This window comes from Thamnophis sirtalis, unplaced genomic scaffold, assembly GCF_051295495.1.
Source record: "Thamnophis sirtalis isolate CommonGarterSnake01/CBP01778 unplaced genomic scaffold, rThaSir2_p1.2 scaffold_3, whole genome shotgun sequence".
Taxonomy (NCBI): domain Eukaryota; kingdom Metazoa; phylum Chordata; class Lepidosauria; order Squamata; family Natricidae; genus Thamnophis; species Thamnophis sirtalis.
In genome coordinates this window covers 2,649,142-2,721,230 of record NW_028261383.1, presented here as the reverse complement: position 1 = coordinate 2,721,230, position 72,089 = coordinate 2,649,142, and the positions used below count along the sequence as shown (strand labels likewise).

Here is a 72,089-nt window from a genome sequence, read left to right as displayed (position 1 = left end):
TATTGAAGTCTCTGCTCCATGGCAACTTGCAAATCTCTCACCTCAATGCAGAGTTTCATGAGCACAACCCACTAATGTCAGGCCTGCAATTATATTCCTTTTAGAATTTTGGCCTGCCACACTTTCTCTTATTTCATTATGCTATTTCATTGATAGAGTTGATGGGAGGGGGGAATAGACAGGAGTAGGATTGTGGAATGTATTGTTTTCATTCTTTTCTAGAAGCCAAGGTCATCTTTTGTCTCTGGACTTTTACACCTGACCGGAAGCAGCTGGGTGTGGATGCTAGCGTAGAAGAAGAAGATTGGACCATGTGATAGATTGTAGGCGTGGGAACAAGATCATGAACTTTTAACTTGGTGGAATTCTTATGTCATTTCCAGAATTGGGATTAACACAGATGTGCTAAGATATCAGCTTTATTAAATTGGAACTTTAAGGATCATTTTGCCTTGAACTCTGATTTAATTCTACATGATTCTTGGAATGCTGACAACTAATAGAGCAGACATACCCATAATCTTTCTCAAAGTGAGCAAAGATTTTTCTCTTCCTATCTGCTGATTGACCTGTAAACCAGTTCTTTATAACATTGTTTCTGTGTAGGGCATCTGATTTCATTTTGGGTTTATTGGCAAAATTCCTTCACTGTTGTTGTGCACAACATCCATTTCTTTTAGGGTTTTAATTTTGGACCTCAATACTGGATATATTCTTTGCTTTGGTTACTTCCCATTGGTTTTTCCAAAGTTTGCAGTGCCAATTATGAGTGGAAGACAAAAAGAACATCCTTCACCATCCTCATTTTCCAGGCCATTCTTGATCCTTCTAACAAGATTTTTATTCTATATTTCACAATACAGATCCTTCATGCCAGCTGAGATGGAGGAGTCTCACCAAACCGCTTTCTATGTCCTATGTAACACCTCCCATTTTCTCTTCCATTGCAGTTTCATTCTTTTCTTCTCAATTTTATAATAATTCCATCAATGGGGTATATGTGGATGGGAATGGAGAGCTGGTAGCAGACCTGGACATTGTGAACACACTGGTTTTCCCCAATACATCTGCTATCAAATTGACAATTGGGAGTCTAGAAAGTGTGGGATCCTTGGATTTCAAGTTCTTGGTGAACCAGAATGCTATTGCAAAGATGGAAATGCTTAACAAGGTGAGGAGAAGACTTTATTCTGCTCTTTATGAAGGTCTTTCCAAGATAACTGCAGAATTGGAGCAGGGACAGACTTGGGATATATTCTCAGTTTTCCCAGAGAGGAAACATCTTCCCATCAGATGTTCAGGTGTCTATGAGAAAAATATCCTTAACCATTCCAGTTAATTGTTTATCAAACTTCTACAAGGAAGCTAAATTTATATCATGGGACAAAATGATTGATTTTCTCAAAACAGAAATCAATTCAACTTTCTTTTTGGGAACTACATTGGGAATTAAGAATAATACAAATTATAATATAACAATAATACATTGAAAATTAAATTGTACCGGGGGAAAAATTAGAAGAGAAGATAAATAGGCAAAAAGCAAGCCATCAAATCGGTTTGAAGAGCCCCCACTTTCTTTCTTTTTCTTTATAAAGTATTTTTATTACACAGTTTTGTTTGTTTTACATCACAGTTTCAGTTTTGCAACAGCAATATATTGGTTGCATCCACAATTTTTTACAATATACATACAATTATGTCTCTTAGTTGCAACCATTTAGGTCTTATTTATACAATATCATGTTTGTAACTATTATTTCCATATTTCTAGCATAAATCACTATATCAGTCTAAATATTTTGCTTCACACTTTTATACTATCTTATCATAATATTGCTTACAGAAAGTATTCTTCTATCTATCATTATACTTCTACGTATTTCAAAGCTCCAACTTTCTTGTAGGCTTCGAATTTAGTAAAGCCAAACTTTGAAATGAAGATTGCCAAACTTCGCATTTTACCTCTTTTAGGAAATAAAATAATCCATGTTGTGGATGTTATTTTTTCCCCTCTTTCTGGCCAGCCCTTTCCTCCTTCCAGGTGTGTGGAAAGCTGTCCTCCTGGATTTATGAAGGTGGCTCAGGAAGGGAAGCCCATCTGCTGCTACAATTGTCGTCCTTGTGCAGAAGGATCCATCTCAGGGGTGGGTTTCTCGCCCCGTTCCAACCGGATCGGTTGGAATGAGGCTGGCGGCGTCCTCGCGCACGCACGCGGCGTCCTCGCGCACGCGGTGCGCGTGTGCACGCACGCGGCACGCGCATGTGTATTAGCATCTGCGTGATGCTCCAGCTGCTCCTGGAGGATCGCGCAGGCGTTCTACGCATGCGTGGAAAGCGCGAAATTCAAAAATAACGGGTAAGGAGCGGGAGCGGGTGTGCGGGCGTGCGCGGGCGCGGGGGGGGCTTCGCCATTCCCGGAAGTTACTTACTTCTGGGTTTGGCGAGCAACCGGATCGCAGGGACCGGTGCGAACCGGTTGAAACCCAGCCCTGATCCATCTCCACCATGGAAGGTGAGTGACAGCAGGAGGAAGGGAGGGGACTTTGGGCAGGATCAGAGATCTTGAGATTTTACAGGAACATGCATTTTGAAACACTTGGCCAAAGTGGGTCCCACCTCTTTGAATCCTGATAAAGATGTACATTTATGTCATAGTGAAGTATAAGAACATATCTTGGAGATTAATCTGTTATATAGGGCAAGCAAACAGGGATAGAGATTATAGATAAACTTATTGGATAAAAGAGGGTTGAGTATTGTGAGAGATGATATCTCTTGCTCTTTATCTTTTACAACACATGTTCCATGTTTCAAATCACTGTTTACTTCATTGCTCTGAATAGTGAGAGTTTCCAGATTCCAGAATATAATGATGGAAATTTAATTGAATTCATGTAGGAGGATTGATCAGATTCTTGCAAATGTCCATGTCTCATGGCTACTTTGGGCAGCCACACTTTCACGTCTTAGCTACTTGTCTTGAAACAAAGGATGTATTTCTTTGCTAAAGGAGTTTTCAGGGTTTAATGTAATGACCCATAGCACACAAAACTCCAAGGCAGGCAGATTCTTCAAATAATAGCTTTTTGGGCTATATTATAATGGCACAGATCTGCAGAAGACCAACTGTGAAAGTTCCCACAATTTTAACCTAATTAAAAGTAAAAGGTTTCCCTCAAACCCCAAACAATCAGTCATATGGTTCAGGGGTGGGTTTCAAAAACTTTTACTACCTATTCTGTGGGCATGGCCTATTTTGTGGGCATCGTTTGGCGATCATGTGACTGGGTGGGCATAGCCAACTTGTAAAATTTGTTGAAACTCACTTAACGATGCTCTTACTTAGCAACCAAAATTTTGGGCTCAATTGTGGTCACAAGTTCTCTTTCTTTTTCTTTCTTTCTTTCATCCCTCCCTCTTTCTTTTTTTCTTTCTTTCTCTCTCTTTACTTCTCTTTCTCTCTTTCTTTCTCTCTGTCTTTTTTCTCTCTCTCTCTCCCTCCCTTTCTTCCTTTCTCTTTCTTTCTCTCTGACTCTTTCTCTCTCTTTCCCCCCACTCTCTCACACACACATTCCTTCAGTTATATTCAGATATATATTCTATGAAATAAAACTGACACCCAACAAATCCTATGATCACGGTCATCCATGTCTTACAAATCAACTCACAGAAGCCCCAATTCAGCCGGTTCCTGCTCTGGGGGTTAACTGAATATGGTTGGTCATCCTGTTATCTCCTGGTCACGGTTCCCACCTTTTTAGCAGAGTGGTAAATTTCAAATGGCTTTTTTTTCTTTTGCCAAACCCCGGTTTCTACGCTGCTCGGTGTGCGAAGGTGTTGGACATGCCACGGAAGGCACATGTGGCAGACACACATATCACACTTGTCACAGCATGAGACACATATCTAAAGGGGGCTGGATCAGTGGGAGTCTGGCAAAAAGCCTCGGTTACCCCCGCTGCCGTGATTCTCGGAGGAAGGAGGCAGGGATGCTGGCCAGTGCTCCCTTCCCTTAGTGCTCACTGCTGCTCACCACCTCGCTGCTTTCCCAGCCAGCCACACAGCTAAGCAGGGCAGGTGGGGCTGCAGCTGGCTTGTCTCAGTGGCTGCAGTGGTGAGCAGTAAGGGAAGCAAGCAGTAGGGGAAGCGAGCAGTGGCCATCATCCCTGCCTCCTTTCTCCAAGAGCTGCGATGGCTGTCAGAAAAAAGGAGGCAGGAATGCGGCTGGTGCTTGCCCCCTTGGTGCTTTCCTGGCCAGCCACCCAGCAAAGCAGGGCAGCTGGGGCTGAAGCCAGTGGGCCGCAGGGGTGTTGGTGGCAAGTGGCAAGGGGAGCATGCACCAGCCAGCCTCCCTGCCTCCTTCCCTTACGAGCGCGGCCATGGAGAAATCAGGGGGAGAAAGTGAGGAGAAGGCCATCCCTAGCAGAGGTTCAGATTTTTCCTCCCTCTCTCCCCCTGATTTCTTCCCAAGGCAAGCAAGGTGGCTGTCAAGAGAACGAAGCATGGGCGCTTCTTCCAACAGCCAAGGAAGGAAGAGGAGTGGAGGCCTCAGCTGTTGGAAGAAGTGTCCACCCTTCATTCTTTTTCAGAGCTGCCTTGCTTACTGTGGTGAGAAATCAGGGGGAGAGAGTGAGGAGAAAGCTGAGCTTCTGCTAGCGAGAAGAGGGGAGGGAGGGGAGAGGAGGGGAGGGGAGAAGATGAATCATGAGTTGGAGTTGAGTCAAACTTCATTCTTGATCTCATTGGAAGGTGTTCCTCTTTCCGATAATAAAGATGTCAACTCAGAAAGCATTTGCTTGTCTGTTATCAAGTTGCCATGGTGAGGAAAGGAGGGGAGCACATTCCACTCACACCTTCAGCTAAAGTCGGATCTCAGATTACTACAGCAGGCTTGTGAGGTGTGCACCTCATTGGAGAATGTGATTTGTGACACAGACTGAGGAGAGGGAAGAAACAGGGGCAAAGTTCAGCCATAATTTGAATGACATAACAGCAATGGGGTATTGCTGACAGCAATGTTCTGTCAGCAATGGGGTATTGCTGAAATGGTGTTCCTAATAAATGACTGGATTTCTTTTGAAACTTGGCTCAAGGCTCATGAATTAATTAGGACATATTTCAGAAACCCGAGAAAAGAAATGAGGAATGCTTTTTGATATCCCCACTCCATATCCAATTCATATTCAAGGGACACTTTACCTAAAAAATTTTCTCCGTGACAAAATTAGTGTTTATCCATTTCAATTAGCATAAGCTACATTAACGTATCTTTCACATGTACTTAATTCCACTATAATCAGGATCTCAGTGCCTTAAAGCATTGACAAATGCTTTAAGGCACTGAGATCCAGTTTTCAAGTGGTTCAGCAATGAATCCAGATTAGGATCCAGTTTTCAAGTGGTTCAGCAATGAAAAGGTAAAATGGTGGAACTGCTTTTGTTTCTTGAATCCTTTCTTCTCTCTCAACAAGTTCATTGATAAATGGTAACAGTAAAAAAAGAAAGAATATTAATATGTTTGGTTTGGTTTTGGTTTGGTTTTATTAGCATTTGTAGGCCGCCCTTTTCCCTGAGGGGACTCAGGGCAGCTCACACAAACCATGTTCCAGCTGAAGGGAATTGAAGAAATATATTAATTTCACCTCCACACAGTCATTCACACCAAAAACAAGTTTATCCAAACAATGCATTTTATTGAAGTACATGTTAAAGAGAGACCCTATTCTTGCTCTTTTTCAGATGCAGACAAATGTTCCAAATGTCCAGATGATCAACATCCAAACACAAATCGAGTTCACTGTATTCCCAAGATTAAAACATATCTTTCTTACAAGGAAAATCTGGGGATCATCCTGATTGCCATTGCTTTGTTCCTCTCTTTAACCACAGGCTTTGGCTTGAGGATCTTCATTAAATTCATGGAAACACCAATTGTCAAAGCCAACAACCGAGATCTCTCCTACATCCTCCTGGTCTCCCTCCTGCTTTCCATTTTGACCTCCTTCCTATTCATTGGCCGGCCCAGGAGTGTGACCTGCATCCTCAGACAAACAGCCTTCAGCATTATCTTCTCAATTGCCATTTCTTCAATCTTGGCCAAAACAATCACAGTGGTGTTGGCCTTCTTGGCGACAAAACCAGGGAATAAAGTGCAAAGATGGCTGGGGAGCACCTTGGCCAACTCCATTGTCCTTTCTTGTTCTGGCCTTCAAGTTGTCATTTGCACCATCTGGTTGGGTACTTTCCCCCCATTCCATGACTCTGACATGCTCTCCCAACCTAAAGAGGTCATCCTACAATGCAATGAAGGTTCTGTCACCATGTTTTATCTTGCCCTTGGTTACATGGCCTTCCTGTCTGCCATCTGCTTCACTGTGGCTTTCCTGGCCAGGAATCTCCCTGGTGCCTTCAATGAAGCCAAGCTGATCTCCTTCAGCATGCTGGTCTTCTGCAGTGTCTGGGTGTCCTTTGTACCAGCCTACCTGAGCACCAAGGGCAAGTACATGGTGGCTGTTCAGATCTTCTCCATTTTGGCCTCCAGTGCTGGCTTGCTGGGCTGCATCTTCATCCCTAAATGCTACATTATTATTTTTAGGCCAGATCTGAATACCAAAGAACATTTGATGTCAAAATAAAATTTAAAAATGACTTTTAGAAATCTTTTATTTTTCAAAAGTGTCAATTTAATAGCTTTGATTATCAGGTTTTGAAAATTTAATATTTATTTATTATTTTTCTATTTGTCTGTTTGTTAAACCTGAATGCTGTCAATCTTGCTTAGAGATGGCTGTAGGCAGCTTACAGGCAAGAAAAAAGAAGGAAGATTAAAACAATAAATAGTACCACTAAAATTGGTTTAAAATTGACAAAGATAAGAAGGAAGAGACTAAGATGCCCATGGGAAAGAGGTATTCCTTTTATTCCTAAAGCTTCTCTTATTTATATTCTTCTATATTCCTAAAGAAACCAAGAACAAAAAACAAAGTCTCGAGAAGAGAGCTGACATCACGATGGCACAATGTGCGATCTTGGTACTCCGAGATTTCTGCCTCTGGATGGTCCATTTGAAAGATCCAGGAATAGCCTTTTTTCCCAGTGACAGAAATGCAGCTAATGAAACTACTGAAGTTGGGGCAGTTCCGGAACGGGAAGAAAGCAGAAGGGGAAAGTGTGTCAAATTGGTGCGGAAATTTTATTATTAGAGGAAGAGACTACCCAAGGAAAAAAAATGAATTTAAGATTGAAGACAAAAGACTGTAGGCGGCGAGATTGATCTGCATTGAACTTAGTGTGTTATCCAGATTCTAATTTCTTTTTTTTTCTATGGATGGAACTTTTGCAGGGGCTCCCTATTTTTTAAACTGAATGGATTAATTCTTTCTTCTTCTTTTTTCACTTTTGCATATACCTATGGATTAAAATTCTCCTTTTTTATATAATGCTTGATTTAATTGATTGGATCATTTTTCATCTCCATTTAAGGGTTTTTTTCTTTCTTAAGCTTGGAATATAAAGAAGGAAATAAGAAGGATTATAAAGAGGGTTGTAACAACGGGAGGAAAAGCAGTTATACTGCCACCTGGAGGCTGGATACATTGTTTTTTCTTATTTCTCTGATCACTTGAGATTCAAGGTTCTTTCAGCTTGTTTACTGACAGTGATAATAAGAAGAGCACAAGTTGTTTGTACAGGTGCCTTTTGGAAGTTCTATCACTAGCTATTGGAGGGAAGACAACATTTTGACTTGAAAGATAATTGTTAGGAATGTAATCTAACAGTTGGGTTGGCAATATATAAACCATGATTGTAATACTGTATCTTTAGTTACTGCTGTAAATGTGACTGGTTGCTGTTTCCTCAAGTGGCCATAAGATGGAGCCAGACTGATTGTTAGATGCTGATTGTTGGATGATGGTTGTAGATGTGTCGTGTATTGCTCAGTGTGAATTACTGTGAGTTATTCAACTGTTAGCGACTTTTGTGTATTGAACTGTTTATATGATTCTGGACTGTGTTTGTTGGATCACCCTTTAACTGCGAACGTTGATGACTGACTGTCTTAACCGTGTATTGGACTCTGCATACCTCTACTTCCATAGAAGTACAACACTATCTGTTTTACAATTCAGTGTCTCCGTATGCCGGTTTATGTGTTCTTCTACACCACTCTCACTACACTTCTCTGCACGCACTCATTCTCCTAACAGGAAGCTTACCTAACAATAATAAATGAACCTGTTTGAAGTTTATTAAAATAACCTTGAACTCTATATTGGCAGTATCTGCAAAATTGAAAGAATGGCCCAGCAGGAAAAAGAAACTGTATCATTGCAAATGATCATGTTTGAAATTCAAAATCTATTAGTTGTGAGAGAGATAATTGAAAAGAGATTGGAGAATATGGAATACAAAACACAGCCCCATGCGGACTTCCTGGGCGGGACCTTGCTGATGGTGGTAGCTTAATAGAGCTGCTCCCGGGTTTCTGGTCACGTTATCTGCCTAGACATCTGGCAGATACCTCACTTTTCAGGCAAAGAAGAGGCCCCATGCCAGTTGAAATATTAAACAAGATAATAATGAAAGATTTGAATTCAATAAAAAACATGTGTATCATTATCTTTAGAATTATATAACATCAAATATAAATATGATGAATATTATCTTATTTGTGTTAAAATTTGATTTTTTCACAACGAATATGATTATTAATACTTCATTTGTAGTAAAAGGAGTGTTATTTAGAATATGAAGATTTCTAGAGTCTCAACACCTTTTTTTTTACACCGTGGTGATCAATTACTAGATGCAATATTCCAAGTATGACCTTACCAAGGCATTGTGAAGCGATATTAACAATTCAAGTGATCTTGATTCTAGGGAAAAAAGGGAATGTGGGGAAGAAGGCGGGGCTTAGCAGTGAGAAGATGGAGTTTCAGGCTACTCCTGAAATTCCTCTATACCGAAGGATTTTTGGACGGGTTCTTTGAACTCTAGCTGTCCCGGAGACGACAGTGAAGGTGGGGAGAGACCCAGGACCTCAGAGATACTCGCAAATCTCTGGGGGGGGGGGGTATTAACTCCTCGTGCCAATTCCTTTCTGGATTAGCTGCGTGCTAACTGAAACTGCAGGTTGCCCCTAAGAATGCTAGAAGTGATGTCATCTGGTAAGCTGATTTTATTATCCAAGAGAGACTATTCGCGTTAAAAACTTAAGATAACTGAAACCAAAGAACAGGGAAATTTAGCAGCGAATTGGCTTTTTCTAATGGATTTATGGCTGGTGGTTACTATACTTCTTAAATGCTTCAAGAAACTCCTCGACACCCTCCCCCCTCTGAATCTCCTTAAGTGGATCGTAAAATTTATTTTCTACTAATTAGCCCGTCACGATTCGACACTTTTATTACTTTACTACTCGGCTTTGTTTACAATCACAGCCTGTGAGAGACTAAGAAGTCTGTGGGGAAAAAAAAAAGAGCTTGCAATTTTTAACTGCGACACATCATGGCGTCTCAAAATACCTCTAAGATTTCATTTCAGATTCTTTTTTCCGCATGTAGAGAGCTTTTTTACTCTTATCAGAGGCTGGAAAGAAAACTGGATCATCTGATTTTAAAATATGAAGCAAAAACTGAGATTGTTGAATGTTTAAATGCTCCTGAAATACAAACGGAAAATGTGAGAAATGGTGTCTGGTCTATCTCAGAGGAAGAAAGGAGGGGGGAAGCTATAAAGAAGACTCATTTAAAAAGACAGAGTGCAGGAGGAATGGAAAATCCACCCTTGAGAATTAAAGTTAATTTGGAAAATTTTACAAGCCCAGGACAACATTATTATTATTTCATCATTGACATTCAGAGTCCAAAGGTGCCAAAATATCTCTGTCTGGATTTGATTATGAAAACATTTGGTAAATTTATCCAACGCGTGGCAATTGGCTGGAGAGGATCTTGCTATTGGAGAGACACTGGCTGATAGATGGAACAACGTAATTTAAAATTTAGCTAAATCTGATTACCTTAATGTGTAATAGATATAGCTGAAATATGGATAGTAATATATATAATTTGGAACTGGCTGATAGATTGAAGAACACAATTGAAAATTAGTTAAACCTAATTGCTTTTTCTTGTAACAGATATAGTTGAATAATAATTGATATTGATAGTAATGTATATAATGTGGAGTTGATATGATAACTAACAATTGGAAGATTATACATAAAGAATATTAAATACAATAACTATCACTATTAAAAACTAAATAAAATACATACAATCAAATGTTAATTAATACTGGGAAAATGTTATGATATATGATATAATTAAATATTATGGATGTCCAACTAAAATAAGATATGAGGATTTGATGATAATAGAGGATTTTATAAATAAGTAAATGAATTGTCAGCATGTGTTATGGATTAATTATGTAATGCATAGCTAAGGATGAAGGATGTTTAAATAACCATAGGTAATTAAAACTGGAGGTATAATGATGTTGATATGGTAAATATTCGAGCTAAGATATTTGAATTAATATGAGTTAATGGAAGAGAAGCACCAAAGCATGTTGTAACCAGTTGATATACTTCTTTTTTTTTCTCATGATAGACACCTGTGTTTTGTTTCGTTTTCCTGCCTTGTCTCTTGTCGTTTTTGTCTTTTTTTGTATTATTTTTATTTTTTATTTTTTACTTTAATTTTTATTTTTTATCTGTCCTTTTTTTTCTTCCTTTTTTTTGATTTTTTCCTCTCCCACTGGAGTGGGCAGGGATTGGTCAAGATTATTACTTTCATCAATATTGTTAAATAATAATTACAGTTAAATGAAAATGGATATATAATAATGTCTTAGTTAATATGAGTTATGTTGGTTGACTGTGGAGGAGATGTACCAAAACTTATCTGTAATTGATTGATATATATTTTACAGATGTAAAGAAAGATGTGTACCTGTTTTAAACTAAAATTAAAAAACATTTATTAAAAAAAAAAGAAAAAAGGGAATGTGCAAGGGTCTCTGGGAAAAACAATTATGATCCCAGTTAATGGAGTGTCTTTGAGAGGCTTAGTAGATGCTGGCAGTAGATGAACATTGGTACAGCAACATTTAATTTAAAAAGTCAGCAACACATCTTTTACAAGTATGTTTGGGCAGAATGAAGTGGTTGCATTGGTCACAGTCAAATTAGAAGCACCGGAATAAGAACAGATACTGGAATGAGGAGTTATCCCTAACTTAAAATGTAACCAAATAATTTGAATAGAATTTGCCCTTTCTGAAAGTTGGACTCAGAGGAAAGGATTCAGGATGGAGGCTAAGATCCTGGGAGAAGCTATAAGGGCCCAGTTTAAAGTAAAGACAAAGATGGAGCAGAGGCAGGAAAGGAAGGAACCTGGGATTCTTCCAAGCTTTTCTGATTTAATAGAAAACCCGAGATTTACTAGTAAGGAGAAAGCTTTGCTGAAAAGAACCGATGACAAATTGAAACAGAGAAGAAGAAACAAATCAAATATTAGCTATAGAATATTTGGAACCGTTTGATTGAAATACACAGGAGGCAAAGAACTCAACTTTCTTCCATGGAGCTTCAGGACAAGGAAGTCCAGTTGCCTTTTGGAAAAGCACTTTGGGGACAACCATGACCTGGAGGATGGAGAATCTTCAAAGACATCCAGGACAGAAACAATTCAAGTACAAGTGGTTACAACTGTAATGTGGAAAGTCAAATATTTAAAATTTAAAAAAAAAATACTAACATCATTATTACTATTTTTAACTCCAGATTTTTGCTTACATAAGTACTATGAGAGGTTAATGGATTAAGAAGTCATGACCATTGTGCATTTTGCCACATAAGGGTTTTTCTGTAATTAAATGAAGAAACTCCAGAGGATGGTAGAGGAGAGGAAGGCCCCTGGAGGAACATTGTTCATTGGGGCATGATGGGTTGCACACGACTTCGCAACTAACAACAACAACAAAACTAAAGAAACGAGGACAAGAGGATACATTTTGTGTGAATTTTGTATTTTGCTAGTAGAAACCACTAAGAAAAAATCAGTCAGGACAACATCAGTTACAATTTTATATTTAGTTGAATTTATATTTAGAAAAGAAAATGCAAGATATATTTTAAAAACAGCACTATACAATAAAATGAGATACAAATATTTAAAGTTATTAGGTGTCATATCACATCTCTTACATTGGAGATATTGCCACTGTTGCGAAGACAAAATTCTATGTGAAATCAGGTGAAACACATAGGATAGTGATTTCTTAATAATTGGTGGAAAATGCACAGCCTCCAACCAAATACTAAACCTCAACTACTCCTGTACATCAGATACCAATCACGTTTTGAGAATTGGGGGAAAAAATAAAACTTGCTCATTGCTCTCAAGAGATAAGCACAACTGAATATGTTCTTGTGGAAAAGCTGACAGGAATCAATCAAAAATGGGTACTTTTTGCTATTTGATAGAAAAATAGCAAAACAAAACAAAACAGAGAACCTATTTGAACAAATCATTAAAATATTTTACATCTTAAATTAGGCTGAAACTTAAAGGTGTTGGTTTTTTCCCCCCCGCCCTCTATCTACTTAGATAGAGAATGAAAATTCCTGTCTCAAAATCCGGTAATCTGAGGAGCCCTGTCAATCATTTCTCAGCCTAAGAAAGGCAGCGACTTCTCTGCAAACAGGGAATGTTTCTAGATTCACTAACTGTCAGATCCCTGTATCTGCCATTCTTCAGAGAAAGGGGGAGAGGAATTATAACTTGCTACATTTTACATGCTATTTGCCTTCCCATGTATTTTCTGTCTTGCATTGCATTCTTGTGTAGCCTTTCACCTGACTTATAACCGTTAGCTGAAGCCTCCACTGCCCAGCTATTTCTCACTTCTCGGGAAATTTACAGGGGAGAAGGTGGGGCATGTGGACAGCAGAACCAAAAGTTTTCTTATCTCTTTCTCAGAGTGGCTGGTACAATAACATCGGAGTGGCTGAATCCACACTAGACAGTTGGGAGGGGTCTTTAATTCCTTTATTCTTAATTGTATGGTCTGCGGAAACTCAGAGCCTGCTTTTCATCTGCCCTTTTCAAATAAAAGTCTCCTTTTGAAAAGCCAAGTTTCAAGAGTCTTTACTTTCTTGAATAAGGGGGAGAGGCCTGGACTTACGCTAACTATGTTTCAAGCCTGCCCCGATCTTAATGGATTCTAAAGGGGGAACAACAAGGCAAAGCAAGAAATGTCAAACTCAATGTAAATCATATTCATTTTATTTTCATTATTTAATTTTTACTGATCAGAAAACATGCCTAAATATAATCCTGCATGTTTCCATTTTAGTGTTTGAAGCTGTAAGGTGAAAAGAGAATATTGAATTGCAAATAAAGTACAAGGAAAAGATTAAGCATAATTCTCAGGAACGAGAAACCAAAGCCAAAAGTCATTGTAACAGAGAAATATAATTTCAAGTCTATTTTTGTTGGGGGGGAAATCATTTTGGAAGAGAATTGTTCACCCTTTATTGCTGTTTTATCACCATCCCCCAAACCTAACATGGAGTAGTAGAAAAAGGGGATTCAGGTGGAATTTTTAAAATATAAAATGCAAAATAAAATTGTTTTGTCACAAGGGGTTCTAACTTATCATCCTAAAATACAACAAAAGGCATCCCTATGTTCTTATTCCACTTTTAATATGAGCTGCTCCTTTGTGTTGAGATCTGGCCTAAAGATAATAATGTAGCATTTGGGGATAAAGATGCAGCCTAGCAGACCAGCACTGGAGGATAAGATGGAGAAGACCTGAACAACTACCATGTATTTCCCTTTGGTGCTCAGGTAGGCAGGCACAAAACTCACCCAGACGCTGCAGAAGACCAGCATGCTGAAGGTGATCAGCTTGGCTTCATTGAAGGCCCCAGGGAGATTCCTGGCCAGGAAAGCCACCATGAAGCAGATGCCAGCAAGGAAGCCCATGTAGCCCAGGGCTCCATAGAACATGGCAACAGACCCTTCATTGCATTGCAGGATGATCTCTCCAGGCTGGGAGTGGACATCAGAGTCAGGGAATGGGGGAGAGACTCCTAGCCAGATGGAGCAAATGAGAGCTTGGATCCCAGAACAAGAAAGAACAAGGGTGTTGGTCAGAGTCTTCCCCAACCACCTCCTCATGGTGTTGCCAGGCTTTGTGGCTAGAAAGGCCAACACTACTGTAATTGTCTTGGCCAAGACTGAGGAAACAGCAGTTGAGAAAACAATGCTGAAAATAGTTTGACGGAAAAGACAAGTAGCTTTCCTTGGCTGGCCAATGAAGAGGAGAGAGGTCAAGAAGGAGAACAACAGGGAGATGAGGAGGATGTAAGAGAGGTCTCGGTTGTTGGCCTTGACTAGTGGAGTTTCCAAGTATTTTGTGAAGATTGCTAAGACCAGCAGTGTGGCTAAAGACAAGACCAAGGCAAAGGAAGCCAGGATTATCCCTAGAAGCCCTTTGTAAGATAGGAAGGTTATGACTTTGGGGATGCACTGATCTCGTTTTTCATTTGGATGCTGGTCCTCTGAACATTTGGTGCACATTTTTGCATCTGCAATAGGAGAGATGAGAAAAGGGAGATTTATCCAATTCCTGCTGTGTTAGTCTTTTCGACTTCTATCTACCCTGTCCACCATTTAAATCTCTTTCATAAATGCATCACGTAAAATTAGTCAATGTGCACCTTCCTGAGTGGAGATGGTCCCTTCCCCACAAGGAACACAATCGTAGCAGCAAGGGGGCTCCCCTTCCCGAGGCAACTTGATGAATCCTGGATCGCAGCTCTCCCCACACTTGGATTCAGGGAGGGACTACATAAAAATAGAAGGAAGATCAAGGGCAACATGTAGGAAATGTGATGAGTAGATCCTTGTTACCTCTGCTGATAGCCACCTGGTGATTCTGTCTAAGTTGATCCAGTCTTTGGTGGACAGAGAGGGCTCATAACGCCATCTGCAGGACACCTGGCAGGAAGTGTACAGGTGGAAATATGATTCTCAAGGCAAAAGGGTGTGAAAACTTTGTAAGTCAGAACATTTGGAAGTGAATCAGGAAGAGACTTCCTTAATTCACTGGAGTATAAGTAAGGGAGGCAGTGCTGCACCATCAGTCCTGCAAGATTCTGTCATCAGAGCCAATCTCAGAAAAACAGTTCTGGCTTTCTTCTGGAATTGAAATAACAGAATGCAAGAATACACTGTTGGAAGGGACCTTGGAGGTCTTATAGTCCAACCCCCTCCTCAAGCAGAAGCCTCTATATCATTTTAGAGAAATGGCTATCCAGTCTCTTCTTGAAAGCCTCCAGTGTTGGAGCACCCACAACTTCTGAAGGCAAGCTGTTCTACTAGTTAATTGTTCTCACTGTTAGGAAGTTTCTCCTGAATTCCAGATTGCTTCTCTCCTTGATTAGTTTCCATCCATTGCTACTTTTTCCTGCCTTCTGTTGCTTTGGAGAATGGGTTGACCATCTCTTCTTTGTTACAGCCCATAAAATATTGGTACCCTGCAATCATGCCACCCCTACTTCTTTTCACTACACTTGCCAAACCCAATTCCTGCAACCATTCTTCATATGTTTTAACCTCCAGCTAAAGATTTTATTCACCTGGTTGAGGTATTTGGAGAACACCATTGCATCCTGGTCAACAGTAAACATGGGATTTCCCAATCCCTGTCTTGCTAGGCTCCCAAATTTTGACTGAATTACTGACTTATTGGAAAACTGGACAGAACCTATGATGTCAAGGCCAGCAGCCAGCTCTCCACTCTCATCCAAATATAATCCATCCAAGGAGTTATTGTAAAGCTTGAAAAGGTTTTGCAGGAAATGGTGAAGCTAAAATAAAAGAAACGAGGGAAGAGATACAAATATAGGAATTTGATAGTATAATTCTGAATAATTCTACTATTCCGCAACTGTACATAATGTTGACTTTTAACAGGGATTTCTATATGGACCCTTATCATAGATAAGTTTACAGTTAAGAAAAGTTAAGAAAAATGGGGAAGAATGGCATCAGAGGGAATACCTGCCATGGCTGCAACTGCTGAACAGCTAACCAATCTTTAGCATCATTCACTTTCCTCTTGGATCTAGATGAATATGCAGCATTTAAGGTCCTGGCCACACTATGGATGGAGCGATGAATAATGTAGCTGTCCAGAGACAGGATCCTTTCAATCTTCTCCTGGGGCAGAGCTTCTACATCCTTTTTCTCGGGGCATCTTGTCCAGCCTTTCACAGATAAGCCATGCTTGGAATAGGAACAATGAAACACTTTCTTCATAAAGCCTATGATAGACTTGTGAATAGATAGAAAATCACCATTTGGGGCATTTCTGTCAGTCTGAATCAAGAAGGAAATATAGCCATAGATGGAGGGAGTAATCCCTGGGGTGTACTCTAAATCCAAACTAAAATCCCACAAAGTTGAAGTGATCCATACCTTTCCAGTTGTGGCTTTTGTGCAGATTTCAGCTATTTTCTGCATAATCATTATTCCTGTTATGAAGGAATCCATCTCCACTGAGTAAACAAAGACATTGACTTGTGCCCACTGGTAGAATTGGAAACAATCATACTTTACATGGTGGGCATCCACAGGGATTCTTTGGGATAAAACAACACAAATGCTGTTCCTGACAAGCAGCGTGATCAAACTTTTCATGAATGTTTCTCCACCATCAGAGTCTGGAGCTACCAGACCAACCAAGGTCCACCTGAAATGGTGGAGCAGTTTGACGATTGCGGGGTACTGAACTCCTTCTTTGGGGACCATTTGGTAGAGAAAAGGGAAGAGAGATTTGTCACTCAAAGCTTGTGGAAAAAAAGTAAAACTGACCTGAAAAAAGAAAAAAAAGTTTTTGTTAGATGTTGAGTCAAATCCAAGCCAAGATATTAGCAACTATGGATCTGTGCGTGTGAGGGGGCAGGGGTGGGGATGTTCCAGCATAACTCTGGAATGCTTTGAGCAATTTCAACCAAACTCGGTACACATATTACTTACTCCCTGGAAACAAATACTGTGGGGGTAAGACACCTCAACACCCATCGAGGTGGTTTTTTTTTGTTAAGATGCAACCTGTTGTGCCTTAAAATGGCTTTTACCGTACAGTGCTGTGGAGTTGCCATGGCAATGGCTTCACAGTACTCCACAAGGGGGTAAGGGGGGAAATCCAACATTAGAAATTGTGGCGACGTTCATGGAAGAAGGGTTGGGATAAATAAATACCCGGGTTATCAGCTAGTCTATGATAAAAATGATGTGTTTTATATGATAGAAGCACCTCAAAATTTCTGGGAAGACTATTTTCAGGAGATTAGTCTTTTCATAGGCAACCTTCTACCTAGCCTTGACTATGAGATGTTTCTTCCACAAATAGGAGGAATCTAACTAGAATAGTGTTCTAGATCAGGTTGTTTTAACCCTTTGTTCTCTGGGTGAGTCCTATTGCAATAAGCCTATTATTTCCATGATCATAAATTGCCCTTGAAGTTCATGTAGGATTCAGAGCATATTTAGACCCCACAAACACATATGCACTCTCTCTCTCTCACACAAACCTGTGGAATTTTATAAATGCCCAGCATATCTGCTATCTGGATGGAGATTTCAGTTTTGGACCCATCAAAAATGACCAAGGATCTCTTATGTCTTCCACATCTGTAGTTTGGAATGTTTGCCTTGCCAGTAGAAAGCAAATCCAGCAGGGTATCCGAAGTCATGATTGTGCTGAAATAGCTGCCATAGATGTTGTAGCCCAGGGAGATGTTATGTAACAGCTGGAGATCCTGGTTGATCTCCTGGGTGGCAAAAAGGAAGGAGAGAATTTTCCAGGATAACATAGATCCTGTCCTGAAAATATATACATTTCACATCATTATAAATGTTAAGATCTCACCTTTATATCTTTTTACTACATAAGGGTTTTTAGTCTGTAAAATCTATCCCAAATCACCAACCAAAATTTCAAACATCATTCTGCATATACAGTATTAAATAATGAGCCATACAGTTTAACGTCTTCACCCTCATCATTTAACCAGTAGCCTTTGTAAAAGAGTTTTCTGAGCAAATATCTATGAAGTTAGGAAAAGTAGTAAAAACCACAAGAAAATAAAATGCACTAATATGTCATTCAAAAGTTGTCTTATAAAATGGGGGAAATCCCATTGTAATTGAGCTCTTCAAAATCAGAAGAAGTGCTACAAGTTTTGGATGTTCAATGTCCTAGAATTATCCTGCAGAGACACCCAGAACTGGATGTGTTCCCTGATGGAGACGAGGGCAGGAAGGAGAGCCAGGGGCATCTACCATTGATAGTCATTCAGTGGGTTATGCCGGGAGGGTTAAGCCAATGATAGGGTGATAGGGATCCAGCCACTGCCAGGATTCCCTCCCTACATCCACTGATTGCTTTGCAGACCCTGAAGTTCACCCACTTTATCCTAAGAAGCTACAGGCTTTCAGAAGCCATCAGCCAAGGACTGAGCTCCGTAGCCCATACAGAGTGGCCAAAAGGCAGCCCAGCAAAAGAACAGATTCCAGAACAATGTATCTTAACCTTGGTAACTTTAAGAGGTCTGGAATTCAACTCACAGAATTTCTCCATCCAACTTGAACTCCACACCTGTTAATGTTGCCAAAGTAAAGGAACACTGATCTAAGGGGTAACATGATTCAAGTGGACATTGGGGTGGAGGTTCAGCTTGGTTCCTTCTTGGCTTCCTCCCTGGATGAAAAGGCTGAGAACTTTTCTTCTCAAGCTTTTGCATTGCTGTGTTTAGCTCGCTGTGTCGTGCTTCCAACTTTAGATTCCATCCCAGCATGTCTCTGTCTCTCCACCCCACCTTACCCTCCTTGGATTTATTGACTGATTATTGGATTCCTGGTCTCTACCCAAGCCAAACATGTTAAGTACATTTTCAGATGCTGTGTTGAAATCCTAGCAAAAGCATTTCTCTCTCTCTCTCTCTCTCTCTCTCTCTCTCTCTCTCTCTCTCTCTCTCTCTCTCTCTCTCTCTCTCTCTCTCCCTCCCTCCCTCCCTCCCTCCCTCCCTCCATCCATCCATCCATCCATCCATCCATCCATCCATCCATCTCCTTTCCTCCATCTCAAAGCTTGCTATCTTCTCTGCAAGTCTTGGCACATACACCACAGACGATCTCTAAGGTCCCTTCATGATCAAAAAGGAGGGTGGATGGCATCAAATGGTTCAATACATTTACAATGTAGGGTGAAAAAGGAGCTTCTTGACAGATGGCCAAACAGACTTTGCTGAAATACTTCCAGGGAGAGAAATCATACCATTCTAAGCTTTGAAACAGATCCTCTGCTTCCAAAAGTGTCCAAATGGTTACACCTCCTTCTGCTTTGAAATGTGCACCCCTTTCTTTTAGCTCTGCAAGGCTGGCTGTCAGACACCGGGAACCAGCTATCCCATGTCTCCACCATCTTTGAGAAAGGAACTTAGAAACCAGAAGGTTGTGTAGGGGTTGATGCCTTGCACTGGTGCACCCAAAACCTACCAACATAAGTGATCAAGCCGGAAAACCAGGAGGTGCCTGAAAATGTACACAAGAAATCTAGCTGTTGCACCTTTTCGGCTCTTAAACTGATGTCAAGAATAGCTATGTTTTGTCACTTTCCTGTCTGAAAAATCCCTGCAAGCAGTTTTCTCATGAATTTCTATCCCCAACGCAAGAAGACAGCAATGGATGAAACTGTGCAATGACAATTAACCATTAATTAATGGTTTAATTAACCATAAATTAATTAATTTTAATTAAACATAAATTAATTTTACTCATAAGCAAGCTTTGGGGGGGGGAAGGGAAGGAAGGAGAAGGCGGGATGGAAAGATGGATGGATGAGTGGATTTGCTAATAGTACATAAAATTGTCTGCTACAACATCCTACCTGTCCATGACTACTTCAGCTTCAACCTCAATAATACGCAAGCAAAAAATAGATACAAACTCAAGGTAAACTGCTCCAAACTCAATTGCAGAAAATATGACTTCAGCAACAGAGTGGTCAATGCCTGGAATGCTCTACCTGGCTCCATCTAACCCTCACAATTTCAACCATAAATTGTCTACCGTGTACCTCATCCCATTCCTAAGAGGTCCGTAAAGGAGGTGTACATAAGCACACCAACATGCCTACCGTCCTACTGTCCTACTGTCTCCATTTATTTGTAGTCATTTCCTTTATTCATTTCCATGTTTATACTTATACCTGTTATCTTGTACATGTTCGACAAACTAACTGAATGAATGAATGAATGAATGAATGAATGAATGAATGAATGAACGAACGAACGAACGAACGAACGAACTGGAGCTGCCTGGAAGCAAGGGGAAATTAGCAAAGACTAGCAGAAAAGTGGTATTATTGTATCTGCAGTGACCTGCCTTATACCCTTGATAGTGGGGCTCCTGCTGAAATCGTAAGGAAGGAATAAAGCTTTCGTTACACTGATGATGCCACCCAGAAGAAGATCTCCTGGCTTGTAATAATTAAACGGATCAGCTTCGTTCCTCTTCAGATTCAGAGGGCATTTCAAAGTCAGCTTCCCATCAGCTGCACGGGGAAGCAGAAGGAGGAGGAAAAGCAGGAGAACCATTTGTCTTCCTAAGTCAATTTGCTGCCTTGTGGATTTTTTCTTTTTCAAACCATGTCACAAGCAGAAGCCAACATCTTTTCAAGGGTTGGAGGGTTTCTCCAGTTTTGCCAAGTCAAATGGGATCCTGTGAGTCATCATGTCCAAGGAGGAGGAAGGAGGAGAATTCATTCCAGCAAAACTTGCTTGCTCTCCAACATTTGTCCCTGGTTTTCACTGGAAGAGAAGCCTTTAGGCATTCAGCATTTCCCATCTAGCATTCACTTCGTACTTTTCTTTCTTTCTTTTTTTCAGGCTGAGGTTTACATCCATAAATATCTCTGGGGGGACTCTCCCTTGAGGTCTGAGACAAGAGAACAGGCAAATCACTGTGATTTGGGTAATGTGAAGGAGAAGAAGCATCACTGTAAACTCTGTGGAACTCTAAGGGGATTAGGAAGTCTTAGAGATGACTTCAGGCATTAAGATGGACTGGTGACAGTTGAAAGAATTTGGCCCATCTCTTACAATCATCATATGGAGGAGTTGGAAAGGATACTATAGGTCAGGACTGTTAAACTCACGGCCCACTGGCTGGATGCGTCACATGCTGGCTACGTCCATGCCTAGTTTAGTGAAGGGGGGGGAGTCCTGATACGTCACGTGATGACACCGTGAGGATGTGAATTTGACACCCCTACTCTAGGTCATTTAGTCTAGACTAGTCTAGACTTCCTGACTGCCTGCTGAGTTCCACCAGCTGGCATTGCTTAATTGCTGTATTCCGCAGTATGCCGAACCATACGGGATGGGCAGAGACTACAGAAGACAGTCTTGATGCCAGGGAGGATTTTATAGGTGATTTCAAGTATCATAGATTGCAACCAGAAGCCAAGGACCATCAGTGAAGCTCACAAAGCAGAGGTATTACATAGCCAACCAGGAAATGCCGATAACTCCCAATAGTACTGAATTCTGGATCACCTGTCACTTCTGAGCCTTCTTCAAGGTCAGCTCTATATAGAACACATTGTATTAGACTTCCAGTTGCACGGTTAATCTTATTCCCAGAAGAAAATCTTGTAAGCTTAGTTTTCTTGAAGTCATCCAATAAGTTTCCACATCTAAGAAGAGATTTAAACTTGAGTTTCCCCAATCCTAATTCAGTACCTTAGCTATTTGTTGATTAAGCCTCCCAGGTCTTCCTTAGAATCCACCTTCCTTAAGTTCATGGCATTCTATGGACTTCTTTCAGCTTCTCTTCCACAAATACCATGAACTCAATTTTTCCATCTATAATTCTGCATAAGGATGCACATCCCCAGTCATTGGTGTTGTGCATAAGGACTCATAGACTCTCACCTCTTACTCAAAAAGAAAGTGGCACCTTGTGGCCAGGAGGCCAGTTGTGCCCATTCCGGAACTGGAAGGCTTTGCTCAGTGACTGAGCAAGGTCACTTCCTGTTGTGGCCTGTTTTGTGGGAGTGGCTCAGCGGCCATGTGATTGGATGGGAGTGGCTTAGCAACCATGTGACCAGATCTAATAGAAAAGAAAATCATAATTATCCTATTGTTAACATTATGCAGTGTTTAAAAATACTGGTTGCTCCCTTGGTGTTTAAGACAGTCAACACAAGAGTTAAATGTCATTACCACACTTTGTATCTTTGGGTAACATTCCCCAGCAGTCACTGAAGACAAGGTACTGTGTTGAAGGACAGCAGAAATCAATTACATGAGTTTTGAAATGCCTTCCTCCAACATTACTTTCTGGGCATGTCCTGATAGAAGATATTACATCCACTACAGAACAATTATCTCTGGATTTTAAATTGTGATCTAATTTAAAGTAACATGCTTTGCTCCAGCTACCACTCTTCACTTGGAGCCCCAAAAGTGTTCAGGATCCCCAAAGGAGAAGTTGCTTCTCACTATAATTATTAACACCCCAGAGTTGAAGACTCGTCTGTTCCTTTTCAATGGCTACAGTACATTTGATGTAAACATCAGATTGAAGCAAGATGTAAGCATCAGAAAAGTGTAAATGTCTTGGGTCAGGCTCTTTGTGGCACAAAACTTGGAACAAGCAGAGACTGCGCTGTTGAATGCATCATTCTCTCCTTTTTATGTGAAGGTCTATTTGCCTCCATCTGAACCAGAAAGGCATTAGCATTTCTATCTTCTGATAGGAATTTGAATTCTTTTAACACTTCTTGTTCTTGTTTAGAAACATGAATGGAATTGATTCTACCCCGTGAATTATGAACCTTCTGTTTCTGATGCTGCTGGTGTCCCAGTCAGTCCCTGGCAATCTTAGAATGAAATGCCCACTAAGTTTCAAGCACCAGGATGGGGAAAAAACGAGGAGATATTACAGGCCAGGAGACCATCACATTAATATAGTGATCATTGCAAGAAAAATGTCACCTTTAATGTTGCTTTTCAATGTGGATCCTTATAGTGAGGCTCACTTGTAAGTAATTTAGAGAGATGGAGCTGTATTCCCGCTTTTGCATTTCCAACACTTTTTTTTATTTCCCTTACTCCTATATTGCATGACCTGTTTAATTTCTTGAATCATTTTGGTTTCCACTGCTTCCATATTTTGTCTTTTTTTGTGGAAGAGACTTTTCCTCAGGGAAAGATTGCAAAACTCATTTTTCTTCAGAAATAGATGAAACTAGAATGGAAACATCCAGGAATTTTAAACATTTCCACTTCATGTGGTCTATTCACATTTGAATCTTCTTCAGTTGTATAATTTGCAAATATGCCTAATTCGGAGAACAAGTATTATCTTCATAAGTGAGGAATATGTTCCACCAAACTTTGTCAATCACATACTGACAAAATCTATATTGGGAAAATATAATTGACACAATTGGCCAATTATAAGGAACATTTTAGAACAGTTTTCAAACAACAAAAAAGACATTGTTCATATGGGAAACAACAGGTTGATTACCAGAAAGCATGGATTTCCCAAGATTAAAGTTATCAGGATAATCTTCTCCCTTGTAGACCAGATAGGACAAAAAACCACATGAGCTAATTCTACTCAATGTAAGGCTACATTAATAGATTTTTACAAGTCTGAAAGTAGAAATCTCACACCAACTCTTTTTTTTCCAGCCTAGAATATATAGAGAGGATCCTTTCTAAGTTTCTTTCTCTTCCCATTAAGCAGCTGCAGGCTTCCACCCCTCTTATTTGATCATTCTCTAGGTAACATCTTTTCTCACCGCCTCCAAAACCATTTTCACATATCATAACACTTGTTTCATATATTATAGGATTGCTGGTTATATAAATTGATTTCAGCACAATTTTATGAAACTATTTCATGATATCATGATTAGAAACCTAATTAAGTGAGAGTGGATGGTATGATAAGTATATAAGTTTGTACTTAAGATTTTTTTAAATATTTTTAATATTTCTCATAAAACTGGGTAGTTATGAAAAAAACAATTAGTCCTTGGTCTTCTACTCTTCTATATGGCCACTAATATGTAATTTTGTCATTCACGATTTATACCATCCCTTAGATAAATCAAGTTTGATGTTGTTTTAAAAACATCACATTTCTGGAAAAAATATTTATGATTTATGATAGAGAGATAATAAAAAATTGGAAAATATTTGATTTTTATCAACTTGTATCTCATATAAGAACATTAATGTTGCATTAGAAGAAGGATGACCAAACTTGATAAGTTTATTTGTAAAAATGATCTCAAAATAAAAAAAGTGCAGAGACTCTAGAAAAAGTTCAGAGAAGAGCAACCAGAATGATTAGAGGACTGGAGACTAAAACATATGAAGAACAGTTACAGGAACTGGGCATGGCTAATCTAGTGAAGAGAAGGACCAGGGGAGACATGATAGCAGTTTTCCAATATTTGAGGGGCTGCCACAGAGAGTAAGGGTTCGAGCTATTTTCCAAAGCACCCGAAGGCCAGACAAGGACTAATGGATGGAAACTGACCAAGGAGAGATTCAATCTAGAAATAAGGAGGAACTTTCTGACAGTGAGAACAATCAATCAATGGAATAGCTTGCATTTAGAAGTTGTGGGAGCTTCATCACTTGAAACTTTCAAGAAGAGATTGGACTGCCATTTGTCAGAAATGGTGTAGGGTCTCCTGCTTGAGCAGGAGGTTGGGCTAGATGAACTATAAGTTCCATCTCTGTTAATCTAAAATAGTAGTTGATTTCAAACCAATTTCAAACCTGTTATCTGTTGTCTGAATTGCACTTCTTCATATCTACACATGTAAAGCTATTAGTCTGCCATTTGGCTTTTTCTTTCATCAATATATTTTCTAAATAACACAAACATGGAAAATCTCTCAGTTGCCTTTCATCAGTCATGGTCTCGTTTAGAACAGGCTTACAGAATTGGGATTGGAGTGACATTTGTCAAAAATAGTGTGGGGTCTCCTGCTTGGCCAGGGGGTTTGACTAGATGACCTACAAGGTCCCTTTCAACTCTGTTAATGTAATCCGCTCCTCTGCTCACAACAGAATACCTTATGCCACCAGACTTGGCATTTTGGGCTTAGACAATTTAGAACTTCACCGTGTTCGATCCGACTTAAGCATAGTACATACAATTATCTGTGACAATGTCCTACCTGTCAATGAATACTTCAGCTTCAACCACAACAACACACAGGCACACAATAAAAACTTATGGTAAATGGCTCCAAACCAAATTGCAGAAAATACAATTTCAGTAAAAGAGTTGTCAATGCCTGGAATACATTGCCTGACACTGTGGTTTTTTCCCCAAACACCCATACCTTTAACCTTAGACTGTCGACTGTTAACCTCACCCCATTCCTAGGAAGTCTGTAAGGGGCATGGATAAGTGCACCAGCGTGCCTACCATCCTTGTCTTAATGGTCCCTTTTATTCATATCCATTTCATGCATTCATAATCATGTTTATTCTTATATCTTTTATCTAATTCATGTTTGATGAAATAAATACAATAAATAATAAAAATAAATAAATAAAATAGTAGTTTATTTCAAACTGAATGTGAGTTAGCAGGGAGATGCTCATGGGAAGAAGGCAAATGCATTTATCAGAATTTCAGGAGATCCCAACTCAAATATCAGAACTTGTTGGAGACCCAAGACTTACAATACAAAACAATACAATATAATAACAGAATTGGAAGGGTCTTCTAGTCCAACCCCCTGCCTAGGCAGGATACCCTATACCATTTCAGACAAATGGTTAGCTAATATCTTTTAAAGACTTCCAGTGTTGGGGCATTCACAACTTCTAGTGGCAAGCTGTTCCACTGATTGTTATAAACTTGAAGAAGACATTATACAAAACCTGGAGCAGCATCAAGGAATGGTAAATAATCTAAGGAAGAGATCCATGTTGCTGTATAGAAGTGTAAAATAATGAATTTGGAAGCAACTTTTCCAATTTATAAAAAATTTTAGTGGAGGAGGGAGACTAAAGCATTCTTCCACCACGTGCATTGATGCACTCGGTGGTTCTATTGTCCATCTCTGAGGCTCATTCACCCAAAACTGCCAAATGCTTGAAAGATTCAGTTGGCAGACCCTGTGTTCCTTGTTAATCTGGGTTATTTGTTGAGGGCATTACATTTGATCTCAGGATCCTTTCTGGATATAAGATGATGGACAATAACAACTATTTTTCTAAGATTGTGAATGGTGTCCACCCTGTAAATATCAAAGGTATTTTTGGGTTCATCTGAATTCATTACAAAATTTCACAGAATAATTACCATGCTGGAAAATGGATTCAGAAGATGAAACTTCTTGCCCCCTTCTATCTATCTATCTATCTATCTATCTATCTATCTATCTATCTATCTATCTATCTATCTATCTATCTATCTATCTATCTATCTATCTATCTCTGTATCTGTATCTGTATCTGTATCTGTATCTGTATCTGTATCTGTATCTGTATCTGTATCTGTATCTGTATCTGTATCTGTATCTGTATCTGTATCTGTATCTGTATCTGTATCTGTATCTGTATCTGTATCTGTATCTGTATCTAATCTATATCTATATCTATATCTATATCTATATCTATATCTATATCTATATCTGTCTGTCTGTCTGTGTGTGTGTGTGTGTGTGTGTGTGTGTTTTATTTGTGCTGTAAATAAATAAAGGGAGACTAGTATAGATCTATTTCAAGCTATTTATCTCTCATCAGCTAGCCATACCCTTACTGGGATTTGAACCTGGGCTATATTGCACACTAGGCATACTAGGCAGAGATCTTAGCCATTAGGCCACAGGCTCTTATCCGTTTATCAGCGAAGCCAGGGTGAAAGGTATCTATTAGATTTTTTACAACCCCTGGTAAGCCCCAATTATGGGAGGAAGCTAACTGCTTCCATCATCTGTCCTTCGGCTCGTCACAAAAGTCCATCACGACAGAAACCCAATATTTTTACTGTTGCCTTTGTTATATTTGTGGGTTTTTTTTATTTGTGCTGATAAATAAATAAAGGGAGACTAGTATAGATCTATTTCAAGCTATTTAGCTCTTATCAGCTAGCCATACCCTTACTGGGATTCGAACCTGTGCTGTATTGGGGCTTACCAGGGGTTGTAATATATCTATCTTCCAGCCTTCCGAGGTGGGTAAAATGAGGACCCGGATTGTTGGGGGTGATATGCCGACTCTGTAAACCGCTGAAAGCCCTATGAAGTGATATATAAGTCTAACTGCTATTGCTATTGCTATTGCTATTGCTATTGCTATTGCTATCTATCTATCTATCTATCTATCTATCTATCTATCTATCTATCTATCTATCTATCTATCTATCTATCTATCTATCTACCTATCATTATCTATCTCTATTTACCTACCTACCCACCTACCTACCTACCCACCTACCTACCTACCTATCTCTGTCCAAACAGTATTAAACCTGAGTGACGGGTCAGTGCACATATGTGCTGATTTAAATGCACTTTGAACAGGGCCTTGCAGCAGAGCTCATACCCTGTACCCATGGTGCAGCATTTGCTGTACTCTCTGGGGCAGAGAACAATATTCGCTAAGTTGGACCTAGCCCAGGCATATCAGCAGCCCAGACTATTGTCACACATAGGGGCGCGTTCAAGTGCAACCTATTCCAGTTTGGAGTCAGTGTGGCTCCTGGAGTTTTTCAAAATCTAATGGAAAGGCTATTGCAGGGCATACCGGGCATTGTCCCTTATTTTGACGACATCCTGGTCTCGGCACGTTCCCCAGCCGATCAACTGGCCTGCATCCGTAACGTACTTCGCCGGTTATGTGATGTAGGTTTGAAGCTAAAGACAACCAATTGCCAGATTGTGGTATCTCAGGTCGAATTTCTGAGATTTTTGATAGACACGAAGGGAATCCATCCTATCCCTGACAAGGTGCAAGCTATATGACAAGCTCCGGTGCCAACCACTAAAGCTGAGCTATAAACTTTCCTAGGACTTTAAAATTTTTACAATATTTTCCTACCACCCAAGGCTTCGCTGGTAGAGCCCCTACACGTTTGCTAGATAGATCAGCGAAGTGGGTGTGGGGAAAGCAGGAAGCCGCGGCTTTTCAAACTGTTAAAAATTTCCTCACGTCTGGAAGCGATCTTCTGCAATACAATGAGTCTCTCCCTTTAATGTTGGCATGCGATGCGTCCCCTTATGGGGTCAGCGCAGTCCCAAGTCACTGTTTACCATCAGAACTACAGGTTCCAATTGCATTTTTCTCTCACACTCTTTCATTGCCAGAAAGGAACTATAGCCAATGTGATTGTGAAGCATTACTATAGTGGCAGGAGTGAAACATTTTCACTCCTATCTGTATGGCCATCATTTCCACTTAGTGACTGACAACAAACCGCTGTTGGGCATCATTGCTGGCAAACGACAGACTCCTCAAATTCTGTCTCCACGTTTCACCAGATGGACTGTATTCCTGGCGGCATATAACTATGCCTTACATTACAGGCCAGGAAAACATATTAGCCATGCAGATGTTTTGAACAGGTGCCCGTTGCCGATTGCAGTTGAGGACCCAGCGCCAGCCTCAACGGTTTTGCTGATTGACAACATGCAACTGCCGATCACCACAGCTGATGTGGCTAAACATACTGGCCGTGACAAACTGCTATCTAAGGTGTTGGTGTGGACCACAAGGGGATGGCTGTCGGGTCTGCTCAGCACCGAATTATGGCCCTTTGCTATCTGGCAAAATGAACTGTCATCCCAGCAAGGTTGCCTCCTGTGGGGGGGCAGGGTGGTCATTCTGGCCTCCTTTCAAAACTCTGTACTAAACACGTTACACGAAGGCCATCCAGGCATAGTCCAGATGAAATCACTAGGCCGGAGCTATGCCTGAGGGCTGGGCATGGACCCGGACATCGCACAGTGAGTTTCTAGCTGCCCCAGTTTCCAAGAGTCCCAGCCAGCATGTCCCAGAGCCCCGATCCAAAATTGGGAACAACCGAGGGCTCCATGGTCCAGGGTACACATGGATTTAGCGGGCCCTTTTAAGGGCCAGACTTTTCTTGTAATTGTTGATGCATTTTCAAAATGGGTAGAAGTGAGTTTAATGTCTGCTACCACAATCCCGGCAGTTATCCAAGTATTGAGGCGTGTGTTTGCTACCCATTGGTTACCTGATCTGATCGTTTCCAATAATGGTCCCCATTTTACAGCTTCAATAATGGCCACCTTCTTTGCCCGACTGGGGATATGCTACGCTTTTGTAGCTCCCTTCAATCCCACTGCAAATGGCCTGGCGGAACGTGCTGTCCACACAACCAAGGAGGCTTTAGCAAGGTTTGGGCCCATAAACTGACAGGAGGATATTGACAAATAGTTATTGTGGCAGCATGCCACCCCATGTACCACAACCAACAAAAGCCCAGTGGAGTTGTTAATGGGTAGATGCATAAGGACCATGTTTGATCACCTCCACCCCAAGTATGACCCTGTAAGGCCTTTGGACTTGCATAGTCAGCTTAGGGAGTTTACCATGGGTGCACCAGTTTATGCCAGAAATTACACTAGCCATCCATTACAGTCACCAGGCATAGTAAAACAAATAACAGGGCTGTGCTCTTACCTAGTGGAGATAGAGGACAGCAGGGTATGGAAGCACCATGTTAATCAGTTAAGGGCTAGACAAGTTACCCCAAACATGGCGGAGCAGCAACTGCACCTGCTGGGTAAGCATATAACCCCAGCCAAGATTTACAAACATGATCTACGGTCTCACTCTCCTTCCCCCGAGAGGTTCAATGAAACTATAGGAAAACCAACCATGGCCTTACCTGTTCTTCCCTGTGACATTCCAGTGTCACTGCCTTCCGAGGTGTCAACAGAGAGCAAAATGGCAGAATCTACACTTAATCCAGAAGCCCCGCAGAGTTCACCACCCACTATGGCTCTTGAAGGCACACTACAAAGATCTGGGTGGGTCCGGCGCCGCCCTGGCTACCTGGAAAATTATGCATGTGCGTTCTAGGTGTGAAGGAGTGCTATGTTCTGTAGTTTTCCCTCTGGTCCGTTAACTAGGGGGTGCTGTCCTCACTCCTGATTGATTACCTGTTTGACAGCCGGTATATGTAAAGAGCTTTCAAAGAGGGCTCAGGTGTTGCCAGTTAGCTGAGACGAGCAAATTGTGAAGTGCCAGGTTTGGCAACCTGTTAGCATTAAAGATGAACTCCTGGCTCGCCTCCGTTTGTCTACCCGCATTCTCCCAGCTAGAACAGAATCATTGTTCAATCTTTGAATGGGGTGTTGCCTCATGGAAATGGCCCTTCTCCATCCTCAGGACAACCCATTTGCCAATCAAACAGCAGTGTTGGGCAGATTATAATAGAGGGCCATAAAGGAAGGAAGGAAGAGGAGGAAGAGGAGGAGGAGGAGGAGGAGGAGGAGGAGGAGGAGGAGGAGGAGGAGGAGGAGGAGGAGGAAGAGGAGGAGGAGGAGGAGGAGGAGGACGATGACGACGACGACGACGACGATGACGACAGATGCTTCTCATCTGCTCAGGCCTTCCAGAGGCTATCAAGTGAGCCCCCGCCCAAGAAAAAAGATAAGCAGAGCAGTAAAACCTTGTCCATAGAATAAATTGCCAGCACTTTTAAGCAATTCTTTATATTGAATTGTCCCTGGAAGCAACTAAGACCTAGGGCCCAGAGTTCAAGTCCAAGTTCCTCTGGCTTACAAATATACAGTAAGTAGCCCTCAACTTACAACTACAACTGTGCCCAAAATTTATGCGGCTAAGTGAGAACTTTGTTAGGTAAGTTTTGCCCCATTTTATGACTTTCCTCACCACATTTGTTAAGTGAATCACTGCAGTTCTTGCATTAGTACATGGTTGTTAAGTGAATCTGGCTTCCCCATTGACTTTGCTTGTCAGAAGGTCACAAAAGAGGATCACATGACCTTGGGACTCTGGAACTCTCATAAATGTGAACCACTTGTCAAGCATCCAAATGTAAATCACGTTGCCATGGGGATTCTCCACAGTCAGTATGATAAATGGTCATAAGTACACTTCTTTCAGTGGTGTTGTAAATTTGAATGATCACTAAAGGAACTTGTTATAAGATGAAGACCACCTGTATTTCCATGGGCTATGAATTTTAACTAGCACAATCCGACTGAGGAGTACTGACTAAGAACTGTGCGACTGTGACTTCTAGTCTCATTTTAGGTCACCCGGGTGACCTCAGGCCAGCCATTCTCTTTCAGTTCTAGGAATAAGGGAAGCCACTTCTGAAATCTGGCATTCCTTGAAGTTTGAGTTTATTGCTATACCTAAAAAAAACATTTCTTTTCCTGATTTTAAATCACACAACAACCTGCTTTAAAAGCTATCCACCTTCCAACATTCAGCACATTAAACACAGATAAAAATTATGTTCAACAAAATACCTAAAAAAAACCTAGATGCCCTTAACATGAGTTGTGAATATGGCCGATTAAGTCAGTTGGTGATTCCATACAACCCAAGAAAGAAGGTTACTCCTAGGTTAAGGAGGACAGACATTGACATGATGGTTAATGGAAAATGGCTTAGTCAAAGATGACTCAAATTCTATAGGGCACCTAGAAGCGTCAACCACCTGGAGAGTTCTTGCAAGGATTCTGATGTGGGGTTCCACAAAGGGGACTGTGGGGGTGCCATCTATGTGGGCCTTGGCTGAGGCTAATCAAATTCCAAACTTATCCCCTGAGAGGCATTGAAAGCCCAGTTAAATCTGCCAGGAGGAATGCTAGAACTTCTGTTTCTGGCTTTGCCCGTTATTCTGTCCAGGAGCAGTGGCTGGGTCGGCTTCACACAACCCATTACTAGCCTTGGGACCCCAGGTCAAGTCTCCTCAACTACTCTGCAGGGACAGAAAGACCCAATGCAATGGGGTGCCCATTCCTGGGGAAAAATAAAGAAGTGCTCGGCTGCCCCATGGGGACTCAGCACACCCAGAATTCCAACAACCTGCCAATTCTAGCTTCCAGCCAAGGCAGGTCTGTCAAACTGGTGGCCCATGGGCCAGATGCGTCATGCATAGGACAAGCCCACCCCAGCTCCACAAAAGCAAAAGATTTCACAATATGTCACGATACGTCAAGTGACGCAATCAAGTTTGACACCCATGATCTAAGGTGCATATATCAATGATCCTCACTGCAGAGAAGAAAGATAACTCCTCAGCTATCAATCCAGGTAAACCAGGAGTACAGGAGTCCTAACTGAACCTTCAAACCCCTTGGAAGTGTCCTTTTTTGGGGGGGAGGTTGCACAAAGCCTCATATGAGGGAATGTGAAAAAGGCCCCACCTAACCATGTGTATCATATAAACAGAGGAAAAACCAGGATGTTCCCTGAAATCAGGATCTGAGTGGGTGTGGCAAGAAGTCAAGCCACATCACACATCACACAGTGGACACCATATAATTGGTGATTGACAGCCCACTCTCTATTTAATAAATTAAGAAAGTTCAAAATAAAAAGGATCTTAGTTTACATATGAACATGGATTTTCTGGGTGTTGAACTATCTTCCTCCAGCATCACTTCCTTGAAAAGTCATAACAGGAAGGACACCTCAGGGAGTGTACTTGTTACTTTTCATTAACATTTTTTTTCCTCTGGCTCTTCCTCCTCATATGTACAGGAGTCCTAACTGAACATGCAAACCACTTGGTAGTTTCTTTTTTGGGGTGGTGGATTGCTGGTGGGGGAGGTTACCCAATGCCTCACTCCCCAGGGAGTGTACTTGTTACTTTTCATTAACATGTTTTTTCCCTCTAGCTCTTCCTCCTCATGTGGCACCCTGGAAGAAGTTCAGAAGCCCCAAAGCACAAATTGCCTCTCAATGTGATTGTCCCCATCTGGGTCTGTGAGACTTCTTCTGCTACATCTCCAGCGACAGCCTTTGATGTAAACATGAGATTGAAGCAACTTGAAAGGTATTTTGCATCAGAAAAGGATAAAGGCTTTGGGTCGCACTCTTTGGGGCACAATTTTTGGGAGAGGGCAGTGGGCTTGCTCTTGAATGTACCTTTCTCCCCTTTCCAGATGATGCTTGGTTTGTCTCTATCTGAATCAGGAAAGTCACTGGTATTTCCACCTTGTTAAAGTGCTTTGAATTCTTCTTTTTAGTTCTTATTAACAAATGGGAAGAGGGTTAATTCAGCACCATAAATTATGGATCTCCTGTTTCTATTTCTGATACTGCTGGTGTCCCACCCAGTATCCGGGAAGCTAAGAATGAAGTGCCAGCTGATTTTGGAACACCGTAAGGGAAAGCAACTGTGGAACTATTTCAAGCCAGGAGACCATCTTATTAACATTGTCACCACGGCAGCAATAATATCGCATACAATATTGCCTTTCAACAAGGCTCCTTATGATCATTTTGACTTGTAAGTCATTCAAGGTGATGGAGTTGCATTCCCTCCTTTTGCAATTCTAACACTCTCCTTTCCTTATTAATGACTTACTCCTATCTTTGAAAATATGTCCAATTTATTAAATAATTTGATGATGATGATGATGATGATGATGATGATGATGATGATGATATACTTGTGACAAATAAATCCTGCTCAGCCTTTCAACACTCACAAAAATGAAATAGTGATGGGTGAAGATAGCCTTTGGTTTTGAATCAGTATTGCCATAAGAACACAATGGGTCAATGTAGAAAAAGAGAAATATTTAAAACCTGTGCTGTTAATGTTAATGATGATAACTTGAACATTTTTTTTTACAGTAACTTAGTTACAACTTACGATGATGGTAGAATGTTAAACTTCATTATCGCCATTCATGTAATCAACAAGAATCCACAGCTTCTGCACAATCTCACACTGGGCTACAATATCCATGACAACTATTTGAGTACTCTTGGCACTTCAGTTGCCTTGCTTGACATGCTCTCTGTTGGAAAAGCCAATGTTCCCAACTACAGCTGTGGTAGGAATGACAACATTTTGGGTCTCATTGATGCAACTTTTAGGGATAGTTCCATCCAAATGTCAACATTACTAGCCACCTACAAAGCCCCACAGGTTTGTGTGTGTGCTTTGTCTGTCTGATAGAGGGTGGTGATGGGTGAGTGATTGATCTAATGATATCTTCTGTGTAGAATTCAAGAGTGGCTTTTCTCCATGGCCATTGTAGAGTCATGGCTTGGGATTGGGATTCACAATGATCAAAAGAGACACATCCTCTCATGATATCATCTCTATTGCTTTGATGGCTTCTGCAACACAGTTGTAAAGGTGTTGAGAGGGTCTGTGTCCAATCAAATTGTGTTAAAAATGTGTGGCTGTGATGAAATTATAGTAATATTTTCTGTACATAATTTTATCCAAAATAATTATATTTTCAGTGGTGAAATATAAGATACAAATATAAGATTTGTGAAAAGAACCTCAATAGATTATTGTATCTATAGTCAACAAAAAACCACTCATGGCTACAGAGTGATCATTTATTAAATAAATTTCCAAGCTTATTAGCCGGCATGTCAAATAAAATTTATCATAAATTCTTGAAGAGCAATAGAGCTGCTGGAGAGGATTTCCCACTGGCTGAACTACTCAAGAAACATCCTGACTCGTGGGTTATTGGCAAATTTATTCCCACTTATAAATAATACCTGAAATGCCAAGTTAGGTTAAAGATAGCAAAAGTAGTTCCAATACATAAACATTGAAAGAGGCATCTACACATTGCAAGCCCATGAATCTAATAGTTATTGTGGCTAAAATAAATGCTAGTTTTCTTTCAAACAGGGCTGAGTGTGGATAGATGGAAATTATTGCGGAAGGCTTTAGGCAGAGTGAAACCACGATTGACTAGTATTTAATTTGAACCAACAAATTTTTAAAAAATATATGTTAGGTCGAACAACAGTTTGCTATCCTTATGCTTCTCAGTGTACCATCTGACATCTTAGGAAGGATCCTGAACTACAGGTGCCTAAAGTGCTAAATGCATATTATAACACCTTGTAATATGCTGATGATATGATACGATATTATTATGCTAGCGCTTAAACTGTAAACAAAATCATAGTTCTCCAGCTTCCTTAGCCCCAACTATTAAACTCTAAAAGCCAAAGTTACTCCCCTTGCTCTTATGTGGAATTGACCTTTGGGTAAACAGATGTCACTATGTGAACAAACAAAACCACAGCATCTTGGAAGTATCTTCTGTGCTGCGTAAAAGGACTTCAGCTACTGTCCTTAGAGCTAAGCTGAGAATTTATACAGTTTGTCTGTTGTCTATCATAAATAGTCTGAATAATATTATTCAGCATTATATAAAAGCCGTGGTGGCGCAGTGGTTAGAGTTCAGTAGAGCAGGCCACTTCTGTTGATCACCGGCTGCCAGCAGTTTGGCAGATCGAATCTCACCAGGCTCAAGGTTCTCTCAGCGTTCCATCTTTCCGAGGTTGGTAAAATGAGGACCCAGATTGTTGGGGGCCATAGGCTGTTCCTGTAAACTGTTTAGAGAGGGCTGTAAAGCACTGTGAAGCGATATATAAGTCTAAGTGCTATTGCTACAATATTCAATCATGTTAAATTATGTATTTTGTATTCTTTAATATTACCTAATGGCTAACAAGAATATACTATTTTAATAAGTTCACGAGAACCAAATTGAATTTATTAAAAGCCAGTATGTTGGACTTCATAGAAGCCTAAAAATAACACAGCATTCTTAATTGCTTTTTCAGATCAGTTATGGAATTGTTTCAGAATCTCTGAATGATAAAAGTCAATTTCCCTTTTTCCATCCAATGTTCCCCAGAGAAGGGATTCAGTACCCAGTAATTGTCCAAGTCCTCCTCCATTTTAGATGGACCTTGATTGGTCTTTTTGCTTCAAACACAGAAAAGGGAGAGAATTTCATGAGGACTTTTACTCTCCAGCTTGTCAAGAAAGGGATATGTGTTGTTATATCACAACAATTGTCAATGACGACCTCTACAGCATCCCTCAGGAAAGCCATCTCTAAGTGGAGACAAGTCAATGTCTTTGTTCATTCTGCAGAATATGATCCTTTGACGGACCAAATTCTTCCATTCCATTTAACTCTTAAAGATTTGCCAGGATACATTGAAGGGAAAATTTGGATCCTCACAATGTTGGGGAAATTTATAGCGGGACGGAGCACAATTTACCGATACATCCATAGTGTTTGGTACTTTGATTTTCAGAGAAGAAAAAGGCCAAAAGAAGATGCCTATGAATCCAATATCTTTACAAAATACCAATTTTCACATCGGTCTTTTCGCTGCTCTTTTTCAAAGCATATCTATTCAGTCAGAGGCTGCAGAAGATGCATTCAGATAACACCGCTGGTGCCCCATGAAAAAAGAAAAAGGACACAGATTCCCAAAGAAAGGCTTATTTACAATGTAGTTGAAACTCTGGCTCATGTCTTGAATGCTGCGTATTCCTCCAGATCCAGGAGGAGAAGGAAGGAGAGTGAAAAGCTCCAGTCATGGGAGGTATGGAGGCCCCAGAAGGATCCATAAAACTAAGTTCCTTTGGAGAAGACATCCCAAGGAGAATGAGGGGAAGCATCTCAACCTCTTATGCTACAAAAAGCCAATAGTCCCAAAGGTGCTTTTTCAAGAGTCAATTGAACTTTTTTTATTTTTCCTTGAAGACATTTTGCTTCTCACCCAAGAAGCTTCTTCAGTTCTGATTGCAAATCCTTCTAACCAGTTGTCCTCTCAGTCCAGAATGGGGACTTTGCTGTCTTCAAAAGGGTGGCCTTTGTCTTTCAAATGCAGATGGACTGCTGAATTTTGTGCTGATGGGTTTGTTCTCCTTTGTTGTGCCACGTGTTTGTGAAGTGATTGTTTATTTATCCAATGCATAGATCTGCATGTTTCATTGCATTCTACTGCATAGACCTCAATGACTCACACAGGGAGCACTTATGGCTAGATAAGTACAAGGAATATAAATCCTTCCTTTCTTCATCATTCAATCAGAACTGAAGAAGCTTCTTGGACGAGAAGCAAAACATCTTTAAAGAAAAACAAAGGAAGCCCAGTTGCCTCTTGAAAAAGCACCTTTGGGACAACCATGACCTGGATGATCGAGAATGTCCATAGTCAAAAACCTAACAGGACTGGCCAACCTAATTGCTTGGGAGATATTTCTTCCAATAGCTGATACTGTTGCAGAAAATGACAGGCTTTAGACTTCTCATGATATAGGAAAAGTTTATTTAGCAGCCAGGTTCAGAAAGCTAGCCCATGGCTAGCATTGCAAGTTTTGAACCACCTTCATTATCGAAGCACACGTTCTTATACATTCTTAAAGGCAGCATAACACGGAAACACTTAACTCTTTTCTTATTAGTTACCTTGAGAAGAAAGCCTTATGAGGAGATGGGGTCTTACTTCTCCTTTTGTTATAGGTACTGAGTACGTGTCTCTAAGCGAACTTTAGCTGAGCCTTGTGGTTTGGACTTTTGACATAGGGATGTTGGCTGGAACATCTTGTGGTTAGAGAATGATGACATTTCTTTTAAGCAAGCTTCTAACTATCTTTTTTTATGCCATGTCTTCATTCTTATATTTTTAATCCATATTTTATTCAACTTTAATACCATGGCATATGAAAAACTGCTAATTGAAAATTTGATAAATGGAATATTTATTGGTGATTAATAGCATAGAATTTGAAATTCATACATTTGAAGGAGAGCCTGCGACCATCTACCCCAACTCTTCCTTCTGCCAGAATCAGTTAAACCTTATCTGTCTGAAGTCTGCTCAATCTTTGCATTAAGACAATCTGTGAAAGGGGGACTGAACTTCTCTTGTTCACTTGTTTAGCTCTAACCTTTTCACCCCTTTGATGATGTTTTTCCTCTCATTTATCAAGAATCTCCTCTCATGTGACTGAGTTTATTTTTCCATATCCCACACTCCAGAATAACAGTGAATAGCTCTTAAGCCTGCACACACACACGCACACACACTTATTAGAAGGTTGCTGAATCCTCCTTTCTCCAACTCAAAGATTGTTTTAATGCACACCTTTCCAACTGGTGGCCCAAGGGGCAGATGTATCGCATGCAGGCCACAACCACCTTGTCTCTACAAAGGCAAAAGAAATGTCACCTTATGTCATTATATGACACGTGATGAGAATGAGTTTTACACCCATGCTTTAATGAGAAGAAATCCTCCCAGATTCCTTCTTATTGTCAATTCCAAAATGGCTAACAATGATGTTATTTTTCCACTGGATTTTACTTATGCACCTCTCCTTACAGGAAATGGTGAATATTTATTTTTTCTGGAAGATTGGTATTTTTAAACACGGTCAAAATAGTTTGTCTAGGACTTCATACAAATCTTAAATGACAAATTTATGAATTATCAATTCATCTGCCTCTATTAATGAAAATAAGGTAGAATAGATTGCCAAAGAATTCAAGCATGTTTTCATCCTATTCTACTGGCACTTAAATAGGTTAATGATCACATCAGGAAGTGATTCGTTAATACTTTTGAAGAAATCAAGTTACATCACCAGCATTCCTGCAATCTATTAAGGAAGTATAATGATATGTGAGAATGACATTTGGGGGGCTGAAGGAGAGATTCTGCCTATGGAATTAATAGAGGGGAAAAACCCCTAGCTGCACGATAGGCACAAAACAGAACTGAGAAAGGTTCCACCTTGACTTTTCAGGCTGTAAAAGGAATTGGTGGGAGTTTGTGAGATTTGCAATGTTAGCCTTGGAAGAATCGGTTAATATAGTAAAGTAGAATTAACTTATCTGGTTGTGTTTTCCATCTGATCTACTTGAGAAAAAATTAACTTGGCAATTTTTTTCTTGACAAATCCATGCATTCTGGGAATCACTCTGTTGTTTTGAAAGAGTGAATTAGCTATAGAATGTTCCCTATAATTAACAAGTTTTTGTCAATTATTTATTTGGTCAATATACAGTATATATTGGTCAATATAAAATATTATATATTTTCTGGTGTTTTAAAATAGTTGTAACACATGCCCCCCCCACCCCAAAGCATATTTGCAAGTTAGAAAATTTCAGAAGTTAACATGTGAAAAGACTTTGTGGGATAAGAAACAGATTTCCACTTTTAGGGTTCTGAGATATTTTCATTTCAGTTCCACCCCTTTCTGAAGAAGAATGATTTTTCCAATCTTTCTCATCTGAAACTATATTTTGACCAAAATGGTGATCCACTAGCAGATCTGAAGATCATGAGCTTGTTGATGTACCCCAGGAAGCATCCCACTGAACAACAGTTGGGGAGTTTTGAAAGACAGAGATTTATTATTGACGTAGATGCTCTTTCACAGCTAAAGTTGCTCAACAAGGTAGGAGAAATATTGGCACCTTTTCTCTATTTTCCAAATCCTTAATTCCCATATTATGTTGACTAAGCCTAGTCAACATACTACAGTATGTTGGTAACAGTAATAGTTTACTAAGGTGGATGAATTTCAACTGAGAATTAAATGTGAAGATTGGCACCCTTTGACTGTAGTATTTTTAAGTGGGTTAAGAATCTTCAGTACACTTGACCACAGTGCTCTTCAGATGTTATACTTTGTAACATGGTTGATTTATGGGATGTTGGTTGACTATACTTTTTAAGAAACAGATCATGGCCCTTTTGTGTCCCCTCTTCAATCTGGTATCTCTAATAAAATGTGTGAAAATCCCTTAGATGCTAGGGATTGTGATTCTGATAGCATTGAACTCACTTCTTTCTTGGCTACATTTAGAAAACAACAAAGCAACTCTGTTGACCAGTGCTTGAGTTCAGGTTAAAACTAAATGTAACTCAGTCAAGACTTTTGTTTTCTCAAAAATAAGACAGGGCCTTATTTTCTTTTGGCCCCCAAAATATGGCCTTAGCCTTATTATTGGGAGTGGTATTGTTTTGGGGTTGCTGGCCAGCTGCTCTCTTATGATCAGGCTCCCAAAGAGTCAGGCATAGCCTGAGGGGTGAACGGATGTGATATGCTGTTGCAGCAGTGCAACAGAGCAGCCATGAGGTGACCACGCTCAGGAAAAGCCACCTGGCAACCCATCTCTCCAGCCGGGCAGAGCACCACTCATCGGCTTAGCGGTATCCATAAGGCAGCAAGCTGGGGGAGATGGGGAGAACAGGCACTCGCATGGCTTGGCGCCTTCAGGATAGCACTGGGTCAGTGAGTGGTGCTCTACTTGGATGGAGAGGGGGTTGTGCAAGCACATGTTCTGCCCCCCACTTTTGTGCTTCCCAGCCTCACTATGAACAGGGCCAGCTCTCCCTGCAGGGCCAGGGCACTGCCACTACCACTGCCACCATTCTAGCACTGAGGATGGCTTCTTCTGTGGCTTCCAAACACCAGAAGTCCACTGCCGAGTTTTCCGGCAATCTGCCCACAACCATAGAGTACATTCCCAGAGTGGCCACTGCCAGAAGACTCTCTGCCCCAGCTGCCGGAAGACTCAGCAGCAGACCTCCAGGGTTTGGAACCCACAGAAGAAGCCATCCTCAGTGCTGGGATGGCAGCACCACCGGTGCTCTCATCCTGCAAGGAGAGCTGGCCATGGGTTGTGGTGAGGCTGGGAGGCGTGTGAGTATGGGGGGAAAGCAGATACTCATGCAATGTCCCTCTCCAGCTGGGCAGAGCACCACTCATTGACCCAGAAGTATCCCAAAGGCACCAAGCCATGCAAGTGCCTGTTCCTTTGCAGCTCCCATGACTTCATGACATTGGGATACCAATAAGTCAGTGAATGGTGCTCTGCTGGCTGGAGGGGGGGCGTGTTTGCCAGGCAGCTGCTAATCAGTGTGGTTACCTCATGGCTGTTGTGTTGCACTGCTGCAACAGCGTAACATAGCAGTTCACTCCTGAGTCTATTCCCAGCTCTTTGGGAGCCCACTCAAAGAGAGCAACTGCCCAGCAACCCCCTCTGCAGCCAGCAAAAGCACCATTCACTGACCTAGAGGTATCCTGAAAGTGCCAAGCCACACAAGCACCTTCCCCCTGGTTCTCGCAGCTTGGTGCCTTCAGGATACCACTAGATCAGTAAGTGGCACTCTGCCTGGCCAGAGGTGGGATTTTCCAAGGGGCTTATTTTTGGGGCAGGGCTTATATTTTTGTCCACCCTAAAAATCTGACAAAGCCTTATTTTCAGGACATGTCCTATTTTTGGGGAAACATGGTAGATGGAGGTTCAGGTGGTCACAACGAGAAACAAGTTTGGGCTTTAGGATTCAGCTTGTCTTGGTTGGAGATAGTGTCTTTTAAAGGGAAGGTCCATAATCCGTTATCTTTTTAAGCCTTGGACCTTCTTCCTAGGAGGTCCTGTCACAGTTAACCATGACTCACTTTCATAGAGCAATAGGATTTCTGCTCCTAGAAACGAGGTCCAAGGCACTGAATACAATAATCATAGGTGACCCAGAAAACTGATTGCACTGAAACATGACTTTGGTCCAAAGAAGAGACTTCTTGATGTCTAAAGTAATGAGATATCTTTTGGAAAAAAAATACTCCTTAGATTTTGCCTCTGGATTGTAAGGATCCATGTTAATAAGAAAATGAGGAGTAATCCACTGGGTGGCACTCAGTACTTAAATATTTTCTAAAATCTTCTTAAATCTTTTCCATCCCTCAGATTTGATTAAGTAGAAAGGTACTTTCTTGCAATGTGATATACCAGAAACAAAAGGGAAGAAGTAAAGGTAGAATCTGTCAGTCGTTGTGTTTCTGGAAACTATTAGGAACTGCTTTTAGATTTCATATTTATATAACTGAAGCTCAGAGACAACTTGGCTAATTCTCATGTTGACCAAATTTCTCAATGGATGATGAGTCGTAACATATTTTTATGTGCCCTGTTTCTCTTCTTAGTCTCTGCCTCAATCCAAATGTGTGGAAAATTGTCATCCTGGATTTGTCAAGAGAGCTCGTGAAGGAGAGCCAGTTTGCTGCTATGACTGTGTTCCTTGTCCAGAAGGGACCATCTCTATTCAGGAAGGTAGGTAACTCTAGAGGGCAGGAGACTGGATTCATTGACAGCACCTTGATCAAGGAGCATGACATACAAGATAGGTTGTTGTTCTTTATTTTCAACCTTTTCTTCCAAAAGGTGAAGAAAATCAAAACATCCTGAAGAATAAGATTGGAAGAGATAGAAGGATATGGTGCATTCACACCTGTTAGAGGCAATCTCTCTCCTATTTGTCAATTTGGAATTATTCTTTCTTTTTAAAAAAATAATAGAATAGAATGGAATTGTCAGAGTGCACACAGTGTAACATGTGAGACAACCCAGAAGCAAATACAGTAAAGAGACATTTGTATTTAAATAGTGGTGTATCAGAAAGGATCACACTGCACTAAAATTCTGGAGATTGGTTCTTTTCCTGTATATGTATATGTGTATGTATGTATATGTATATGTATATGTATATGTATATGTATATGTATATGTATATGTATATGTATATGTATATGTATATGTATATGTATATGTATATGTATATGTATATGTATGTGTATGTGTATGTATATATATATATATGTATATAGCCTATATATATAAGCTCCCACTTATCATTTGCTATGGCTTTGCTGTCTCTTGGTATCAGCTGGCACCCAAAGAAAGTATTTATTGAAATTCAAAAGATGAGACTATATAAGAAAGATTTCTTTCTGTTTTCTCAGATACTGAAAAGTGCACCAAGTGCCCAGATGATCTATATCCAACTGAAAAGCGAGTCCAATGTATCCCCAAAAGATTAAATTTTCTATCCCATGAAGAGCATCTGGGAATTATCCTGGTCACCTTTGCCCTACTCCTCTTCCTAACAACAGGGTTCATTTTAACCATATTCCTTAAATACTTAGAAACTCCCATTGTCAAAGCCAACAACCGGGACCTCTCCTTCATCCTACTAATCTCTCTCCTGCTTTGCTTTTTGTCCTCCTTTCTCTTCATTGGACAACCAAGGAAAGCCACCTGTCTTCTCCGACAAACTGTGTTCAGCATTGTTTTCTCAATAGCCGTGTCTTCTGTGTTGGCCAAAACAATCACAGTAGTATTGGCCTTCCTTGCTACGAAACCAGGGGGCAGAGTGAAGAGATGGTTGGGGAAGAGCTTGGCCAATTCCATTATCCTTTCTGGTTCTGGTGTCCAAACATTCATCTGTGCCCTATGGTTGGGAGTTTTCCCCCCATTCCTGGAATCTGACCTCTACTCCCAACCTAGAGAGATCATCCTTCAATGCAACGAAGGCTCTGTCACCATGTTTTATATTGTCCTTGGCTATATGTGTTTCCTAGCAACCATCTGTTTTTTGGTGGCTTTCCTAGCCAGGAACCTGCCTGGGGCCTTCAATGAAGCCAAGCTGATCACCTTCAGCATGGTGGTCTTCTGCAGTGTCTGGGTCTCCTTTCTGCCCTCCTATCTGAGCACAAAGGGGAAATACATGGTGGCTGTTCAAGTCTTCTCCATCTTGGTCTCCAGTGCTGGACTTCTGGGATGCATCTTCTTCCCCAAATGCTACATTATCCTCCTGAGGCCAGATCTGAACACAAAGGAACATCTAATGATAAAAGTTGGGAAATAATATTAAAAAATTTTCTCAGGTACATTACATTTAATTTTTCATTGTTGTTATTGGGTTTGTATGCTTCCTTTGCATCACTTTGACAATTAAAATTCTTTAAAACTAAAAGAAATAAACTTATGAAATGTGTAAAACTAATGAAATTAAATTCAACATAATTAACAAATGGTAAAATAAATGAATTACCATATTTTTGGAGTATAAGATGCACCTAGTTTTTGGGGAGGAAAACAAGAAAAAAATCTACCTCTGCCTCCCATCAATTTGCCTCCTTGCAGCAAACAGCAAACAGCCTGTTTCAGGTTCCGTTTCAGTTTAGCCTGATTAGCACAAGGAAAAAAAAATCTGCCTCTGCCTTCCAGTAATTTGCCTCCTTGCAGCAAACAGCATGCTTCAGTTTCAATTTCAGCACACATACTTTCAAAATCATTTAATCAGAAGACCATTATTGCAAAAATGGCTCAAAATAAAAAAAAAATCCACTATGTGTAAATTCCGAATTGGCTATCACCGACCGAAAGGACAACTCAGCCAAATTTTATACATTTGAACAAAATGCTAAGATACAGAGACTTAATTGATAGGGAAATTTAAAAACAATTGAAGAATTGGCAGATCAGAACATGAAAGTTTACTGGCTAACTTATCTCTAAATCAAAACTAAATACAATAAAGATACTAAATTATATGACATCGAAACAGAACCACACAAATTGGATAAAATTATTCAAAGCTCAGATAGTAAGATGATAGGGAGAATATATAAATTCCTCCTGAAGTATAAAATGGAAGAGGAAATTGTGAAAGAAAAAATGATAAAATGGGTGCAGAACTTTGGCTATAATATTGAATTAGACAAATGGGAAAAATGTTGGGGAACAGACTTAAAAATGACACTATCAGTTGCATACAAGGAAAACCAGTACAAAATGTTTTATATATGGCACCTGGACCAACAAGGTTAGCTAAAATCTTAACAAATACCTCCCCAAAATGTTGGAAATGCGAATCAATACACGGAACATATTACCATTTATGGTGGACCTGTGAGGAGGCTAATTTTTTTGGGAAAAGGATCAAAAATTGGCTGAAGGCAATAACAGGGGTTAAAATAGAATGAAAACCTGAAGTTTTTTTTAATTAGGAATAATGTCTGCAAAATACAAAAAAGAAATCCAGTATTTAACACTACATATAATTACAGCAGCAAGGATTGCCTTTGCCCAGTAATGGAAAAATAAATTAATTCCAAGCGAAGATGAAATAATAAGAAAGGTTATGGATTGTGCTGAAATGGACAAACTAACTAAAGAAATCCAGGGAAAAGAAGAATCAGACTTCTACCAGATATGGGATAAATGGTGTAGGTGGATGGAAGAAAGAAACAAGAATCAATGAAGGAATATAACAAAACTCAAAAAATAATAGTTATGAGTAAAATAAGAGGGTTAAGAATGGTGAAATCCAAATGAAATACAATAGAAGGGGAAATAATATAAGATGAGCGTAATCGATTGATAATTGCTATTAGAAAGAACAGGAAGCTTCTGTTCGTATTGCATTGTATAAATGTGGTGTATGTCTAAGTTGTGTATGTGTGTATTTTACATGTTTGTTAATAAAAAATAAAAAATTAAATAAAAAACAAATGGTAAAATAAATGAATTACCATATTTTTCAGAGTATAAGATGCACCTAGCTTTTGGGGAGGAAAACCCAAAAATCTACCTATGCCTCCCATTAATTTGCCTCCTTGCAGCAAACAACATGCTTCAGTTTCAATTTCAGCACAGCCTGATTAGCACAAGCAGCTGATTTTTTGGGTTGGATCAGCCTCCCGACGATCAGCTGTTTCAGGCTGCAGGGATTGCCTTGCCTATTGCCACCTTCACATGCTCCATTTTGGGCTTCTGATCCGCACCACCTAGAATGGGTGGGAAATGGGGCATGCAGAGGCCACCTACAGAAAAGACGTGCTTTGAAAAAGAACAGTAAAAAGACTGATCTCCAAAGGGTGACTCAAGAAAGAATGCGGATTAAAAGGCATAATTTATCTACCTTTCCAAAGTTAAATGGAAAGTAATAATTCTGTCCAAAATGGCACCATATTCTATGTAGTGAAGAAAGACATTGACTTGTCTCCACTTAGAGAGGGCATCCCTGAGGAATTCTGTATGCTCAGTTTTGGATAACTGTTGTGCTTTAACAACACAAATTCCACTCTTGACAAGCAAAGGAGTCAAAGTCCTCATGAAATTCTCTCCATTTTCTGTGTCTGAAGCAAAAAGGCCAATCAAGGTCCATCTGAAATGGAGGAGCACTTGGATGATTCCTGTGTAGATGATCCCTTTTTTGGGGGAAAGCCAATGATAAAAGGGCAATTGAATTTTAGCGTTGAACGAATCTGAAAGTATTTCAAAACTGATCTGAAAAAACAATGAAGAATACAGTGTTATATCTGGGATCAGAGCAACTGATATGCGTAAATGAACCTGCCAGTAGACGATACCACCATTAGAGATATTTTTTGAATAGTAAAGATGGTAGAAAGAGCTTTACTTCTTTTCAAGTCATTTACAATATACAGGTGAAACTCAAAAAATTAGAATATCGTGCAAAAGTTCATTTATTTCAGTAATGCAACTTAAAAGGTGAAACTAATATATGAGATAAGACTCATTACATGCAAAGCAAGATAGTTCAAGCCGTGATTTGTCATAATTGTGATGATTATGACTTACACCTCATCAAAATCCCAAATCCACAATCTCAGAAATGCAATCAATAAAACAAGGATTGTACATAAACAATATAGGACCTCTGAAAAGTATTGGCATTGCCCAGTCACCTCCAGTGTGCATGCACGCACTGGCCAGCTAATTTTCAGCCTTAATTTTTGACCATTTTTTGCCCTATGGAGGCTGAAGCCGATGGAGGCTGAAAAACCACCCAATGCGCAAACCGGAAGTTCAGGAACGGACATCTAGTTTGCTCCTTAGGCTTTTTCTTTTTCCCCCTCTGGAGGCTTCAGTGAAGCTTCCTGAAGCCTCCAAAGGACGAAAAACCAACCAACCGAAGTCCATTCCTGAACTTCTGGTTTGCATGTTGGGCCCTTTTTTGCCCTTTCCAGGCTCATAGAAAGCCTCTGGAGCATGGGGAGGGTGAAAAACATATCTAAAGGGCCCACTGGAAGATGGAAAATGGGCCATTTCCAGCCTCTGGAGGGCCTCACGGGGGACAGGAGTGGCCGTTTTCACCCTCCCCAGGCTCCAAGAAAGCCATGTGTCAGTGGTGGGTTGCAGGCGGTACGCCCCTGTATGGGAGTACTGGAGCCTGCCCAGAGCACTGGGTACCATTCCGGTATGGTGCTCCAGAGGGCCTACCTGCCTGCGCTCCTTACCTGTCCTTTAAAGCCTACAGCGCTTCCACACACAGGCCATTGAGCAGCTGGAGTATTGTGGAGGCTTGTGGAGGCATCGCTGGAAAGCAAGATGCATGCACGCATTGCGCGTGTGGGCAAACGCACTGCACACATTCATGTGGAGGACGCCAGGCCCTGTTGTAACCATACCGGTTGCAACAGGATCCGGAACCCACCACTGCCATGCATGCACTGCATGCACTGGGAAGCTGAGGGGGTCACACAGGCATGCACAGGGGGCACAGCAAAGGGGATCATTAAATTATGGGGGTGGGCACACAAGAGCACATGTGCTTTTGGCACCCGAGGTTCACCCTCACTGATATAGAAAACTGGAAAATTTAATAGAAATAATAATGGACATTTATCAGTATGCTGGTCTTCTGTAGTGCATGGATAACTTTTGTGCCCAGTTACTTAAGCACCAAAGGGAAATATAGGTTAGCTGTGCAGGTCTTTTCTATCTTGTCCTCCAGTGCTGGACTGTTAGGCTGCATCTTCATTCCCAACTGCTACATTATCATTCTGAGGCCAGACCTGAATACAAAGGAGCATCTTATGACCAGAAGAAAAGTTAAAAACATGAGACAGATGAATTTCAGCTCTCCACATATTGTCAAAGATGGTCTCTAAATATCATCTGGATGAGCAACTTTGTTTTACATAGTTAAAGGTTGGCTAGGTGATAATGTTCCCCATTTTGTAAAATAGAATCTAAAGATGGTCACTCAGCCCTTGGAGCAGTGAACGTGTGTTGTGACCCAGAGTTGGCACGCAAGCAACACATTCTAGGCAGGAGCTTGACAACATTTGTTCAAACATCATCCCCCAAAATCCCCAAAATCCAGAAAGTCCTGGTAAATTATCCAAAGTCTCTGTCCAAGTCTTAATCCTACATTCAAAGAACAAAGCTCAAACACATGCACCCACACACATTTTGTGCAACTTCCTAGCTGTAAAAGTCCACAAGAGCAGCAGTGCTTCAGGGGCAAACAGGACCTTAAACATGACTACATTCACAATGAGGCAAAGGATCAAACTTAATTCCACACCAGCAAGGCTTCTAGAACAAAGTTCTTCTTGGAGCCACGGAATGTGTTACTATGAAATACAACACTTGCTCCTGACAAAATCCCCTCCTCATGGTGGCTCCTTAAATACCACTCTCTAGATGATCCTTGAAGTAGTTGGTTTGCCCTACACTGACTTCACTGACTTCCACTGTCATTTGGAGCAGCTGAAGTTTCCAAGTGGTTTTCAAGGGAAGCCCCACATAGAGCAGCCAAGCTCTATAGTGAGCAGAGCATGAATTTTGTTCTGAAGTGTCCTCTAGAAAGAAGATTAGAAGAAATTAAGTTTGGTGTTATCCACACAGAATAGCTTCAAACTCCAAAAGTCTGGGTGACCTTCCTCAATGGTCTTTATGGATAATGAAAAGTATGGGAGACAAACTATTATCTTGCAGGTCCTCATAAGTCTACATTGGTTTCAATGAGCATCCTCGAATTTACTTTTTGGACAGGTCCCAAAGGAAGAATCAGAACTCCTATGCTGAACTATGAACCCCGGGATGTAACTATGTCTTTCACAAACCAATTCCCAGAACACTGTCAATAATTTACTAAGAATGTATTACTATCATTCTTATCTTCCTTTCTAGTATCTATATCTCCACACTTATGACTATAACCATGTTGCTTCTATCTTTCATTTTATATTGTTTTTATTTGTTTCCCAATATGATTTGATAGCTTATTAGTAACCTTGACTATAACTAAATGTTGCATCTTTTTATTCTTGGTGAATGTATTTTATTGTCTTATGTACATTAAGATGATATGCACCAAAGATAAATTCCCTGTGTATCCAGTCACACTTGCCTAATAAAGAATTGTATTGTATTGTATTGTATTGTATTGTATTGTATTGTACTGTACTGTACTGTACTGTACTGTACTGTACTGTACTGTACTGTACTGTACTGTACTGTACTGTATTGTATTGTATTGTATTGTACTGTACTGTACTGTAATGTAATGTACTGTACTCTGCTCTGCTCTGCTCTGCTCTATTCTACTTTGGTGTTCAATGAGCATTCTCCACATTACTTTTTGGAGAGGTCCCAAAGGAAGAATCAGAACTCCTATGCTGAACTATGAGCCCCAGGATCCAACTATGTTTTTCAGAATTTTTTTCTGCAGTCATGTCTCTGCACAGGGAGCCCCAAAATACATTCAGGATCCCCCAGAAGACATGCTTTCTCTGGTTGTAATTACCATCATTCTGGTCTTCTGCTAGTTCTCCTGTAACTGCCTGCGAAGTAAACAGCAGTCTGAAGCAACATGCGAGGTTTTAGCATCAGAAAAGGATAAATGCCTGTGGTCATGCTGAGTGCTTTGCACAAGTTTTAGGATAGGAAAGGGTTTTGCTCTTGAATGCTCTTCTGTCCCCTTTATGCACAGCTTGGTTGGCCTCTGAAGCAGGAAACCAAGTGACATTTCCATTTTGTGGTTGTGCTTCAATTTCTTCCAATTGTCTTTAACTTTATTAGAAAAGAGGACAGGGCAAATTCAGCTCTGAGAGAAATGGTCATCCTCTTTCTGCTGCTGCTGCTTCTGCTGGTGCCCCATGCAGTCTCTGGAAAGCTCAGAACCAAATGTCCCTTGACTTTGGAGCAGCAGGATGGAATGAAGCCATGGAACCATTACAGATCAGGAGACTATCTCATTAATGGGATTGTTACTGCAACACAGTCACTGATTCAGCCATTCCATTTTAACAAGCCTCCTTTTATTCAATTTCAAGTGTAAGTCATTCAGTTCTCCTTCCTTCCTTCCTTCCTTCCTTCCTTCCTTCCTTCCTTCCTTCCTTCCTTCCTTCCTTCCTTCCTTCCTTCCTTCCTTCTACTCAGGACCTGCCTATTTGTTTAGATGTTTTCCATGGCTCTCTTCCAGTTTCCTACTTTGTGCAAGAGATAAAATTATGGATCAAAATTGAATTAGCTTAAAATTGAATTACCTTGTGAAGTCAAAGAGGAATGCATTCAATCAGTTTGTTTGTTGATATTACTGTTGGTGATAATGATATGCATATTTGTTTACAGTTCAGGAAAGTTTGAATATTGGAAAATTCTACCCTTCACTTTTGCCAGTCAAGTGGTCAATAAGATTCCTCAGCTGTTACACAATCTTACTCTTGGCTACAACATCCATGACAACAATTTGAACACACTTGTTACTTCAGATGCCTTGCTGAACATGCTCTCTACTGGAGAAGCCAATGTTCCCAACTACAGTTGTGGAAGAAAGGAGAACCCCATGGCTATTCTTGATGGGGCTGACAATGACATCTCCATGCAGATGTCCACTATGGTGGGCACCTACAAAATGCCACAGGTTTGTATGTAGGTTTCTTTATCTGGTGAAGTGAGTGGATGGGTGGAGAGTTGGTGATAGATCCAATGTGATTTTCTCCAAGACATTCAAGGGCTGCTTTTTTGTTATGGCCCCTATAGGTGCATAGCTAGGGCATGGGATCCATAATGGGGAAGGGACAAGGATCAGAGCAGACATGTCTTCTTACAATAGAAGTCCAAATTGCTTAACACTCATGAACGTACAAATGTGAACATGTGAGGAGAGATGCAACATCAGCCCAGAGGTCTCTCTACAAAAGGAAGGAGCAGCAGTGATGAGAAACTAGTATTTTGTCTATGATTTGACCTCCAATAAGACATATTATACTTGCAAAGGAATCCCAGATTCAAGGAATGTTTCCCAATTGATCTTCCTACTTCAATATGAAAAAAGGGTCTTACTGAATCATATAGAACAATACCATTCATCAATAAGGAGGCAAACATCATTAGACATGTGTTGCCCAACAGAGTCTCCACTTTTCTAGCCAAATAAGTTCATGAATGCCAAATTGGATATTTTCAGGCTAACATTGTGGTCTTGATTTGACCCAAAATAAGATACATCATCCTTTCTTTTTTCAGGTCACTTATAAAATTGTTTCAGAGACTCTGAGTGATAAAACTCAATTTCCTTTTTTCTACCGGATGGCCCCCAAAGAAGGAATCCAGTTCCCTGTGATTGTCCAACTGCTCCTCCATTTCAGATGGAGTTTGATCAGTCTCATTGCCTCAGACACAGACAATGCAGAGAATTTCCTGAGGTCTTTGACTCCTCTCCTTGTCAGGAATGGAATTTGTGTTATTGTGACACAAAGGTTCTCAATGAGTGAAACTACATTATCCTTAACTGGGGACCTTTCTAAGTTGAAACAGGTCAACGTCTTTGTGTACTTTGTAGAAATTGGTTGGCTCATACAAGGACTGGTCACTCTACATGTTATGCTTGAAGACTTACCAGCACCTATTGAAGGGAAAGTCTGCATCACCACAGCCTTGTGGGAAATAGGAAAAATACATGATATGACTTGGTTACAATACATTCATAGTATTTGGTACTTTGTGATGCAGACAAAAGAAAGGCAAAAACATGATGCCTATGAACACTATTTCTGGGTTAATGCAGATTTCAAAGATAAAACTTTTAACTGTTCTTTTTCAAAACAAGTCTTTTCTATCAAAGGCCAGGCACGATGCACCCAGAAAGCGCCATTGGATATCAAAGCCAAAAGCAGCAGGCGCATGATTCAAAATGACCATCTTGTTTATGGTACTGTTATGACTCTGGCCCATGCCTTGAATGCTGCATATTCTTCCAGATCCTGGAGGAGAAGGAAGGAGGGTGAAGAGAGATTTGGGGCTCCAAGGCTGCAGCCCTGGCAGGTATGGGGATCTATCAAAGTTACAGAAGCTTTAGAGGAGAAATTCAAAGTAGAGTGAGGGGACAATTTCAACGGATTTGTGCTACAAAAAGCCAACAGGTTTTGCCAATCTAATTGCTTGGGAGAGAAAGAGTGCACAGTATGAGAAACATATTTTGATATTATACACTGCTAATTTTAAAAAGGATGTGTCCTGAATGTATGGTTTTGTCATAACATCATAGGATTTTACATGTTTATTTATTTTGTTTAGTAAATTTGTTTGTTTGCCACACAATTCACCACAAGGTGACACTTCATGAATTTGAAGATGTCTTTGAAGCCATGTATCTCAACCCTTTCTCTCTGCAGGAATCCCAATTAAAAATTCTCTGACTGATGACTCATTGTGATCTTTTCATTAAGGCAATCAGAGAAGGGGAGTGTGACTGTTTAGGGTTCACTGGTCCAGTTCTAACATGTTTTTCCCCCTCTTAGGGTGTATTTTCTTCATTTAGCCAGAATTTCATTTTTCAGTGTTTGATCATCTGCAATAACAATGAGCTGGTCTTAACCACCTGTGTAACCTTCTGTGTTTCAATTATTGGGAGATTGCGGTTTCCTTTCTTTTCCAACCAAGAGATTGTGATAGTTGGAAAAGGTCCTCCCAGACTCCTCCTGTGTTGTGGCTCCCATAGTCCAACATAGCTGTTCTCCTTTTTGATGTCTTTCTTTGAGGCTAAGGAACAGCTCCTGACATCTCTTCCTTGGCTTTGTTGCCCTTCCTAAACCTTATTCAGTTTGTGTGAAATGTCTTCTCCACGGGTGGGGTGCCTATATTTTTCTTCTTTTAGCAGAGGAGTTCCACTTCTCTCTCTCTTAAATTTCATTCTGTTTTTTTTAAGCCATTTTTTTAATGATCAAGGTGTGCAGAGAGCTGCGGTGTTGCAGTGGTTAGAGTGCAGTACTGCAGGCTGCTTCTGCTGATCATTGGTTGCCAGCAGTTTTTGGCAGATCAAATCTCACCAAGCTCACGGTTGACTCAGCCTTCCATCCTTCTGAGGTGGGAAAAATGAGGACCCAGATTTTGTGGGGCAATAGGCTGACTCTGTAAACCACTTAGAAAGGGCTGTACAATGCTATTGTGTTTTGAATTTTACATCTGGTTCTGAGGAAGATTGAAAATTATTTTCAGACAGTTTTTATCACACCATCCAAGTCCCACAGCTTCCTCATCAGGAAGTCATTAATGTATTGCTGAAATCTAGCTACATCAACAAAGTTCTCAAAATCTATTAAAGAAGCCTAATGTTATTTGGGGATGATCTTGGGGAGGAGGGATGTTGCCTACAGAAGGATGGAGGGAAAGTGTTGGGATTCCAAATCTTTTCCTACTGGTTCTATGAGAGAGTGCTTCATGTATGTGTGCAGCCCTCAAAGACAACCCTCGGTGTTAGTGCTGGCGAGCTGGGCTGTTTTTTAGCTTAGCTGCGGCATGGCAATCTGCTGTGTCATGCAAATCAGCTCAGCTAAAAAACAAGGTAATATAGAATAAAGAATGATGGAGGTGGGAGGGTGGGGCCAACCAGAGGTGGTATTTGCTGGTTCTCAACATTTCTGCTAGCAGTTTGATCGAACTGGTCCGAACCGGCTGAATACCACCTCTGATTTTTTTTTTTGGGGGGGGGGGGGGTAGATCTGTAGCTGCATAACAGACAGAGAAAGAAATTCAGAAAGGATCCTAACTATCTTTTCGGGCTATAAAAGTGTTGGTGGGAGATTTGTACTTTCAGACTTGAAGATTCTTTTAATATAGTCTTACAAATAAAGTAGAACTGGCTCAGGTGGTAGTGATCCCTTGCTTGGTTCACCTAGGAGGAGATTATCCTGGAAACCTTCCACTTGACAAATCTATGCTCTCTGATAGTCACCATTATGTTTTCAAAAAAGCATATGATTAATCTCTTGACATATGTTTGTTTCTTTGATGTATTTATAACAAAACCAATCAAAATAGACCTGGAAGGGACCTTGGAGGTTTTCTAGTCCAACCCCCTGCTCAAGCAGGAAATCCTATCCCATTTCAGACAAATGGCTATCCAGCCTTTTCTTAAAAGCTGTCCTACTGCTTAATTGTTCTCACTGTTAGGCAATTTCTTCTTAATTCTAGGTTATTTCTTTCCTTGATTAGCTTCCATCCATTGTTTCTTATCTTGAATTCTGGTGCTTTGGAAAATAAGTTGGCATCTTTATGGCAGCCCCTCAAATACTGGAATACTGCTATCAATATTTCGTCTTTCTTTTCTCCAGACTGGCCATACCCAATTCCTGCATCCATTCTTCATACATTTTTGTCTCCAAGACTTTAATCATCCTGGTTGCTCTTCTCTGCACTTTTACCAACATCTCAACATCTTTTTTGTCATGTGGTGACCAAAATTGGATGCAGTATTCCAGGCGAGGTCTTACTAAGGATTTATAAAGTGGTACTAATGCTTCACATGATTTTGATTCTATGCCTCTGTTTATACAACCAAGAATTATATTAGCTTTTTTGGCTGCCACGCAACACTGCTGGCTCATGTTTAAGTGATCGTCCACTAAGACTCCAAATAACCTGCTATTGTTTTAGAGTCAGTTTCACCTAATATGTACTTGTTCCTTTGGGGTTTGTGTGTGTGTGTGTGTGTGTGTGTGTGTGTGTGCGCGCGCGTGTGTGTGTGAGACCTCCTTTATGGTTCCCTATAAATGATAAATTTTGTAAATTATATTTTCTCAATGATTCACAAATTTTGCTGAACCTTTTTTCAGTACATTGGAAGAAAGTGGCACCACGTGTGCTCTCAATTCACAAGGCTTGCAAGTAAGACAATTGTAGAAGAAATAATCAAATGTGGGGGAAAAAAGACCAAGATTTCTGCTTTTAAACTTGCTGGATATTTCTATTCTAGTTCCATCCCTTTCTGGAAAAGAATGAATTTTGCAATCTTTCCAAGGAGAAACTGTACTTGGACCGAAATGGAGATCTAGCAGCAGATCTGAATATCATGAGCTGGGTGGTTCTTCCTGATGAGGATTTAACTGAAGAGAAAATGGGTGGTTTTGAAAGGAAGAAACTTATTATCAATCAAGATGCTCTCACATGGCTGAAGTTGCTTAACAAGGTATGAGAAACATTTGTGTCTTTTCTCTGTTTTCCATCACCTTAAGACAAATTTGAAATGGACTAAGCTTAGTCATCTAGGTGGATGACCTTCTCTGATAATTAAATGAGGGGAGTAGAAGCCTTTTTTGTGTTCTTTGATTTTTTGGGAGTTTTAGTAGCATTACCAAGATGCCTGTCAGATCCTAGAGTACACAATACTATTTTAAGCTGATTCAGCATTCTCCACATGGGAGGTTGGATGACTTGGGACACAGATCAAGGTTCCTTTGTGTCAATCTGGTATCTCCATAATACCTAAGAGAGTCAGGACCTCAAGTGCTGGAGATTTTGGTGCTGCTAACATCAGTTCCACATATTCCTTGTCCTCAAATAGCAAAGGAGAAAGCAATTTTGTTGAACAGTAACTGAGTTTAGATTTGGAATGAATCTGATGAAATTGAATCAAAACTGGAGGTGGCCTGCTTATTCTATTTTAATATATCTAAGTGATAGATACTAGTAAAATATATTTTTCAACATAATTTTATTATGATGCAACATCATACTTTTAGAATCATGGATATGTAAAATGTCGCAATGCATGTTAATATGGCCATGAGAATGTTCACACTAGTTGTCATTTAATATATTACTATTTTTTTAATTCCATCCACCAGACTTTATTAAGTAGAAAAATTCCTTGGTTACAATGTGATCTGTCAGAAGCAAAAGAGAAGAACTACAGGAGGAATCTGCTAATACTTTTATTTGTTAGAAGCATATGGAACTAGTCAGAAATTTTGCTTGCCTCATCCCTTGCCCATCTCATAGTTTGAAAGGAGGCAAATGTGTCCCAATACATAGATACCATTTAGGTGGGAAGGTAACCGTATTCTGGGCCCCTTGGAGTATAGCCATGCTGTCAGGGGTGGGCTTCAAAAATTGCAGCAACTGGTTCACTGCCCCATTGCTGGGTGGTTTTGGCTATGGTCGGTGTGGCCTAGTTGGCCTCCTGCACCACGACAGAGGGCGTTTTTTTGCCCTTTCCAGGTTTCTGAGTCTTTCTTTAAGACTCCAGGAGGGCAAAAACTGCTTCTCTCAGACTCGGGAGGCCCTCTGAAGGCTGGAAACAGGCCCATTTCCAAACTTCCAGAACCTCCGGTAGGCCCATTTCCAGTGGTGGGTTTCAAAATTTTTTAGAACCTCTTCTGTAGGTGTGGCCTGATTTGTGGGAGTGTCTTGTCAGCCATGTGACTGAGTGAGAGTGGCTTGGCAGTCATGTGACTGGGTGGGTGTGGCCAACTTGTAAAATGTGGTGAAACTCACTTAAAAAATGCTCTTGCTTAGCAACCAAAATGTTGGCTCAGAAACTCTGAGCCAAATTTGAAGCACGCAAGTCTTAAAGCTGTCAAGTTGCAAGACCTTTTCAATCCTAAACCTTTAGAAAAAAACCCCAGGGGTGGTTCAAACTTGACAGCATTAAGACTTGTGGACTTCAACTCTCAGAATTCCTCTTCTCACTTTTCATCTTGATTTCGAGTTTCGAGTTTATTGACATTTGTATGCCGCCCACTCCCTTGGGACTCTGGGTGGCTCACAACAAGACAAAAAACATATATAAAAATTAAAATAAGAATACAATGATTAAAATTTCACACCATGCATACTGTTAGCATGGGGCTGGATACTAATCAACAGCCCCAGGCCTGCCGGAACAGCCAGGTCTTGGTAGCTTTACGGAAGGCCGGAAGAGTCTGGATCTCTACGGGAAGATGATAATGTGCAGACGATGGGGGGAGGGAGCTGGAACCGGTTCTAAATGGCACTGTAGACTTGTGGAACATCTTGTATAGAAGAGGTTAGAACTGACAGGAACCCACCCCTGCCCGTTTCCCCATCTTCCCGAGCCTCCATGTGGGCACTTACCTAGCATGATGAATGGGACGCATGGAGAGTCCTGGGAGGAGAGGGGTAAAGTGGGAGAGGCAAGGAGAGGTGGGTGGGGCCATCCAGGAGTGGGATTTGGGGGTTTGCACAGAATCTTTGCTACAAGATCACCCAAACCAGTAGTGCATTCCTACCACTTCGGGCTGGTTCGCCTGAATCTGTAGTGGTTTGGCAGCCTGGGTCACTGGAACTGGCAGCAACCCAGGCCTGCTACACCCCCAAACCGGTTCTTTGGGTGGTCTCATAGGCAATGCCATCATTGTTTTTTTACTTCTGCAGATGCACAGAATAATTTTTATTGTGGTGTGACCATAAGCGAACTGGCACTAGTGACTGCTGGAACACCCCCCACCCTGACCTGAACCCATGCAAACCCCCAGCAGCCTCCCCTGCATGCTGGCCATATGACCACAGAAACATCTTTGAACAACACTAGGTCTCTTAGCCAAAAAATGCTGATGAATATCACCCCCTAGAATCTGAGATGACTGGATAAGGGAAAGATTTACCTTTACCTAGAAAATTCAGTCACCTTTGTGAAACCCAGAGACTACTTATTTAATGGTCTTCTTTTTATATATATTTCCAATGGATGGAGAGTCTTAATGCATTTTCTTTGGTATTTTCTTGTTTTTCTTCTTCTTAGTCTCTTCCTCAGTCCAAATGTGTGGAAAGTTGTCATCCTGGATTTGTCAAGAGGGCTCGAGAAGAAGAGCCAGTTTGCTGCTATGACTGCATTCCTTGTCCAGAGGGGACCATCTCCACTAAGGAAGGTCAGTGACATCAGAAGAAAAGGAACTGGATCCATCCAGAGCATTTCAATTAATGTGCATGCTAAAAGATGCCTCTGAGTTTAACTTTATTTTGTTCTTCATTTTCAACATGCTCATTTTTTCCATAATGGGAGAAATAAAAAGATCTTGAATGTTGAGGTAGGAAGAGATCAAATGACATTATTTCTTGCAGAGGAACAATCTCTTCCACACTTCAGTTTGGAAGTATCCTTCCATGTTTATCTTTCTTAGGAACATCTGGATTCTTTTAAACTTGAGAAATGTTTTTTGGTCAATGACCTGTATTCACTTTTATTATGTACTTTCATTCACAGACCAAACCAACTTTAACTAACAGGCCAAAAGATCCATCCATCCATCAATCAATCAATTGATCAGATCATTTTTATTAAGACCATATAGCAAGAAATCCAGAAAGACCTTATTGGAAGGCTGATGGGCGTGGGGGAGATTTGCTGGGTTCAAGGAATAAAAGAATTCTAAACAGAGGACTCAATATAAACTCCATTGAAGGATGAGAGTGTGAGAGATGGGATCTATTTAGAATAGAATAACAGAATTGGAAGTGACCTTGGAGGTCTTCTAGTCCAACTCCCTGCTCAGGCACCCTCTTAACCTTCAAGAGACCTGATTCTTCTCCCAGACATTTGGATATGATGAAGTCAGTGCTTGATGAGAATGTGGTGGACTGCATCACTGAAGGTTGATTCTGGCACCAGTTATTTCTCTTTTGAGTTTTACTTCACTGTTGTTTTTATACTTCTGTATATAGGGGGAGGGCTTGCTGGGTTGTAGGATGCCCTAAATTTGCTAAACATGATCAGCTAGACCAACATTTTAAATAAAAAAGGAAATATATGTGGATTCATTTATTATGGCTTTTCTATCTCAGTATTAGCTCTCATCAACAGAAGGTGTTTCTTGAAATTTGAAAGGTCAGAATATAACAGAAGCATCACTTTTTCTTTCTCCAGACACAGAAAAATGCACCCATTGTCCACATGATAAATATCCAAATGAGGATCAAGTCCAGTGTATCCCTAAAAGAATAGAGTTTTTGTCTTATGAGGAACATCTGGGAATCTTCCTAGTCTCCTTTGCCCTCTTCTTGTTCTTAACCACAGGCCTTGTTTTAATTGCATTCATCACATACCTAGAAACTCCCATTGTCAAAGCAAACAATCGAGACCTCTCCTACACTCTCCTGGTCTCCCTCCTGCTTTGCTTTTTGTCTGTTTTTCTCTTCATTGGTCAACCAAGAAAAACCACCTGCCTTCTCCAACAAATGGTCTTCAGCATTGTCTTCTCAGTTGCCATTTCTTCTCTCTTGGCCAAAACAATCACGGTGGTGTTGGCTTTTCTGGCCACAAAGCCAGGAAATCGAGTGAAGAGATGGTTGGGGAAGAGCTTGGCCAACACCATCATCCTTTCTTGTTCCGCTGTCCAAATTATCATCTGCTCCATCTGGCTTGCAGTTTCTCCCCCTTTCCCTGATTCTGACTTCCACTCTCAGCCTGGAGAGATCATCCTTCAATGCAACGCAGGCTCTGTCACCATGTTTTATGTTGTCCTTGGCTACATGGGTTTCCTAGCTGCCATTTGCTGCACAGTAGCTTTCCTGGCTAGGAATCTCCCTGGGTCCTTCAACGAAGCCAAGCTGATCACTTTCAGTATGCTGATATTCTGCAGTGTCTGGGTGTCTTTTGTCCCAACTTACCTGAGCACCAAAGGAAAATACATGGTGGCTGTGCAGGTCTTTTCCATCTTAGCCTCCAGTGCTGGTCTGATGGGTTGCATTTTCATGCCCAAGTGCTACATTATTATTGTAAGGCCAGACCTGAATACAAAAGAGCAGCTTACTACCAGAATAAATGCAAAATATTAGACATACTACCATTATGATATCAGAATAATTGAAATCTTCCCTATATTTTAAAAAAATGATATGAATTATGTCCACTTTGATTGTATGTCAGTCAAGAAAATCAAATGTAGATGTTTCTAAGTGGGAAATGGCTGAATGACCCAAATTCTTGTAACTCCCTTCCCTTTTATCAAAATAAATTTTCTAAAAAGAATTCCATGAATTCATTCAGAGAAATTTGGTGTTCAGCTACTGCCAATGATCCTGGCACATTTTAAGAATTAACTTCAGTAATTATTCACTCTGACAGCAGCTAAGCACCTTTCAGACCATAATTTTCAGCCAGGCTAAAACCCTTGAGATATTGGAACACTGCTATCATGTCTCCCGTAGTCCTTCTTTTCAGGACGCAAACCAGCCCAAGACCAATTTATATGGAGATTCTCAGTCATCCAGGTTATGGTTGTCTCAAAGGCAATCGGACTACATGTTTTTTCCTGGAGGAAGAAGATATTTTGCTTCTCATCTAAGAAGCTTATTCAGTTCTGATTCTAGCTCAAATTCCCTGAGATGATTGAGAAGGATACCATGGCCAAAGTTGTCCAAGGCCACAGATAGGTCATGTAAGGCAGGAATGGATGCACAACCTCCACCCCAATGCTGTTTCTATCCCATATCTGCTCCTGAATTCTTCGCATTCAAAGAACCATTGACCTCCACTGGAACCCATTCACAAGATATCACCCTAGGTCAGTTTAATGGATCTAAAGAAGGTTAGGAGTTGGCCATTTCTTTAGATCCATGAACCTAGGAGGTTCATGGATCTAAAGAAATGGCCAACTCATAGTCCTAATGACCTTATCTGCTTCCTGAGGGCCAAGAGGTTTAAGCTGTTCTCAGATAACCAGGCAAAATGCCTCCCTGGGAATCTCCTGTATGTGAAACAAGAGTGGCATCCAATTGCAAGCAAATTTCATAGATTGTCCAACAGATGCTGAACGATGTCTGCCAAATACTCCTGGAAAGATTATCTGAGCCACTTCTATCATTATCTAAGAGCTGAGGTGACACAGTGGTTAGAGTGCAGTACTGCAGGCTACTTCAGCTGACTGCTAACTGCATTTCGACAGTTCAATTTTCACCCATTCAAGATTGACTCAGTCTTCCATCCTTCTGAGGTTGGTACAATGAGGACCCAGATTTTTGGGGGGCAATAGGCTGACTCTACAAACTGCTTAGAGAGGGTTGTAAAAGCATTATGAAGCAGTATATAAGTCTAAGTGCTATTGCTATCCAAGACAACTTGTGTCAAATGAAACAGGGTCATCAGACAGCTATCTGAGTAAGCAGAAAGGGTGAAATACTGGATATTGCCTCACTGCCATAAAGTGTGCCTTACCAGTGCCTCTAACCTGTGTTTGAAAGCATTTGTCCTCTGTTGAGCAGTAGCAATGCTCCAACTTCTTATTTAATATTTCATTTCCCTCAACTCCTCCACGATGGATGGAGAGTGATGGGATTTCAAGAAGGGAGATGCAATGACTGCCATCCCAAAAGGCTTGTGTTGCAAACAAACAAACAAATAAAATATCAGTGGGGCACCTTGACTCATAAGCATTTAAAAATGCACTCAGGTGTAAAGGAGGGAGGGAAGAAGAACAGCTTCAAAAAATAAAATAAGCAATCCAAAAAGAGGTACTTTGAGTCAATACTTCAAAATATTAAGTTCCATTCAGATGGATGCAAATTCTCCAAAGGCAGCTGTCAGAGACAAACAAACAAACAAACAAACAAACAGTGACATAGGATGGAGCCCTTTCACTCCGACATCAAAGAGGGAGGTAGGAAGAATGGCTTCAAAAATAATAGGCTAAACAGCTTCAAAATAAAACAAACTTAATGAGGTATGTTAAATCAAAAGAGTGAATGATAAAGGTGCACAAGAAGGTCACCCATTTATCCTGAATTTCTCAGAAGAGAAGAAAAAAAATCATTAAAATGAGCAGAAAAACCAAAGCTCCCCTTTAATGACCCAGAAGGAGTTGGGAAGAAAGGGGATACATATAGGCAATCACAGGTCTCCGGATCCCTTCCACTTATCACTCCCTGAGGCATCGCCATCCCCGCCCTTTCTTCTGCCACTCTCGGGCGGCCACCGGGAAGCTTCACGGAACTGAGGCTGCAATAGGGGGAGGGGCTACAAGGCAGAGGGAGGAGCTTATCCACTTATCATTCCCTGGAGCATCTCACGCACACACCATTCATACTACAATCAGACTTTAATGCTTGCTCATGCCAACCAATCATTTTTAGGTCTGTGTGTGTGTGTGTGTGTGTGTGAGAGAGAGAGAGAGAGAGAGATTTGGACCATTAGAATAAGAGGCTACAGAAATGGAAAAACAAATTAATCCCAAGCGAAGATGAAATAATAAGAAAAGTTATGGACTGTGCCGAAATGGACAAACTAACAAAATAAATCCAGGTAAAAGAAGAATCAGAATTCTACCAGATATGGGATAAATGGTATGGTGGATGGAGGAAAGAAACAAAAATCAATGAAGGAGTATAAGAAAACGCAAAAAATAATAGTTATGAGTAAAATAAGAGGGTTAAGAATTGTGAAATCCAAATGAAATACAATAGAAGGGGAAATAATATAAGGTGAGCGGTATCGGTTGATAAATTGCTATTATAAAGAACAGGAAGTTCCTGTTTTATTGTATTGTATAAATGTGGTGTATGTCTAAATTTTGTGTGTGTGTGTGTATTTTACATGTTTGTTAATAAAATCTTTAAAAAAAAAGAATAGGAGGCTACAAAAACAGTGGTTGCAGTATCTACAGTACTAAATAAGAAGCACCACTATGTACTCATTTACATGGTGCCCCTTCAATTCAGTTAGGAAGATTTTGATTTGACTCAACATACCTCAATAAGTAATAACAAATTGTTTAGCTTGTTATTTTTGAAGCTGTTCTTCCTCCCTCCCTCTTTGATGTTGGAGTCAAAGTGTTCCATCCTATGTCACTGTTTGTTTCTTTGTCTCTGATAGCTGCCTTTGGAGAATTTGCTTCCATCTGAGTGGAATCTGATATTTTGGAGTATTGACTCAAAGTGCCTCTTTTTGGATTGCTTGTTTTATTTTTTGAAGCTGTTCTTCTTCCCTCCCTCCTTTACACCTGAGTGCATTTTTAAATGCTTATGAGTCAAGGTGCCCCACTGATATTTTATTTGTTTGTTTGTTTGCAACACAAGTTGCTGGCCTTTTGGGATGGCAGTCATTGCATCCTCTGTGCCAGCCACCACTCATAATAAGTCTGCAAATATCATGGTCCTCCAAACTATCCCTGCTAAATATGCACCCCTCATTCATCATGATAGAAAGAATTCTATCATTTGAAAAAAAAGAGAGAGAAAAATTAAGGAAATGGTACTAAATAAAAAGTAATGTTATATTACATATTATCACATATTAATTTATGTGATAATATGTAACATATTACATATAACTTCATGTCATATTATCACATGAAGTATAAACTTGTTATGTTATAGGAATTTGTTCTATTGTAATATGTATATGTATTGTGCTGTTGTAAAGCTGTTTTCCTTTTGAGCATTTGGTTGTTGGGCATTTGTGGCACATGTGCCTCTGCAAAAGCATGTCCCTGCAGTCAGTGGTATCCTTCCTGCATTGGGATCTGGATCCTTCATGCTTTTAAATGCCATCCCCATTTCCTGCAGGAATTGGCACTCAACTGGCACTCTGGTAACTCAAACTATCAGAGCAATCCTCACACCTTTTATGCTGTTAATCGGGCAATCAAGAGTAACAAAAGAGAAACACTGCCAGAAAGGAATCTGTCTATGTTAGGGCATATGACTGAGTTTTACAATCTAGTTAGATTATATGACTAAAGTAATTATAATATTAAGAGCTTTGCATACAGGTCAGAGAAAGAGTCTGTGGAATTGTGACAAATAGAAAGTCATCATTTTAACTTTCCTGTGGCCAGTGTGTATTTGGGAGAGGGGATGAAAAGGATTTTCTAGCTCGGATCCGAGGCAACTAGGCAGAGAAACAAAACCTCGGAGAGGAAACTCCAAATGGAACACTTTCTCCCTCCCTCTCTCTCTCTTTCTGCCTTCCCTTCCTCTGATTCGCTGGTGGTGAACTGTCACCTGAGCCCAAAAGCCCAGGGTGAACAGTATTTCTCCCAGAAGCCCATGAGGAAAGGCCTGGGACTAAAGATGCTGGGTCCCATTGGCTGGCGGGAACAGATAGGGTCTTATCAGTGGAGGCGAAGTGATAGAGATTAATGGCTGGGGGCAGAAACCTGGGGGGCAAAAAGGGGTGGTGAAGGGTACAAGGAGAACAGTCCTAGACCCTATTGATGCAATCTAATCTAATGCCTAAACTACTAATCTTATTGAATTCTTTGACAAAGTGACAAAATTAGTGGACCAGAGGAATGCTGTCCATTTAATTTACTTGAACTTCAGTAAGGCATTTGATAAAGTAGAACAGAACCTATTACTAGATAAAGTAGATACATGTGGGTTAGACAGCATCACCACCAGATGGATTCGTAACTGGCTGACCAACCGTACTCAATATGTAGTCCTCAATGGAACTGCATCTATATGGAGAGAAGTATGCAGTGGAGTACCTCAAGGCTCTGTTATAAGCCCAGTATTCTTCAACATCTTCATTTTTTTTTTGGACATTTTATTAAGATTTATAGGCCGCCCTTCTCCCTGAGGGGACTCAGGGCGGCTTACAATCACAGGGAAAGGGGTGCAATACCAAAAGACAAACAGTTTGTGAGCAAAATAAAATAATAAAACACAACTTGCATTCAACAGTCAACACTCAGGCGGGTAAATTAAGAACCTATCCCCAGGCCTGCTGGGAGAGCCAGGTCTTAAGGGCCGTGCGGAAGGTCTGGATGGTGGTGAGGGTACGAATCTCGATGGGGAGATCGTTCCACAGGGTCGGAGCTACAACAGAAAAGGCTCTCCTCCGTGTAGTCGCCAGTCGACATTGACTGGCAGATGGAATCTGGAGGAGGCCCAGTCTGTGCGATCTAATCGGTCGAAGGGAGGTAATCGGCAGAAGGCGGTCTCTCAAGTACCCAGATCCACTACCATGGAGTGCTTTAAAGGTGGTCATCAATACCCTGAAGCGCACCCGGAGATCGACAGGTAGCCAGTGCAGCTCGCGGAGGATGGGTGTAATGTGAGCGAACCGCGGTGCGCCCACTATCACTCGTGCGGCTGCATTCTGGACTAACTGCAGTCGCCGGATGCACTTCAAGGGCAACCCCATGTAGAGCCCATTGCAGTATTCCAGCCTAGAGATCACAAGGGCTCGAGTGACTGTTGCGAGAGCCTCCCGGTTCAGGTAGGGCCGTAACTGACGGACCAGGCGAACCTGGGCAAATGCCCCCCTGGTCACAGCCGACAACTGATGGTCAAAAGTCAGCTGTGGATCCAGGAGGACTCCTAGGTTACGGACCCTATCTGAGGGGTATAAAATTTGACCCCCCCAGCCTGAGTGTTGGAATATCGGCCAAATTGTTGGGAGGGAAACACAACAGCCACTCGGTCTTGTCCGGGTTGAGTACCAGTTTGTTAGCGCTCATCCAGTTCTTAACGGCCTCAAGACCCTGGTCCATCACGTCCACCGCTTCATTGAGTTGGCACAGGGCGGACAGATACAGTTGCGTATCATCCGCGTATTGATGGTATTTTATCCCGTGCCTCTGAATGATCTCGCCCAGCGGTTTCATGTATATGTTAAATAGTAGGGGGGATAAGACTGAGCCCTGCGGCACCCCATATGTTAGGGGCCTCAGGGACGATCTCTGCCCCCCGACCAACACCGACTGCGACCTGTCCGAGAGGTAGGAGGAGAACCACTGCAAAACAGTGCCTCCCACCCCCACCTCCCGCAGTCGTCGCAGAAGGATACCATGGTCGATGGTATCGAAAGCCGCTGAGAGGTCAAGGAGAACCAGGATGGATGCATGGCCTCCATCTCTGGCCCTCCAGAGATCATCGGTCAATGCGACCAAAGCGGTTTCAGTGCTGTTTTCCAGGGGACAAGGGGATAAATGAGGAACTCATCAAATTTGCAGATGACACCAAGCTGGCAGGAATAAGCAATAGTGCAGAAGATAGGCTTAAGATACAGAAGGATCTTGACAAACTGGAACATTGGGCACTATCTAACAAAATGAAATTCCATGGAGAAAAAAGTAAGGGTCTACATAGGCAAGAAAAACAAAATGCACAGGTACAGTATATGTGGCACCTTGCTCAATAGAGGTAACTGTGAGAGGGATCTTGGAATCCTAGTGGACAACCATTTAGTTATGAGCCAGCAGTAGGCAGCAGCTGCCAAAAAAGCCAACACAGTTCTAGGCTGCATAAACAGAGGGATAGAATCAAGATCACATGAAGTGTTAATACCACTTTATAATCCCTTGGTAAGGCCACACTTGGAATACTACATTCACTTTTGGTCACCACGATATAAAAAAGATGTGGAGACTCTAGAAAAAGTGCAAAGAGCAACAAAGAATATTAGAGGACTGAAGGCTAAAACATATCAAGAACAGTTGAAGAAAATGGGTATGTCTAATTTAATGAAAAGAGGGGAGGAGAAGAGTGGGTGCGGCCAGCCAGTATTTACAACTATTGGTTCGATGAATTGTAAAATTAGCATCCGATTCACTCGAACCAGTCCAAACTGGCTGAATCCCAACAAAATGACCACAACAGCTCCAGTGATGTAGGTGAGTTTTTTTAATTAAGATGGTTTATTCTAGCTCCCCTTTCTCACAGGAGTCCAGAAGATGTTCAGAAACCCCAGAGGACAAATTGCTTCTCCACTGTGATTATCACCACCTTCTGCTACTTCTGCCATGACTGCCTTTGATGTAAACATCAGACTGAAGTAACTGGAAAGGGATCTTGCAGTAGAAAAGTGCATAATAAATGTCTCATGGCATGCTTTGCATGGCACCCGTTGTGGGATAGGCAGGGGCCTTCCTTTCCTTTCAAGTGAAGCACAGTCTCTGTCTGAATCAGGAAAGCCACTGGCATTTTCCACCTGTTAGAGTGCTTGGAATTCTTCAATCTCTTCTTGTTGTTTTTGCTTAGAATCAGGAAGCGGGCTGAATCAGGCCTAGGAATTATGGAGCTCCTGCTCCTGCTTCTGGTGAAGCTGGTATCCCAGCCAGTCATTGGGAAGCTTAGAATGAAGTGCCTGCTGAATTTTAAGAACGAGCATGGAAAACATCCACTGAGCTATTACAAATCAGGAGACCATCTCATTAGTATAGTCGTCTCTGCATCAAAGCTATCACCTGTAATGCTGCCTTTCAACCTGGCTCCTTATAGTCAGTCTCGCATGTAAGTTATTCAGTTCTAACACTCTTATTTTCTCCTTATTTCACTTTCTCCTAAATTTCAGGACCTACAGTATCTAATTTCTTGAATCATGTTGATTTTTCATTGTTCCCTTTTTTTCTGGGTCAAGTTCAAATCTAATGATGGGGCAGAGAAAAAAAACCTCAAAAGAAAAGCACTGTCAACCCTGAAGTTGGCTGAACTCTGGCCATTTTCTTTTTTGTAGTTTCTGGAGAGGTTCCCCCCCCACACACTGATTTAGTACTGACACAGCCTGGACACAGCTAGGGAGGGGGTGTATGTAGAGATTAGTTGAGGTGTTGCAGCCTAAATAAAATTCTTTCCCCTGGGAATCAAGGACATCCATGAAGGTGTCTGTAGGATGGAGATTGAGGTCATCCTTCAACTGGACTGTATGTTGATCGGACCATGTGACTGAGACCTTGGGGGAAGTGATGAAGGTTTACTTTAATTGGGGGAGGAATCAGCACCAACTTAGAGCCGGTTTTCCACCAGGAAGGTGCCACTTTGATATGTCCTAATAAAATGTTCTTTGAGGAACTTGCCTGCTTTGGAGTTCTTATTGAATGGGATATATTACTTGGAACCCTGACATCCACATTATTTTCCTCTCCCCACTCAATCCTGCATTCACCACTTGAACACTGACTTCTTTTTAAAGTAGTGATTGAAATGTTTCTAGTTACTCCTCTCCAGCCTTTTCCCACATTTTTATAACCACTTCTTGATATTATGTGCCTTATCCTGAAAGCTGTAGAGGATGACTTATGTTTAGAATTGCTTTTCTTTTTCACTTATGAAACATCCTCTTCATTTTATGAGTAATGCACTTTAATGTTTGAATTATTTGGATTTTTGGTTACTGGGAAGATATTATTGTGGATTTGCCCATCTTTACACCAGTGGAGGACTATCTTCATCCTATCATCCCAATGCTCATAAAAAATAAGTGGTGATGGATGGCTATTTTTTTAATTCTGGTTTTGGATCTGTATTGACTTAAGACTTGGTAGGCTTGTGGAGATAAAAATGATTTCAAAAGGGTTTTTTTGTTTCTGTTCTGTTGTTGTTAATGATAACATGAAATCTTTTTACTGTAGTTTATCTACAAGTCGCTTTAAAATGCTATGCCTCATTTTTGCCATTCAACTGGTCAACATGAATCCACAACTCGTCCACAATCTCACATTGGGCTACAACATCCATGACAACTATTTGAACACACTTGGCACTTCAGATGCTTTGCTAGATATACTCTCTGCTGGAGAAGCCAATGTTCCCAACTACAGCTGTGGAAGGAAGGAGAACCTTTTGGCTCTTCTTGATGGCGCTAAGAGGGACATCTCCATCCAAGTATCATCATTAGTAGGCACCTACAAAATTCCACAGGTGTGTGTGTGTGTGTGTGTGTGTGTGTTTCTCTATCTGATAAAGTGAGTGGAGAGGTGAATGAGGGATGAATCAAATATATCTTCTCTGTGGAATTCAAGAGCTACATTTACCCATGTCAATTGTACTGTAGCTTTCATAAGTAGGAATTGAGTTCCGCAGAGGATGGGGACAAGGATCGAAGAAGACATATCATATCAATATGACATCGACTCCATTGCTTTGGGTGGATAGGCTGCATCCTTGTGAAGGTGAGGAGAGTCTCTGTGTCAATCAAAAAGTGTTTTGTAAAAAAGGAAGATGGAGCAATGATGGGAAGTTTAGAATTTTTATATAATATTAAACAAAGTAATATTTTCAATGGTGAACAAATAAGTGATTTGTGAAAAGAATCCCAATGATTATCTTACCTGCAGTTAATAAAACGTATGCAGCATTAAGTAGGCACTTTATTTTTTTAAAAAAAGATACAAGAGCATTAGCCAACATGACAATTATTATTCACCCTAATAGAGTACATTCATGATCAAGTTCAACATGAAAGACTGAAGGTGAACTAGCACCCCAAAAGAGGATGCTCTACTGGCTGAACAATTAGAAAATATTCCAACTGATGGGACACTCTAATAGAAAAATGTTGGCAATAGTTGCGCCTATAAATAAAAAGAGGACAATAAAAATAACCTAGCAATTAGTGCCCAATTTCTCTAATACATATTTGTGGCTAAACTGTATGTTAGGTTCATCTTGAGTAGAATTGACTTTGGGTATATGAGAAGCAAGGGATGTGGTGGCTCAGTGACTAAGATGCTGAGCTTGTAGATCAGAAAGGTCAGCAGTTTGGTGGTTCGAATTCCTAGCACCCCATAACGGAATGAGCTCCTATTACCTATCCCATCTTCTGCCAACCTAGCAGTTTGAAAGCATGTAAAAATGCAAGTAGAAAAATAGGGACCACCTTTGGTGGGAAGGTAATAGTGTTCCGTGTGTTTAGTCATGCTGGCCACATGACCATAGAGACGTCTTCGGAAAGCATTGGCTCTTCGGCTTTGAAAAAAAGATGAGCACCGCCCCCTAGAGTCAAGAAAGGCTAGCACATATTTTCAAGGGGAAGCTTTACCTTTTTATATGAAAAGTGCATTCCTTGCAGAAGAACAAGCAGGCTCTAGACAGAGTCGATCCACTCTTCACAATTGCTTTGTCTTGAACTACCTAATTACAAAATTTCAATCAGTGGAAACAACAGTTTGCTGCTTTTATAGATCCCAGGGCAACATTTGCCATAGTAAACAAATAAATACTATTGGAGAAAATTGATTGCCCTTAAACAGGAACTCATACTGTTGGCCCTGATCAAAACTCTTTCTGAAAGAACTTATTTGAGAGTGTGGTTTAGGCTCAATGAAGCTATGACAAGTAGGATTAATAATTAACAGGGATAAGACAAGCATTCATATTTGAACTCTTATAATTCTGTCTAGATATTAATGATTTACCAGAATTGATGGAGGATTCTGAAGTACACATGCCCAAGGAACTAAATACCTTTTGCAACACCATATTTTAGTCTCATGATATATTATTATCATAGTCTCACAATATCTTCCAGAGTTTGCTGAGAAGAGTTGGTTCCTACTCTCATAATAATTCTCTGATTATTAATAAATCAAAGTCAAAAGTTATGGTCTTTGGAAATGACATCATAGCCATAAATTAACACCATTCCTTATCTAGGGATAGGAATAATTTTCTCTGAGATTGAATGTAAGCTCCCTCTTCATCAAAGGAGCTTATTAGAAACAAGAGATCAGTGAATTTGCTGAAGTTGGATTTATTAAATTTGAGTATTTTGGCCCTAATCTAACCCCAAATATCACTCTCTATTCTTCATTGCTTTTCCAGATCAGTGATGGAACTGTGTCAGAGGCTTTGAGTGATAAAAGTCATTTCCCATTTTTCCATCCAATGCTCCCTAAAGAAGGTATTGAGTACCCAGGAATTGTCCAACTGCTCCTCCATTTCAGATGGACGCTGATTGGTGTCTTTACTTCAGACACAGAAAAAGGAGAGAATTTCATGAGGACTTTTACTCCTATGCTCATCAGGAATGGAATTTGTGCTGTTATATCACAAAGATTCTCAATGACTGGACATATAACACTCCTGATGGATGCCATCTCCAAGTGGAGACAAGTCAATGTCTTGGTTCACTTCATAGAATACGTGAACATTTTGGACAGAATTTTTTATTTCCATTTAATACTTGAAAATTTGCTAGGACCCATTGAAGAGAAAGTCTGGATCATGGGAACCCTTGAGCATTTGATACAGAGCCAGAAGAGACTTTTCAAACATGTCCACAGTATTTGGACTTTTGGTTTTCAGGAAAAAGAAAGGCCAAAAGATGATGACTTTGAAATCACTTTCTTTCTTATACCTACAATTGAAGACCACTATTTTCACTGTTCTTTTTCAAAGCACGTCTCTTCTGTCAAAGGCCGGAGAAGATGCATTCAGAAAGCACCACTGGAGACCCACGTGGAAACTGAAAGAATAATGATCCGATATCAACGCCATTTCTACAGTGTCATGAAGACTCTGGCCCATGTCTTGAATGTTGCATATTCCTCCAGATCCAGGAGGAAAAGGAAGGAGCATGAAAAGAGTTTGGAGGCTCTATGGCTCCAGCCCTGGCAGGTAGGTGGTCCTGACAATGATTCATCAAACCTATATATGTTTATGTAGGATTCCAAAGGAGAAGAAGAGGAAACACCCCAACTTATCTCTGCAACAAAAGGTCAACAGTCTTGGCTAATTTAATCTCTTCAGGCATAATGTTCCAAAGAGCAGGTTCCATGTCATATATATTTTCATATTAAACATTGATAATTTTAAAAGCTGTGTGCAGATTAGATAAATTGCTGTACATATAAATTTATGATTAGCATCATAGAGTTTTACCTTCACAAATCTCAAAGAACTCCTGAGAATATCTAGCCCAATCCCTCCACTCTGCAGGAATCCTGGTTAATGTTTCTATGGCTGATGGCTGCTTGATGTTTGTAATAAGTCAATCATGAAGGGAAATCTGAACTTCTATTGTTCACTGGTTCAGCTCTTAAATTGCTCTTTTTTAAAGATGTAAACAAAGACTCCATAACACAGATGCCAAAAGCATCTAAAAAGGTTAAAGCATGGCAACTGGATCAGGAGGGAAATCCAGTAGATTCTGACAGGTTCTGGAGAACAGGTAGCGGAAATTTTGAGTAGTTCAGAGAACTAGCAAATGCCACCTCTGGCTGGCCCCAGAGTGGGGGGGGGGGGGGTTTGGAGATTTTGCAGTATCCTTCCCTGGAGTGAGGTGGAAATGGAGAGTTTACAGTATCCTTCCCCTGTCATGCCCACCAAGCCACATCCAAGAACTGGTAGCCAAAAAAATGGATTTCACCACTGAACTGGATCAAAGTTTATTGAACTGCTACATTTTGTTATTCATC

General features: G+C 40.7%; 1 protein-coding gene across 1 annotated transcript; it reads left to right on the top strand.

Annotated features, from left to right (window-relative positions):
• The first annotated feature begins 30,685 nt into the window (after positions 1-30,685).
• Positions 30,686-67,189, top strand: LOC148047032 (vomeronasal type-2 receptor 26-like). The gene is made up of 7 exons (XM_087707689.1): positions 30,686-30,733; positions 32,983-33,140; positions 50,344-50,635; positions 51,241-52,038; positions 54,968-55,180; positions 63,511-63,635; positions 66,934-67,189. The coding sequence occupies exons 1-7, from the start codon at positions 30,686-30,688 to the stop codon at positions 67,187-67,189; spliced, it is 1,890 nt and encodes a 629-aa protein (XP_087563815.1).
• Positions 67,190-72,089: the final 4,900 nt, after the last annotated feature.

Bases quoted from the DNA above. Each gene is read 5' to 3' on its own strand.
- LOC148047032 (XM_087707689.1), top strand. From the start codon at position 30,686: ATGACGACAGATGCTTCTCATCTGCTCAGGCCTTCCAGAGGCTATCAA. The intron at 33,141-50,343 runs GTATTTTGCATC...ATTTGTTTACAG, and splicing joins AGATTGAAGCAACTTGAAAG to TTCAGGAAAGTTTGAATATT. The intron at 63,636-66,933 runs GTTAGGGCATAT...GTTTTTGCTTAG, and splicing joins CCAGAAAGGAATCTGTCTAT to AATCAGGAAGCGGGCTGAAT.